The sequence below is a fragment of the Triticum aestivum genome, chromosome 2B (assembly GCF_018294505.1).
Source record: "Triticum aestivum cultivar Chinese Spring chromosome 2B, IWGSC CS RefSeq v2.1, whole genome shotgun sequence".
NCBI classification, from domain to species: domain Eukaryota; kingdom Viridiplantae; phylum Streptophyta; class Magnoliopsida; order Poales; family Poaceae; genus Triticum; species Triticum aestivum.
Genome location: NC_057798.1, coordinates 622,570,358 through 622,642,446, shown reverse-complemented (window position 1 = coordinate 622,642,446; position 72,089 = coordinate 622,570,358). Strand labels below are relative to the sequence as shown.

General features: G+C 45.8%; 2 protein-coding genes across 4 annotated transcripts; one reads left to right on the top strand and one right to left on the bottom strand.

The window, feature by feature from the left end:
- Positions 1 to 40,386: 40,386 nt before the first annotated feature.
- LOC123046353 (acyl-CoA thioesterase 2) lies at positions 40,387 to 52,784 on the top strand. Of its 3 annotated transcripts, XM_044469700.1 has the most exons (17): positions 40,387 to 40,595; positions 40,671 to 40,763; positions 41,444 to 41,511; positions 42,031 to 42,112; positions 42,239 to 42,285; positions 42,419 to 42,544; positions 42,885 to 42,962; positions 44,097 to 44,184; positions 44,389 to 44,501; positions 45,120 to 45,182; positions 45,256 to 45,311; positions 51,397 to 51,489; positions 51,670 to 51,726; positions 51,805 to 51,906; positions 52,008 to 52,056; positions 52,152 to 52,220; positions 52,441 to 52,784. In XM_044469700.1, the coding sequence occupies exons 1-17, from the start codon at positions 40,580 to 40,582 to the stop codon at positions 52,516 to 52,518; spliced, it is 1,278 nt and encodes a 425-aa protein (XP_044325635.1). In that variant the 5' UTR covers positions 40,387 to 40,579; the 3' UTR covers positions 52,519 to 52,784. The 3 variants fall into 3 exon arrangements, with proteins under 3 accessions (XP_044325635.1, XP_044325634.1, XP_044325633.1); XM_044469699.1 differs by having other exon boundaries at positions 52,008 to 52,220; XM_044469698.1 differs by having other exon boundaries at positions 40,565 to 40,763.
- Positions 52,785 to 57,158: 4,374 nt separating this feature from the next.
- Positions 57,159 to 59,234, bottom strand: LOC123041794 (uncharacterized). Its single transcript, XM_044464352.1, has 2 exons — positions 58,884 to 59,234; positions 57,159 to 57,784 (listed from the first exon to the last, which is right to left on the bottom strand). The coding sequence occupies exons 1-2, from the start codon at positions 59,146 to 59,148 to the stop codon at positions 57,570 to 57,572; spliced, it is 480 nt and encodes a 159-aa protein (XP_044320287.1). The 5' UTR covers positions 59,149 to 59,234; the 3' UTR covers positions 57,159 to 57,569.
- Between the last annotated feature and the right edge of the window lie 12,855 nt (positions 59,235 to 72,089).

The window sequence follows — 72,089 nt, the reverse complement described above, 5'->3', positions numbered from 1 at the left end:
CCGTTACACATGAGATGACCCCCACATCCTTTGTCAAAATAAACAACTCCCCGATCAATGCATTTCACTCTTCGGTGCAACGCACGGGCACCTTACTACTATAGATTAGTACGACCAAAAATTGAACTAACATTATATATAGTACGATAAATACTAATGCAGATCACCTAAAATTATATCATTCAAAACTATGTTCAAATACAAATCCAACAATATAGTTTTTGTTGACATGCACTAACATTTTGTCAGTTAAATCTTCAATCAAATTCAATGGGGGACTAATAAACCACGACCGATGTAGTACAAGTGTAGAGGGCGGCGTTGCACGGGAGTCTCACCTCTCACCCCGCTCGTGACGCGGCAGTAAAGCCGTCATATCACAAAACTGTCACATCCCTAGCTTCTGGCATTGCACTAGGCTAACTTCATGTGTGCATCATGTTTAAACTTTGAAAGAAACTTGAAATGGGGATGTCCAAACCTAGCACCAAATGGAATTCAAATAGGTTCAACCTAAAAATATTTTCAGTGAATCCAAATGGCTTTCAAAAATGTTCATCATTTCTGGAAAATGCTGGAACCATACCCAGAGGTGTTGCACATTTTTCCATGTCATATTTGGTCACTGAATTAAATCATAAGTATTTGAATTTGGACATTTAAATTCTATAAAATATTTTAACTGTCCAAATACTCCTAAACTGAAATGTTCCATGTTGTATATATTCTAAACATTGGGCATGCACAGTTTGGTGATTTTTGATAGTGCCTAGATATTTTAGTAATGCCACAAACTTACAGAACAAAAGAAAAAGAGAAATACTAGAGAGAGAGAGAGAACTAACTTGGCCTTACCTGCGGCCCAGTAGGCAGCCCACCTGGCCAGCCCTCTCTGGTAACCCAGCCCACCACCGCAGCTCCTGTCGTCTTCCTCCTCTGCCAGGAGGAGAAGCAGCTACGTGCGGCGCGCACAGCCACCCATGCCCACCTCCTGCCTCCCTGTTGGCCTCCCTGGCGCCCTGGAGTCATCCCCGAGCGCCACGCGGCCCCCTCGACGCTCTCTCACTCTCTCTGGACCTCTCCCCTTCCTCTGTTCTCCCCACCGAGAGCCGCCGCTGTCGCCGCTCACCGTTGTCGCGCCTAGAGCCACCACCTCGCCCCTCTAACGTGCCCAGGAGCTCCGCCTCTGTCGTCTACGCCTCCTCGACGAGCCAAGCAACCGGGGACGCGCCGTAACACTGCAATCGACATCATCTTCAAGCTCCAACGCCAGCGATCACGGTCGTCGCTCCGCCGCCTCCAGACCTCCCCCGAGCCCGCTGAGCATCCCATCGTGATCAAAGTGAGCCCCTGCACCGTTTCCCTCTAATTGCGTGGCCTAGTTCTCGCCATAGCCGTTGTTTCCGTCGAGGCCGAGAGTGCGCCGCCGCACGACCTCGTCACCGACAAAGCTCCGGTGACCTATTGGTCCCGTGGGTGTTCCCGTTGGATTCGTGAGCACGCATAGAGTTCGTAGGTGCAAACCGCTGGTCCTTCCGCATGCTGTGGCATCGAATCCGTCGACGTTTGAACTCCGGCCGCCGCCGTAGCTCGCCGTCGGCGTTGTTTCCGGCCACCCCGCAGCCTCCCGTCCGGCCCTTTGGATGCGGACGAGCGAGAGGCCTCCCTGGTGCCAGCAGCGCGTTGAGCTGCCGTCCCTAACGCGAGTCCGGCGAGCTCTCACCGTCGGTTCGGTCATCGCCGGCGTAGATCTGGTGATGATAACGTGGCCGCTTAATTAGGGCTTAATCACCTAGTTAACTAACCACAGTGACACAGATAGCTGGACCCCACTGCCTAACTAACCGACTAACTACGTAAGATTAAGATTAATCTAATTACAGTGGGCCCACGTGTCAATTTTGACTATGCTGATGTGGGTGTTGACCTGACCCCACCTGTCTGTGGGACTAACCAGCGTGAGTCACTAACATGCGGGACCCACGCGTCAGGTTTGACCTGGACCGGGTCTGTTGACCAGCTGAGGTCAGCATGACGCAATGCTGACGCCGTAAATGATTTTCTGGATTTAAAATAAATCAGAAAATACAGAAAATGCCCAAAACTTCTAAAATTCATAGAAAATCAACCGTAACTCCAAATGAAATAATTTATATATGAAAAATGATCAGAAAAATCCAATCTATCCATCTGTACTATTTTCATGCATGTTAGAACAACTATAGCTGCTGTTTAGCACCAATCATATAAATGGCATTTAAACCTTCACATATGGAGTTTGAATTTGAATCTTGGATTCAAACCAACTTCATTTAACCTGTTGTTAGTTGCATTAGCTCAAATCACAGCATATTGCCATGTCATGATCATGCATCATACTGTTGCATTGCATTGATTGTGCTCTTCCTTGTTTGCCGGTATTTGTCCCCTCTCGGTAGACGATGTTCCGACGTTGTGATCGTTGACACTGATGAAGACTCAATGCTATCTTCAGAAGTGCCAGGCAAGCAAAACCCCCTTGTTCATTCCGATAAAATCCCACTCTCTCGCCCCTGCTCTCTTTTACTACATTAGGACAACACTAATTCATCTGTTATTTGCTGCGGTAGCTGAACCCCTTTATCCTTTGCATGACCTGTCATTGCCACAGTAAATAGATGAAACCCACTAGCATGAGTAGGAGTTGTTTGAGCCCTGATGTGCCTACTCATTCATGCTTGTTGTCATGCCTGCTATTGCTTAGAGTTGTGTCAGGTCTGATTCATCGGGGATGAATCGGAGGTGTGTGAACATGTCCTATTGTTGAGAGCTAAGTGTGTGAACACGATTTGGTAAAGGTAGCGGTGAGAGGCCATGTAGGAGTACATGGTGGGTTGTCTCATTGCAGCCGTCCTCAGGAACTGAGTTTTGTGTTTGTGATCCATGAACAGCTACTACCACACATTGGGATCCTTAATTGACTCTCTCGACTTATTAATCAACTTGATCTCTGTCCAAGAGTTGCAACTAGTTTCTGGTGTTTGTAGGTAGTGTTAGTAGTCTACCAAGTGGCACCCGATACAGGTGGGCTTGGGACAGACTAGCCACAGTGGCCCGGTGTACCAAGTAGCACCCGGATGGTGGGCTTGCGAACCCTGCACACATCGTTTGGGGCCATGAGTGACACCCCGGCCGGATCTCCTTGCGGATGGAACCCGAATAGGCGATAAACCTGGACGAGAGACTTGTGTGGTTAGTCAGGTCGTGGCCGACACCCTCGCTGGGCTTCCGCTTGAAGGTTGCTGAGTACATGTCGTGTAAACGGCGGTAAGTGGTGAGAGCGTGTGTGAAGAAGTACACCCCTGCAGGGTTAATATGATCTATTCGAATAGCCGTGTCCGCGGTAAAGGACTTCTGGGTTACCTGTACAGTTCATAGACAAGTGAAAGTGAATACTCTAAAATACGCAAGATAAGCGTGAGTGCTATGGATGGCGTTCTCGTAGGGAGACAGGAGCGGATCCATAGTGGTGTATTGATATGGTGAATATGTGGACTCGTGTGCGCCACCTCAAAAGAGTTACTTGCAGTCGTAGTTCAGGATAGCCATCGAGTCAAAGCTGGCTTGCTGCAGTCAAACTCTACCATCCCCTTTGTTGATAATGATGCATATGTAGTTAGTTCTGATGTAAGTCTTGCTGGGTACATTTGTACTCACGTTGCTTAATTTATGTTTTTGCAGAGAGACTTCAGTCTCGCTAGTAGTTCCACATGGACTTCGACGTTTAGCTTGTTACCTCAGCTACGATCTTGTGCCCTCGGCAGGATCTGGTAGTTAGTCAGGCTTCTCATCCTTTTTTTTCTTTTGTAGATGTCTGTACTCAGACATGTTAAGCTTCCGCTTGTGCTTGACTTGTTTGCTCTGAATGTTGGGTCATGAGACCCATGTTTGTAATATCTCGCTCCTCGGAGCCTATTGAATAAATACTTGAGTTGTAGAGTCATGTTGTGATGCCATGTTGTATTTGCACATATCGAGCATATTGTGTGTATGTTATTGAAATGCTTGGTATGTGTGGGATCTGACTATCTAGTTGTTTATCCTTAGTAGCCTCTCTTACCGGGAAATGTCTCCTAGTGTTTCCACTGAGCCATGGTAGCTTGCTACTGCTCCAAAACACTTAGGCTGGCCGGCATGTGTCCTTCTTCGTTCCTGTGTCTGTCCCCTCGGGGAAATGTCACGTGATGAATTCCGGAGTCCTGCTAGCCCAGTGCTACAGCCTGGATTCACTCACTGATGACCGACACGTTCATTGCTGGGTCATGTATGCCTGTCCCTGTAAGTTAGTGCCACTTTGGGTTCACGACTAGCCATGTCAGCCCGGGTTCTTTGTCATATGGATGCTAGCGGCACTATCATATACGTGAGCCAAAAGGCGCAAACGGTCCCGGGCCAGGTAAGGTGGCACCCGTGGGAATACCGTGCGTGAGGCCGCAAAGTGATATGATGTGTTACATGCTAGATTGGTGTGACTTAGGATCGGGGTCCTGACAGCTTTGGTATCAGAGCTTGACTGCCTGTAGGATTACCAAGCCAAACCGGTCAAAGTTGAGTCTAGAAATTCTTTAGTTATATATAAGGGAATTGATTGTGGGATGGAACGTAAGGCTCTTTTTACTCCTTTACCTTATGCCCTTTTGATCTGAGTCATCTTATCTTTTCCTACGGGGTTAAGGAACTAGGCTCTCTCCTTCTTCTATCAGGATCACGTGTTACTAATCCGTAGACTTATAGTATTGTTGGATCCAAGCCTCAGTTCAGTTTCTACTATCTCGTGTATTCATAGTTGATCTCAGAACCTTGTTGTTATGATGTTCGAGTGGCTATGCCACCATTTTTGTAGCATGTCTCCAATCTTTTGAGCATTTACAGTCGTTATGCTGTCCGAGTCATCCCAGGTTTCTAAATAGTCTGAAGCATTTGCAAAATCCCTTTCCCTTCCTGATGTTTCTTTGGGCCAGATTAACCACACTACCCAGTGGGTTGAGGTACTCTATTGCCTCAACATATATGTTGGACCTATTATTATGACCCTAGATGTCTAGAGTATCACCTAGTAATCCAGCCATGCTTTGTGTTCTCAGTGTGATGATTCTGGCCATCATTCTCGAAAGCATCCCGTGATGCCACTTAGTAGTAGGTATTCTACTCTTGGGTTTTGAACCCGAGATTCACCCTACTTGCTTCATGTTGATAGTTTTTGCTCGTTCCTTTAGGTTATTAGCAACCTTTGCGATAGTCCTCAAGGTCTGTGGTATTTCCTTCTTCCAAATACTATGAACCACTTATGGTAGAAGTTTGTTGGATCAAAAGATCACAACAGGAGTGCCCTCGATGAGTTCTCCATTCTATATTGCGACTCTGCCAGTTCTACTTTTCTGCATGGGTTATCCGGAAGAAACTTGTTGAACTTGTTTCGACATACTAACCTATGCATCCACTACTTAGAAAACCGTATGTTCCTTTGAGTTGTCCTGCTTTAGTTGTCTTCGGACCCTCGTCTACCAATTGATAGTCAAGAGTATGCGTGCAATCTCATTGATGCCTATTATTCTTGTGTTCCGTCAAGCCATTCTATCCCAGAATGACTAGGAGAAATGAACTCCAGTACCTCATCCATATCTAGGATTGGGTCAAAGTAGTCATACTCCGCAGATCAAATACAAATCCAGTTTTTGTTCTGTTCTACCCTGAAGTATTACCCTCTTTATGTCAAGAAAGTCATAGGAATTACACATCATCTTATGAATGCTTGGTGCAGTGATACTTCTTGCCATCATTTTCATTTCTCGGTTTCCGTATCGTTGCAACCGGAATGCTGACAGGTGAACTATGATGTGTGAAATCTATACTCCTAGCAACTCCGTTGCCTGGTAGTTAATTGGACAATAACCTCATCCTTATCATGTTGGTTATTGAATCACCATCCTAAGGTTGATCGTGCTACCTAGTCCATATTCCTGGTACACTCCTCGATTGATGAGTTAGGATTTTGTCAAATACTCGCTCATTTGATCATATCGTCTTGCCCTGAAAAGCAAGATTGTTCTCGAGCCTAGTGACATATCGGTGGTTCGTGATTTTCTGAATATCTTCTCGGAAGTATCACCAGGTTGTCACCTGACTGTTATGTTGAGCTCGTGATCAAGTTGGTTTCGTGTAAACCACCCCTTCTCCAAGAGTCTGTGTTGGATACCCCTGAGCTAGTTGGTTAAGCTAAACAATAACTTGGAGAGTTGGAAGATAAGAGCTTGTTCGACTCAGTTCATTCCAAAGGGATATCCTTGTGTGTGTGTTGAAGAAAGATGATATTCTCATCGATTGGTCCTTGTGATCAGTTGTTGGATCTGTTGTCTTGTCAAAACTTTGATTTGAGTGTGGGCTATTCTCAAATCAAATCAGAACCAACGATGTTCGTAATGTTGTCTTATTCGTGGTTGAACCCTCGAGCATACACCATTACATCTTTTGGTCTGACCAATGCTATCACCTTGTTCACCTAGTCGTGGAATTCCATTTTATGGAAATTTTGTTAAATTGTTGTTGAGCCCATCGACAACATCCTTATCCTCTCCATGATTTTGTCGGACATCAAGCTAGTGTTGGAAACTTGTGTAAGCATTTCTTCGTGTTTCGTTCATGAAGCATATGTTTGGATGAAAGAAGTGACTACCTCTGATTCATGTGTACTTGGTGAAAGTTGTCGCCGTGAATTCGAGAAAGTTTGTCTTGCCTCCTCTGGAATCATCTCAAGTCAGTCATGCATGTGCGAAGTATGATATGGTTTGATAGGCTCGCTACCTCCATTCTATATGTGTCCCTAGCACACCAAGCCACTGATTGACTTGTTCAAGGAAGAGAAGTCTATGCTTGGGATCTAATCCATGGACTTGCGTAAAGACTTCGATATCCTTGTTGAGGGTTCCTCACCTGAACTCGGTAGTGTTTTATTATAAGGCTACTACGTGGCCATGCTTGTCTGGGACAGTGTGTTCACATGTGTGTAGCAGAACTAGCTCATGTTTTGGAGCTTGCTATTGTAGTTCATTTCCCGAGAATCTCGCAACATCATCTCGTCAAATTGCGTTGCAAACTTTCATTTTTCTTTCTAGACTCGATGAGTCTAGATTGTTCTGACACCAACCAGATCTGAATCTCTAGCAGATATGATGGTTGGAGCATTTTTCCAAGAACTATAATATTGGTCCCTCTATAACCGATAAAGAGGATGTCGCGGCCAACATGTCCAGCCGGAAGACCTATTACTGCAGTATCTTGATTGAGGAAGTTGGCCACCTCCCCATAAGGATTTCGTAGGATTTACTCCCTAGTTGTTCCTTATGGATTTTTGTGTTCCCGAAGTCCGACCTTTTACTTGATGTTCTAGATATCAAACCATATCTATGAATGGGATACACTAGCACATCAAGGAGAAAATTAGAAGCGGAGTGCTAAATGTCTCTTGGTTGATTATCCAAATCTTGCGACCTTGGCATTGCTAAGGTGAAATCTGAGAAGGTTGTTATCTTCCTTTGGATCTGCATCTTCCACCGGTATTCATCATGGTAGTATGATGTGCTGCCAGGATCCTCGCTTCGGAAATTGGTAAAACCTTGATGAATATGGAAATGCTCAAGTTCTTGAGAGCACGCGCAAGCAAAATCATCCCTTGTGTTGTTTTCAACAAGGTAATCCACATCATCCATTCTAATCTGGGTATGCCATTCTACCAAACCCCTACTAACGATCGCTCGAGAATTGCCTTAGGCTGGTATAAAGAGTTTCAATGATCTTTGAATCAAAGGTAATTCTTTTTGCCACCTAAGGGGATAATCTACGAGTCACCATCCCCAAGGTGTCTCGTATGGTATCATGGCAACTCAACTCCTCTCTATGTTGACAACTGTTCACCACCCTCTTAAGTGTGGAATTGTTGTCTACCTAGTGAACCTTCGACATCTTTCTCACTACATTTCTTCAGATGTATGCTTCGTGTCTCAGCTCGAGAGATGTGTCAATGTCTCATCCCATGAATTGATCCTGAGTTGTTCGGTCTTCGAGAAGATCGATTCTTCTAGAGTTTTCCTTTCCTCTTCTTGTCATGTTAGTTGGAGTTCTCAGAGCAAGACGACGAGACAAGATGGTGATCGATTCAACGTTCATTTGAAGTGCAACCTGGATCGTGAAGATTGCGTTAGTTGCGTTTCCCCTTCATCTTACCCTATGCCTGAATCTCGAGACGAGATTCTTGTTTAGTAGGGGTGAGTTGTCACATCCCTAGCTTCTGGCATTGCACTAGGCTAACTTCATGTGTGCATCATGTTTAAACTTTGAAAGAAACTTGAAATGGGGATGTCCAAACCCTAGCACCAAATGGAATTCAAATAGGTTCAACCTAAAAATATTTTCAGTGAACCCAAATGGCTTTCAAAAATGTTCATCATTTCTGGAAAATGCTGGAACCATAACCAGAGGTGTTGCACATTTTTCCATGTCATATTTGGTCACTGAATTAAATCATAAGTATTTGAATTTGGACATTTAAATTCTATAAAATATTTTAAATGTCCAAATACTCCTAAACTGAAATGTTCCATGTTGTATATATTCTAAACATTGGGCATGCACAGTTTGGTGATTTTTGATAGTGCCTAGATATTTTAGTAATGCCACAAACTTACAGAACAAAAGAAAAAGAGAAATACTAGAGAGAGAGAGAGAACTAACCTGGCCTTACCTGCGGCCCAGTAGGCAGCCCACCTGGCCAGCCCTCTCTGGTAACCCAGCCCACCACTGCAGCTCCTGTCGTCTTCCTCCTCTGCCAGGAGGAGAAGCAGCTGCGTGCGGCGCGCACAACCACCCGTGGCCACCTCCTGCCTCCCTATTGGCCTCCCTGGCGCCCTGGAGTCGTCCCCGAGCGCCACGCGGCCCCCTCGATGCTCTCTCACTCTCTCTGGACCTCTCCCCTTCCTCTGTTCTCCCCACCGAGAGCCGCCGCTGTTGCCGCTCACCGTTGTCGCGCCTAGAGCCACCACCTCGCCCCTCTAACGTGCCCAGGAGCTCCGCCTCTGTCGTCTATGCCTCCTCGACGAGCCAAGCAACCGGGGACGCGCCGTAACGCCGCCATTGACATCATCTTCAAGCTCCAGCACCGGCGATCGCGGTCGTCGTTCCGTCGCCTCCAGACCTCCCTCGAGCCCGCTGAGCATCCCATCATGATCAAAGTGAGCCCCTGCATTGTTTCCCTCTAATTGCGTGGCCTAGTTCTCGCCATAGCCGTTGTTTCCGTCGAGGCCGAGAGTGCGCCGCCGCACGACCTCGTTGTCGACGAAGCTCCGGTGACCTATTGGTCCCGTGGGTGTTCCCGTTGGATTCGTGAGCATGCATAGAGTTCGTAGGTGCAAACCGCTGGTCCTTCTGCGCGCTGTGGCGTCGAATCCGTCGATGTTTGAACTCCGGCTGCCACCGTAGCTCGCCATCGGCGTTGTTTCCGGCCACCCCGCGGCCTCCCGTCCGGTCCTTTGGATGCAGACGAGCGAGAGGCCTCCCTGGTGCCAGCAGCGCGTCGAGCTGCCGTCCCTAACGCGAGTCCGGCGAGCTCTCGCCGTCGGTTCGGTCATCGGCGGCGTAGATCCGGTGATGATGACGTGGCCGCTTAATTAGGGCTTAATCACCTAGTTAACTAACGACAGTGACACAGACAGCCGAACCCCACTGCCTAACTAACCGACTAACTACGTAAGATTAAGATTAATCTAATTACAGTGGGCCCACGTGTCAATTTTGACTATGCTGATGTGGGTGTTGACCTGACCCCACCTGTCTGTGGGACTAACCAACGTGAGTCACTAACATGCAGGACCCACGCGTCAGGTTTGACCTGGACCGGGTCTGTTGACCAGCTGAGGTCAGCATGACGCAATGCTGACGCCGTAAATGATTTTCTGGATTTAAAATAAATCAGAAAATCCAGAAAATGCCCAAAACTTCTAAAATTCATAGAAAATCAACCGTAACTCCAAATGAAATAATTTATATATGAAAAATGATAAGAAAAATCCAATCTATCCATCTGTACTATTTTCATGCATGTTAGAACAACTATAGCTGCTGTTTAGCACAAATCATATAAATGGCATTTAAACCTTCACATATGGAGTTTGAATTTGAATCTTGGATTCAAACCAACTTCATTTAACCTGTTGTTAGTTGCATTAGCTCAAATCACAGCATATTGCCATGTCATGATCATGCATCATACTGTTGCATTGCATTGATTGTGTTCTTCCTTGTTTGCCGGTATTTGTCCCCTCTCGGTAGATGATGTTCCGACATTGTGATCGTTGACACTGATGAAGACTTAATGCTATCTTCAGAAGTGCCAGGCAAGCAAAACCCCCTTGTTCATTCCGATAAAATCCCACTCTCTCACCCCTGCTCTCTTTTACTGCATTAGGACAACACCGATTCATCTGTTATTTGCTGCGGTAGCTGAACCCCTTTATCCTTTGCATGACCTGTCATTGCCACAGTAAATAGATGAAACCCACTAGCATGAGTAGGAGTTGTTTGAGCCCTGATGTGCCTACTCATTCATGCTTGTTGTCATGCCTGCTATTGCTTAGAGTTGTGTCAGGTCTGATTCATCGGGGATGAATCGGAGGTGTGTGAACATGTCCTATTGTTGAGAGCTAAGTGTGTGAACACGATTTGGTAAAGGTAGCGGTGAGAGGCCATGTAGGAGTACATGGTGGGTTGTCTCATTGCAGCCGTCCTCAGGAACTGAGTTTTGTGTTTGTGATCCATGAACAGCTACTACCACACATTGGGATCCTTAATTGACTCTCTCGACTTATTAATCAACTTGATCTCTGTCCAGGAGTTGCAACTAGTTTCTGGTGTTTGTAGGTAGTGTTAGTAGTCTACCAAGTGGCACCCGATACAGGTGGGCTTGGGACAGACTAGGCACAGTGGCCCGGTGTACCAAGTAGCACCCGGATGGTGGGCTTGGGAACCCTGCACACATCGTTTGGGGCCGTGAGCGACACCCCGGCCGGATCTCCTTGCGGATGGAACCCGAATAGGCGATAAACCTGGACGAGAGACTTGTGTGGTTAGTTAGGTCGTGGCCGACACCCTCGCTGGGCTTCCGCTTGAAGGTTGCTAAGTACATGTCGTGTAAACGGCGGTAAGTGGTGAGAGCGTGTGTGAAGAAGTACACCCCTGCAGGGTTAATATGATCTATTCGAATAGCCGTGTCCGCGGTAAAGGACTTCTGGGTTGCCTGTACAGTTCATAGACAAGTGAAAGTGGATACTCTAAAATACGCAAGATAAGCGTGAGTGCTATGGATGGCGTTCTCGTAGGGAGACGGGAGCGGATCCATAGTGGTGTATTGATATGGTGAATATGTGGACTCGTGTGCGCCACCTCAAAAGAGTTACTTGCAGTCGTAGTTTAGGATAGCCATCGAGTCAAAGCTGGCTTGCTGCAGTCAAACTCCACCATCCCCTTTGTTGATAATGATGCATATGTAGTTAGTTCTGATGTAAGTCTTGCTGGGTACATTTGTACTCACGTTGCTTAATTTATGTTTTTGCAGAGAGACTTCAGTCTCGCTAGTAGTTCCACATGGACTTCGACGTTTAGCTTGTTACCTCAGCTACGATCTTGTGCCCTCGGCAGGATCTGGTAGTTAGTCAGGCTTCTCATCCTTTTTTTTCTTTTGTAGATGTCTGTACTCAGACATGTTAAGCTTCCGCTTGTGCTTGACTTGTTTGCTCTGAATGTTGGGTCATGAGACCCATGTTTGTAATATCTCGCTCCTCGGAGCCTATTGAATAAATACTTGAGTTGTAGAGTCATGTTGTGATGCCATGTTGTATTTGCACATATCGAGCATATTGTGTGTATGTTATTGAAATGCTTGGTATGTGTGGGATCTGACTATCTAGTTGTTTATCCTTAGTAGCCTCTCTTACCGGGAAATGTCTCCTACTGTTTCCACTGAGCCATGGTAGCTTGCTACTGCTCCGGAACACTTAGGCTGGCCAACATGTGTCCTTCTTCGTTCCTGTGTCTGTCCCCTCGGGGAAATGTCACGCGATGAATTCCGGAGTCCTGTTAGCCCGCTATAGCCTGGTTCACCGGAGTCCTACTAGCCCAGTGCTACAGCCTGGATTCACTCGCTGATGACCGACACGTTCGTTGCTGGGTCATGTATGCCTGTTCTTGTAAGTTAGTGCCACTTTGGGTTCACGACTAGCCATGTCAGCCCGGGTTCTTTGTCATATGGATGCTAGCGGCACTATCATATACGTGAGCCAAAAGGCGCAAACGGTCCCAGGCCAAGTAAGGTGGCACCCGTGGGAATACCGTGCGTGAGGCCGCAAAGTGATATGATGTGTTACATGCAAGATCGGTGTGACTTAGGATCCGGGTCCTGACAAAAACCCAACCACTCCCAGTAATAAATGGCCTGGTAAAATAAATGGACAAGCAACCATCACATCCCTCCGTATTTTTTGCATTTCATCTCTCTGCATTTACTTTCTCCGGTTCATCTCCCACGCTCGATCCCTAGCTACTACTCCTAGGGCCAGTTCTTTTGGCGGCTTCCCCAGCTTTTCCTACAAGACTAGTCACAGTGGAGAGTAACAATAAGGCGCCTCACTCATTTATTTGGGCTTCTAAACTACTACTCTGTCCTGGTTTATTCCTCACCATTGTAATTTGTGCTAAATTTTGACCAAAGATTTAACTGATAAAATGTTACTCAAAACACTTAGGCGCGATGCATCTAGGTGTGTAAGTCATCTTACGAAAACCAAATAATCCGAAAACACTTAGGCACGGTGCATTAACTTCTACCTCGTTTCTTGTTTCTTGACAAATCAACCAATAAGAGATAAAGAGTGTGCATGCTTTTAATGACTTGAGATATCAAACACGACATGCAGTGGTTAGTTCATTGCATGCAATACTATTAATTAGCAAATAAACATTAATGTTTCTCGTTTTCTCCTCCTCCTTGGTCATGGTGCACAGAGAAATAACCACAGAGAAGGAAGCTAAAAGTAAACAATCAAACGAGCATTTTTGCATTTGTTTTGCATTGAATCGTTTCACAAGCTTGACTAGTGTTGTTTTTCCACTTTTACAAAAACCGCATCGTAATGTTCAAACGTGCATTTGCACGTACATAAGTAATAGTAGTACTCCCTCCATCTAGGTGTACAAGTCTTCCCTCCTTCTTGGTCACTGTGCACAACCAAAGATGACTTATTGACCTAGACGGTGGGAGTAGCACAGTCTGCAAGCATATATCGAGAGAGACGTGTGGTCCGATAGTATATAGTAAAGTTTCTGCTATATGCACGTACTTGCAAAATGCGTAATAATACACAACTTTTCCAAACTTTCCCTTTTACATACTTAATTAAGGACGCTAAAAATTCCTGAACATTCGGGATTTATCATTTGTGTCCCAAAACAAATGAGATTGCCTTACGAAACAAAAATTATACTCCTCCTAAAAGCCGCGGTGCTCGCAGGAGCGCTTGCGGTGCGCCACGAGTGCCTTGGTGCGCGGCCATTTCCCAGCGCGCCGACACAACGCCTCTTCCTCAGCCTCGCAACTCGTGAGGTGATGATTGGCGGCTTGCCGGTGGGCGAGCGCGATCTCACCGGTGTGGTGGTCTGGCGCCAACATGTACTCCTCCTGGCTGGAAGTGTGCACCCGGTCCACGTACCGCCAAGCGTAGATGAGGTGCTTGGGCCCGACTGCACTCAGGGCGTCGGCACGGGCGTCCTCCGCCACCCTCACGGCCCTCGCACGAGCCTTCTGCCAAAGAACCAATTGCTTGACTCTCTCGAACGCGACATAGATCTCCCAGAAAGCTTGTTGCGCGGTGTGCTTCTCTTCCTCGGCCTTCTTCTCCGCCTCTATTTTGGCGCTCTCTGCTGGAGGCAAAGCCTCCCACAAGGCGACATCCATTTCTTTCCAAAGCTCCTCAAGGCTGGGGGGCTCGGCGGGCGGCGCGGCGTTATCCTCGTAGCGGGGAGCCAACGCGTCCTCCGACGCGCGTGCCGGCGAGATTGAGAACACCGACACGTCCACCTCGACGCGTCGCGGCGAGGAGCAGAACACCGACGCATCCTCCTCGAATAGTGGCGGCGAGGAACGGAACAGCGACCCGTCGCGTCGCGGCGAGGAGCGGAACACCGACTCGTCCTCCTCGACTAGTGGCAGCAAGGAACGGAACGGCGACGTGTCGCATAGCGGTGAGGAGCAGAACACTGACACGTCCTCCTCGACTAGTGGCGGCGAGGAACGGAAAGGCGACGCGTGACCGTCCGCGCGGTGCAGCGAGGGGCTCCTAGGGCTCGGGAGGGGAGATGCCATGGTGGTCGACGTGAGAGGGAGGGGGAGGAGATAGCGATGAACGTGAACGTGAGGGGGAGGATATAGCGATGTCGCGGGAGGCGCAGTATTTATAGCGAGCAATGGCACACCTACGTAAGATATGGACTGAGCTGCACTGACTTAACTGCAGGTCCAGTTGCGTCACTGACATGTGGGTCAGTACACTGCTGTGCCCGTATGTCAGTGACCCAATGCACCTGAAGTTAAGTAAAAGCTACATGGGCATATTTGTTGGAGTAAATTACGGGGGAGCGAAGGGGTGGAAATATTGCTGGTCACAACGTATTAGACGAGCGTGGGGGGAGGAGAGTCATGCATGGAGATTTTTTCACACGGGGTGGAGTGGTGGGACCGCTGGAGGGAGAAGGAGAGTTTGGTAGGCATATTGTTTCCACACATGGAGAGGAAAAGATTTGGAGACGAACGGGCTTCCTGCAGGTATGGGGAATGGTGCATAATAAGTCATCTTGCATGCCAGGCTAGGTATAGTCTCAAGTCAATAAAAACATACACGCCCCACACATGTTCATATTTCAAGGTGCACTAAATTATTGCATGCGATGATTAAGGCTAGCCATCATGGTGGTATCTTCGTTGGTACACGGGAATAGCAAACATGCTGATGTGGCAAAGAATTAAAGAAGAGGGGGGGGTTAGACTAACTAGTGTTCATGCATGCATTGGTAAACACATTTTTTTGTGAAGAACGACAACATTAGTTGAGTACTTTTGCGGACTTCAAAAACTATTCCACCGCCTCTACTATCTTGCTAAGAGTAGGTGAAATTTTTGAGTTGAGCCCTTTAAACTAGAAGGGAGGTAGTGGTACTCTCATAGCTAGGTGTGTAAGTCATCTTACGAAAACCAAATAATCCCAAAACACGTAGGCGCGGTGCATTAACTTCTACCTCGTTTCTTGTTTCTTGACATATCAACCAATAAGAGATGAGGGTGTGCATGCTTTTAATGACCTGAGACTATCAAAGATGACATGCAGTGGTTAGTTCATTGCATGCAATACTATTTGATTAGCAAATAAACATTAATGTATCTCGTTTTCCCCTCCTCCTTGGTCACGGTGCACAGCCTAAGATGACTTACTCACCTAGACGGAGGGAGTATCAACATTCACAATGTCAAATCAATATTTTTACACTCATTATAAAACATAGTTCTTATACTCATTATAATCAGTATTGCAGATATTGATATTTTTAGTATAAATTTGGTCATGGGATTTCATTGATGCCTGTCAAAGCATGGAGTAAGCGGAGCTTAGGGCTTGCATTGCCGATCTCTACATAGGTATTTCTCTTCATAATCCTGTAATTTTAGAGACTGATTGCGCTTTTGTGGTAGCGTCTCTTGCATCGGGGGACTATGATAGGTCTGCTATGCGTGACCTGAAGATGAAAGCGTTGAGCATCTCGAAGTTGATCAACAATCTTAAATTGTCAAAGATTAGTCGTTCGGCCAATAAGGTGGCACACTTAATCGCTAAGTATAGCTTTGACAATAGATTAGATGGTATTCTTGTAAATAACGTACCGCCCTGTGTGGTGAATATTGTATCGAATGAGTGTACTAGTGTGGTTGGTTAATTAATATAAGGTGGTGTTTAAAAAAAGTATATATTTGGTGAAACACTTTGCAAACGGTTGATGGGAGTAAAAAGGACCAGAGGGAGTATCATGCATGCGGAGTAGGCAAAACAAATTGCTCATTTTTAGCCGGTCGAAGTCTCAAAGGGCGCGACCGCGCGAGGGAGGCGAAGGTCGTGGGAGGCGCGATGGTTGACGGAATTAAGTGAAGTTACATCCACTCGCCGGCATGGCGTGCGAACAGGCAGAAGCTATACCGTCAGGCCTATGATATGGGTCTAGTAGACATGACATCTAGTGGGTCCCACATAGTTCTCTAGAACTCTTTGGGGGCTTGCAACCGTTTATCCATCGGGCAAGCCAGCAACCCCACGCCGTTTGCACACCCTACTCGTCCCCGTCTTCTACCTCACAACAGTTCGCTCCCAGTCGTCCTGTCCTTTCACATTAGTTCGCTCCCAGTTTTTGCGGGGTACAACAGTTCAACTTCTCCTAACCCTCCTCCAAAATCCATGGCCTCCCAAATCTCCATGGTCGCCACTGACTACCAGGTTAGAGCCATCACCGGCGATCAGTTCATCGTCATCTACACACGTGGATCCGCGACGGTGAAAGCATGGCTTGCTCGCTTCCTACACATGTTCAACAGTTCAACGGATGAGTGGGTCACTGGGCTAGATGTTGAGTACACCACAGTCCTGGGACAAGAGAAGGATCTAAAGGACGAAGAGAGGAAGAAACCCGTCGTGATCCAGGTTTGCGTACATAACGTTTGCTTGGTCTACCACATATGCCATGCCGATGTTGAGTGCTAGGATTTTAAGAACTTCCGCAAGGACAAAAGAGTGAAATTCGTTACTGTAGGCTTTAAGAACGACAAAGAAGTCCTGCGTCGGATAGGTCTCGTTGTAGGCTAGCCCTTCGATCTCCAGAAGGCAAGCCTGGTGTCCTCCCTCTCAACCTTCAATGCTGACCCTGGTAGCAGCCATGATTGATCCTTCGTACGCTAAACTGAAGAAACCTCATCACGAGTTTCATCATGCATGGGAGTCAAAGACATTAGATGAAGATCACATCCTGTAGGCAGCAATGGATGCCTACCTTTGTTTAAATATCTACATGGGTTGGATGAAGAAGCAGAGCCCAGTGTTCGGTTCAAGCAAAGAAGCGTCAGCAAAGATGAAGAGGAAGAGGGACGAGGACGAAGTCAAGGACGTGGACTCGGACTCCGAGTAGGTGGCAGTGTCGTCGCTCATGCTGGTTCTACTGCAGTGTCAAGCTGACTAGTTGCTTAGTTTATTTTCAAGGGTGTGTTGTGCTGAGGCCCCAGCAGAACTATGTTTATGTTCTTTCTCGTTATTTGAACTGTTTAGTACATAGAGTAGTACTAGTACTATGTCTTACTACTGTTCTTCTTGCAGTTGGTACTACTGCTCGTACCTTCGTGTTCCCATTGTACTTAATACGTTCGTACTAGTAGTATAATTTGGGTCAGTCGATTTGTGAAAGAAGTTCGACGGAGCGAAGGAAGAAGACGGCAGAAGAGGTGGAAGAAGCCCTTTTAGCCATCCATGTTGCATCAAATGGCTCACATGAGTCGACTGACCCAAATTGCTCCTTCAGATTGTAGGATCCACGTGGCATTCAAGGTCTCGAAGGTAGATTCTGCGTCCGCACCCGGTTCGCGGGCTTGACGCGCGCGCGACCGGCTTCCGCCGCGACAGCCACCATACGCGCCTCCTCCGCGCGGGCGGAGACGGCAATGACACACTAGTTCCTCCTCGTCGGCATGCTGGAGCACGCGCTCGTCCTCCTCTTTGTACGTTGCGTGCATAGACGCGGCTCCACCAGCTGCTCGCGTGCTTGGCAGCGCGGCAGCATGGCAAGGAGGGACTGCAGACGACGTGAGCGGGCGAGCCTTCGGCTTCATGGCATAGGGATGGCAGCGACACGGCGGTGATGGGCGAGAAATTATTGGACGGAGCAGGCGGGTGCCGGCATGCGCAACGGCGGCTGTGACATATTGATGAGTGCGCGTATGGGAGCTTACTTTAGTTTTATATGAGGTTGGCAAACTTAAAAGAAAATCGTACTAGTACACGTAAACATTAGACTTAGGCAGCGCTTTTATTATTTATTTATTTTTGAAGTTAGTACCACAGCCACTATACGGAATCCTGTGCAAGCGCGTGAACCGCGGCCGCGCGGTCGATCGAATGGTGCGTCACCGTGTCGCGCTCGAAGGACATCCACCGAACCTTTTTGTGTGTGTGAAAACAATCCTCGAATATTACTCAACTTTTTTTTCCTGGGAAAGTTCTTGACGCTGTAATATTTCCATATATTTGAATTTAGCTCCAGTTTGTGTTTATTTGGATTTGGACGTTTTAGGTGCGCCCTAGTTTTTTTAATACTTATTTTGTGTGTGTGACTGAGAGAGAACGTGTGTATGTGTCCATATGTGTGTTGTGGCGGAAGGGCAATGTGGAGACGGTGTGTGTGTGATACAGACATAGAGAGGTGTGAATGTGCAAATGATCATGCATGAGTGAGACATAGACAGATGCCGATACATTGTGTATACATGAGAGAACGTTCTTCTAGTTTACTTGTCTCTGTGTGTGTGTGTGTGTGTGAGAGAGAGGGAGAGAGAGAGAGGGGATCATCCGTAACACAACAACTATCTCTCTTGATTCTTCCGTCCCTCGCATGATCGCATGCAACATATGCATCAATGCTTACATTTTGACACCCTCACTCGTCCCCTGCCCACCTCAAGGCCCGCGCAATCTGTTCATGAATACCCATTTCTCTCCTTAGGTTTGTTTTCGCTCAATATCTGACACACACACACACAGAGAGAGAGAGAGAGAGACACACACACACACACGCATGCACACACACACACACACACGCACACACGCACGCAGCACAACACACACACACACTCCCCCGAGCACACAATTCATCCCCATCTAAGGTTATACGGCGACCACTCTCGCTTGTGCTTCTTTGCACCCCAACATGCACAACACCTCAATCTTCAAAGAGGGCATCGAGCAGATCGAAGACGGCGACCACACCGCGCTAGAGAATGCGGGCTCATTTGGAAGCAGGGTGATGTGACGACGGCCGACAGACTCCTCCCCCCCACCCTCTCTCTCTCTTGCACAAAATTACCAATCCCTCTCTCCCACGCACAAAATTGTCAATCCCTCAACCCATGAAATCCTTCCCCTCTCGTCCATGTTTTTCCAGCTCTCTCATCAAACATGTTGTCTCTTCTCCTTCCACGTATACAGAATCACATATATTACATGTCTCCGTCTTTCTCACAGACCTAACTTCTTCCTCTCTCTTTCTCTCTCTCTCTCTCTCTCTCTCTCTCTCTATGTGTGTGTGTGTGTCTCGTTAGGTTTGTCTCCTACTCTCTCGTCCACATACATACAATCTTTCCCGCCCTATCTGCTCCAACTTCAAAAGCTCTCTCTGCACGTTTCATTCACACAATGGGATATGTCAAAATGTTGCTTCTATAATGGCTGATGTAGAGTTTTGGTTGTTTTTGTTGCATCCTACAAAGTAATAACTATGAAATGCATTTAGATTCTCATTTTACTGGGATTATGTGAGTTTGAGCATGTTGTGAAGTACTATAGACTTTGTATACATCTTGGGATTCGACAATGATTGTAACTATTGAATTGTATAGACCATTACATTCGAAGTCAATAGCCTAATATATTTATTTCACAATTTCAACAAATGATTAGTTCACTACAAACTAAGAAAACAAATGTGTACTCCCTCCGTTTTTATTTAAGTCTGTGTATTAGCATTGGTCAAAGTCAAGTTTTGTAAACTCTCAGAAAGCTTATAACAAAAAATATTAAATATACAATAACAAATAAATACCATTAGATTCATTATTGAATGTACTTCCACATCATACATATTTGTTATGGTAAATGTTTATATTTTTATATAAACTTGGTCAAACTTTAGGAAGTTTGACTTCGGTCAAACCTAATATGCAGAGTTTACTACTACTACTCGCTAGTTGCTTAGCCGAATCACTCAACACGCCACACGGGGAGTCCAGTGTCACAAAATTTTGAGGTCCGCGGGAAAATCTCCCGCGACCCTGATTCGAGCAGTGGGAAGTTACCATCATAGCCTTCGGAACAGGCCTACGTACGACGCTTGGTAGGGGGCTGTTTTCGTAACTTTAGGTTCACCCTACCCAGCCAGCCCCACCCCGGCAAAATAGACTTCTCCACGGCACCGCAGCCTTCGTGCTCCTCCCCTTTACATTGACGCACTCGTCCACCATAGCGCATCTGCCTCATCAACAACCTCGTATGCCGCACTGGAGCCGGTCCACCATCATCGTCGTAGACGGAGCCTCTTCCCCGGCATCGTCTTCCACGGTCTCGGGTCTGCTTCCCGGAAGCCGACGCCAAGCGCAGAAGTACCACCGTCGTGGACAATGAACTGACTCCCATTGCCGACCATGACTCACAGAGGCCGCCGCGGCCATCATTCTCCTCCTCGATTGGTAATGTGTGTATTGAATCACTTAGCAGTACATGTGCAGTTCCAATTTTGTTCATACCTACCCTTCAATTTTCCTGGGTGCTATTGTTCCCATAAAACTAATTGGTTATAGCCTCCATTGTCCAACAGAATATCAGCTTGTAATTGTGCATCGCTCCTGTATCACGCTGTGCTTGGGTAGGTTTTTCATCTGCAACCAGCAGTGTGGCAAATGATGGAAAGGTTTTTAGAACTAGCAAGATGCCCATGCGTTGCATGCATCAAGATGCATTTGTATGAGTAGTTTATCTTGTGGGAGAAAAGGATGAACGAGGGAAGGCCTTATTTGCAAATCTGGAGAGGGGTATGGGTATCTTTTTGCAAAATTCCCATTTGTTTCCTTCCTATTTGTCAGATATAAATTGGACGGCCTATATTGCAAGAAAAAAAGTATAGAGAAAAAAAGTAGACATTAAAGGAAGTAGAGATAAATATTAAATATTAAATATTAAATAAATATAACGGTAGAGAAGAGAGTAGAGATAGCAGAGACGTCGGGAAAGGATCGCGCGCGCGGGAAAAAGCGGTCGGGCGTGCGCTAGTTTTGGCGCGCGGCGTCCGGCGCGCTTTATAAAATCCAACGCCCTCCCACCGCTCTGTGCCTTGCCACCGCTCTGTGCCTCGCCACCGCTCTCTCCCCGCTCTTTTTCGCCTCACCGCCGCCGCGCCACCATGCCGCCGCGTCGCCGGGAAACTTGGGGATACCGCGGTGTCCGCGCGCGCCCCTCCGGCGGCTTCTCCGCTGAGATCCGGTTCCGCGGGATGCGCCTCGGCCTCGGCAATTTTGACACCGCCACCGAGGCCGCCCGCGCGTATGACGCGGCGGCATGGCGCCTCCGGTGGCCTCATAGAACATTGAACTTCCCCAACATGCCGACGCGGGAGCGGGCGCAGGAGCTCGCGCCTCTGCCGCGGCTTAGCACCGACGAGGATTGCCACGACAACCGGAGGCGGGAGCACCGTCTCGGCATCACCGAGATGGACGAGGAAGCCATTGCGCTGGGGCACCAACACTTCCTGCAGGACATCATCAATGAGCGTGAATTCTACGCGCAAAGGAGGGCGAAGAGGGATAAGAGGAGGGCGGAGCGAGCCGCCTATCGCGAGGACAAGCGTAGGCGAAAAGCGGATGCTCAATTCAACATGAGGCTAGGAGCAGCGTCGCCCTGGGAATCCTACGACGATCGGTATCTTCACGCCTACAGTCAGACGTTGGAGGAGGACATCACCGAGGAGCAGTCGGACGACGAGGAGTAGTTGAATTATCTTTTTTGTATCTATCTATGCTGAGAACTATCCTCTACTCTCTAGTATCTACTTCTTGATCTCAGCACTGTAAACGCTTTTTAAAGCGCCGCGCGTTGCGATTTTGTTGGATATGCTCTAACATGGCAGACGAGTGCTTTAATGTTGCCCACAAGATGCGCGAGTATTACTAGTAGTATTTTTCTTGCCATGTTGATATTTTGAAACCACGAGTGTGAACATGCAGAGGAGCAATGAAGACCAAACACGGGATATTCGGGACATCTTCAAGGAGCATGGCAAGTTAAAGAGGAGCTGCACCAAACCTGTAAAACGAGCTTTGGTAAGTAACACCCTTTCAATTACTTTCGTTTAGCCTCATGTTCTTCGATGTGTATATGTTGTAGTTTCTGTTTCTCTTAAGCATGGTGTTCTTCGATGTGTAATAAGAAGAGTCTTAATCGTCCTAATGCTTTCGTTTTTAACTTGATGTGGGAAGTGGGTGTTCTCACAGTGTAGTCTGTTTTTATATTTCTTTTCCTTTTGAATTCACTTCTCCGAGTTCTGTTTATCTGGCTTCTACTAAATGGATCTAGGTTTCTCTGAGTATTGATCTAAAAAAGAAGTAACTTCATGTCAGGATGTAGTTCCTACGAGGAGGGAAGTATGGTCAACCTCGAGATCATGTTTCCAAAATGAGGCTGGATTACACACAAGGTGCCAGTTCCCTAATGATGCTGGATTAGACACAAGGTGCAAATTCCCAGATGATGATGGATTACACACAAGCCAGGTGGAGTCGTCAGCTGTTCGTGTCCTCGTGGCATTAGTAAAGGCTGAAAGAAAGCGTGCAGCAGCCCATGAGAATGTAGCTAAGTTCCTGAAGAAGCGAAAAGAGCAATCAGATGCTCTCTTCACCCAAGCCAAAGAAGAGATGGAAGAAGCCAGAAATAAGCTAGCAGAGGCAGAGCAGGCTAGGCATCTCCTGCTATCTAAAACTGTTGTCAATACAAAATTTCCTTCATAATAGCTAGGTTCAAATGTTTATCCAGTCAGCATGCCTGTTGTGATGTCTGTGCATCTACTGATGTGGCACAAAATGTTTTTTGGGTCATGTAATAACAGTAATTACTTTCCAAACAATAATAGACGAAGCATTGGACATGGTATAGTTCACGCGCAAGCCCGACATTCCAAGTCCAACTTCCACATCAAACTCATGTTCAAAGATATCTGCACATTCATACATAATGTCCACAACCATGATTCACTTCAAAGCCAAAAAAATGTGAGGAGAGTTATAAATAAAGAAAAACCTCTACTAGTTCCTACTACCAGTGCGAGCACAACAAGTCAAGACCATGCGTAAATTAATTATATTTTAGTCATTTTTTGTGTTCTAAAATGCATGTCGGCTCGCGGAAGGACGTGTTGCCGGCACACGCGCGGATTCAATGAAGGCAGGCGGGGCAGTCTTAAGCTGGTTGCACGCGGCGAGGAGGCGTGCTCAGCCGGGCCTGCAGCGAGTGCGGCCCTCTTGGCCGGCGCGCCGGTTCAATGCCTGCGCTATGAGAGGTCGCGTCCGTGTCAGAGCAATCACTCCCTCCAGTCCTTTTTTGTTTGGGTATAACAAAATCTCGTTTTCCATTCACATTTTACAAGTAAAATTCGTGGACAAACTTTGACCCAAAGTACGATGGGGACTAGTAAACCAGAATGGAGGTAGTAGTTTTTTTTAATCAAAGAAGGGTTTCCCCTTCCGATTACTGAAAACCAGCATCTAAATCTAAACCATAGTATTTGCCCTAGAACTACCAGGTTCAACATCTCGTAACATAAACCCATACAACCATACGCCAAGGAGGTACGTAGTACTATGAATTCCATTTTCGCTCCATACCAATCGTTCTAAAAACTACTTACTACTTATAACGTGCCATTTAAAATCGGAACTCTTAAGCCCGCTAAAAATGATATTTTAAACGTGGCTACTCGGTCTGTGGCAACTGGCAATCCACCGCGCTCCAAGTCGTTCACGTGTGGTCCCGACCATCAACTCCTACAATGGTGCTCCACCACGTACCCGGTACCCGCGAATGCAGCAATCATGCACCTAGGGTTTTAGGGTTTATTTGTTAATGTCGCCTTTACATAACACTCATGTGTGAGAGACAGCGAGAGGCCGGCCGACTGCGTGCGTGCGCCTCTTCTCTTTGTATATGTACTCCACCGTTTGTCTGGTGTCCAAAAAATTATAATAACTACTAGCAATGTGCCAATGCGTTGCCACACGATCAAAGTAGATTAATACATATTCACCGATTTGATAGAAAAAAAGTCTAGTTTTGAAATACGTATATCACTAAACATATGTTATGCTTCACTCAAAATATATTCCTTTGGTGGTTTTGATGAGATAAGGGAGGCATGTTGTTGGTTTCAAGATTCGAGAAGTGGTATATGTCTAATTTCTACTCTTACTAGCAAGATGCCCGTGCATTGCACGGAACATCAAAATCTCATGGGAGAAAAGGATGAACGAGGGAAGGCCTCATCTGCAAATGTGGTGAAGAGTGTGGGTAAATTGTCATATTTTCCTTCCTATCCGTCAGATATAAATCGGACGACCTACATTGCAGGATGGCAGGCCCACCATCATCACCAACTCTATTTTTTATCCCTACTCTTATAAAAAGCATTGTCAGTGATGATCGTGCGCCTGCCATCCTGCAATATAGGTCGTCCGATCTATATCTGACGGATAGGAAGGAAACTATGGCAATTTTGCAAAAAGATACCCACACCCCTCTCCATATTTGCAAATAAGGTCTTCCCTCGTTCATCCTTTTCCCCCACAAGATAAACTACTCATACAAATGCATCTTGATGTTCCGTGCAACGCATGGCATCTTGCTAGTTGTTGCAAAAAGCCCATGTGTGTGTGAGAGAGAGGGAGAGTGGAGGAGGACGGAGTGCATGTGTGACAAAGACACAAGTAGTGTGTGTGCGATAGGTATCAGCTTAAAATGAGGCGATAGTGTGTGTGTGCACGATCGAGAGGGCGTGTCTCAAGAAGGGAAGAAAAAGCTACATAGATACAAGGAGAGAGAGAGACATGTATGCGATGGTGGAAGCATGAGTGTGCGGGTGTATAAACCTATCTAGAGGCTAGCTAGTCGATAGATGCTTGTGAGGGAAATACGAGTCGGGGTGCGAAAGCGAGAGTTTTGTGTGTGAGAGAGAGAGACGGTAATCGGGAAGGGGGTGGAAGCAGGAGTTGCGTGTGTGTGCCTATGAGAGAGAGAGAGAGAGGAGACGGTAGTCGGGGTTGTCTGATCGGTGTCAGTCTGGGATGGAGACGAAAAGGAGACCGCAACAAATGTTGTGTCTACAAGAGAGAGAGAGAGAGTAATTTTAGTGGTATGAGTCATATGTAGAGACATATAGGGTGTGTGAGAGAATCCCATAGAGAGAAAGACAAAGTGAAAGACGAGTGGAGACTGTGTGTGTGGCGGTGAAAAAGAAAGCTTAGGTACCGAGTGATACCAGAGAACAGTAGAGATGTGAGAGATAATGAAAACCATGTAATGTATAATGATAGGGAGAGCGTGACACTTCTCAAGGGAGACGTCGAGAGACCATGTTTGCGAGGATAGGAGAAACATGAAGTGAGCGTGCGGGTGAGCTGGAGAAAAGAGAGTGATGGCTACCTGAAGGAGCATGCATGCGAGAGAGATGGGCGTGAAAGGAGTGAACAAAAAAGGGATTCAAATATTTGAATTCGAGATAATGATACATGTAATCCATACTCGAACCAAAATTGATCTATCAAACATGCATACGCATATGAATTCACGCACATCTATGTTATTTAATATGTAGATATTACTGATCCATACATTTTAGTAGAACATAATTTGGTTAAGTTTTTTCTAATTCAACCTTAAGATTTCAAGATCGTTGTATTTGTAAATCATATTATACATATAAAGGAGCAGAATTCTTTGTTGTGCTTTTGAAAGTATATATGTAAAAAAATGATGTATATAGAATGTAATTCCAATTGAAAATGGATCCCGCCCGAAAAAAATAGTAGAATACAAATGGGATTCGAATTTAGTTGGCACGGTAAACATGCACTGTGCAAAATTTGAACGAAGCGGGGAAAGTCGCAGTAACCACCCGAAACCAAAATCTGCGAGATGGAAATCACTACTGCCTATCCCTACCGCGCAAAGCTTATCTGCTGGATTTCTATAGGTTTTGATAGGGGTAGGTTTGTAATTTCACCCAAACGTGACGTAACCGCCTCTCACCCGGATTCATACACGGTGGGCGCCAAAACACAGTGTGCCCTCGGCCGAAATCGACTCCCTCCCTGATTCATATTCATACACGGTGGGCGCCAAAAACAAACTCTCGTCGGCAAATATTCGGTGTATGTGAGATTACCGTCCTATCCCCAACCGACTAATGTTGCTGTGATGTAGTAGAAATTTGAAACGGGGGCTAAGTTTGTAAATTTCCTCGCATTTGAGACAAGCGCGCCCTGACTACATGGTTCCCCCTTCCTCTCTACCTCCCTTTTCCCGTTCGTACTCTGTGGGCGCCAAAACACCCTCTCCACCCCACCCTCCTCCGTCCGCCACCCCATCCACTGCCGTCCTCCTTCACCATGCCTGAGCTGATACCCCGACGCCGCCGTCCATTACAAGAGATCGACCTCTCTCATCCATGCCTTCAGACCGGGATCCTTGCATCCTGTCCTCTCGCTTCATCCCCGCCGTCGTCCACCTTGCCGGCGCCGCTCCCACGACCGTCTCGTCCACCATGCCCCGCCGCCACCGTCTACCCTTCTAGATCTGCTTCCACACCACCGACAGCCATCGCTACCGCAACACCGTCAAATTCTCACCAGATGCATACACGGCGCCGCACCAGAGGCGGTACTATTTCGTATCTGCTCAACTTATTTATCGCAGCAAGAAAATACATCGCCACTGCTTTACTCTAATTTCTTGTCTTGGTTGTGAAGTTGCCTTTGTCCAGTTTGCACCTTCAGATCTGCCATGGCACGCTCAACACTATACTCCCAATGCTTATGGTTTTCCCCTTTTATATTCCACACTAGTTAAATCACAGTAGACTAAATTTCAAAATTGGGTCAGTCGATTTTTCAAAGCTCTTTGGAGTTTGCCGGTACGATCCAAGGGGCTCGGGTGGTTGTGGGGCCTCGCCGAACGAAGAAAACTCGACGCGGGTGGGGGTGGGGGTGGCGGAGGAACACAGGCGGTGGGGGCCGGTGGTCCGGCCGGCGGCCCGTGCGGTGTTCTGTATGGGAAGAATCACAGATGAGGAAGAAGAAGGGTTAGGAGACGTAGGATCTTCATCCAACCGCCTGAAATGGTCGAGAGACAGCTGGGAGTTGCATTCTTAATGCGCTCTGGTTCATCATGTGTGGGCACTGCGCAACCAACATTTTATTATCCAAAATCTGCTTGCTCTTCTTTACCATGTTCGATAGAGCTGTGACACAAAACGTAGGACCGACTCCAGCAGACTGTACCCATACTTCACTGGCCACACCACTAGCCCCACCACATAGGACCTGCACTCCAGCAAAAGGTATACCGATTTCATTTGCCATAGCACCAGCTGTACCACAGAAAAATCCCACTCCAGCAAAAAGTACAGCAAGTCCACCGGCCGAAGACCTATCCCAACTGCAGAGACGGCCAATTCCTGCAGATTGGAACCCCATTCCATTTATTCCCAGTTTAAAAGACAATGCTTTCAATGTTGTTAGGGACTATGTGCATATATTCCCATCATGGGAATATTATTGTGAAGACAAACACCATTTTCACATCTTCCTGTCCAACTTACGTGTAAGTGCTATTATTCATGGTTATTATTTTCCCGTTTTCTGCTGATTGAACACATCAATGATTTACACTACATTGTCGTAACTAGGCGAGGGTCAATCTGGATAGACATGACGAGGAAAGCTTGCTTGTGCTTTTCAGGGAAGCATTGCAGCAGTATCGGTGTTACCTGAGGAAATCACACTTTGGTGGCAAATCTATAAACGAATTTCCGATGAAGTCTCCTGTGCTAAATTTAGAAGACATTGAATGGAAAAACATTGTTATGCACTGGTCTTGTTCCCATGATGAGGTACTGTCTATGAAATCACATGACAATTTGAACTTTTACTTTTCCGCATGTGCCTTACGGATCTTGTTTGTAGGAAATCTGCTCAAAGAAGAATTCTGGTTTGAAAAGAACGACATGATATCGCAAATATGTTGCCCGCTGCTTTGCACTTGTTAGTACCTATTGTCCTGTATCACTGTACTTGCATACATACCTGGTTCATTATGTGACAGCAGTATGCATGATAGCTTGCTTATCAATTGTTCGCTCCAAATTCTTCAGCATCCAATGCCAATGTTTTTTTAGCTCTGCATTGTTCTTGTAAGTACATGTTGTCCTTTATCAGTGTACTTATAATGACAGGTAGTTGTTCATGTACCATCACTCTGCAGCTTATTTTCCTTTGCCCTCCATTTTGTACACATCAGATCTATATTTACTCTTACCATAAGGTTGGTACTGAAGAAGTTTAGCTGTGCATTGCTCTTGGCTATACCTTTTGCCTGTATCGCTGCACTTACATTTATAGCTACTTGGTTATGTAGCATCACTCTTCATCTTATCTTAAATATTCTCCATTTTTTGTATATTATCACATCTATATTTACTCTTAACAAAATGTAGAATAAAGGCAATGCTTATGAAGAAGATTCTGTGGTAAACTTCTTGAATTGCCCCCCCCCCCATTAGCATGGACAAGGCCTTTATAGAGCCTGTGTTCACCAATAATGTAAGTTTGTCCATCTCAAGCCTTCAAACTTTGTTGTATATATTTGGTTAGGCATGACTGCAACAGCTGATTATTTTTGGTGTTTGCATCAAATTGCATGTTTAAAGTTTATTATGTACTCCCTCCGTTCCAAAATAGATGACCCAATTTTGTACTGAAGTTAGTATAAAGTTGGGTCATCTATTTTAGAACGGAGGGAGTAGTTCATAAACAAAAGTTTGTCCTTTCTCAATTTAAGTTTTCAGTTGTACAACCAAGTTCCTTATTCATACCATGTAAATTAAAGTATACAGAGCAAGTGATCTTCTTTTGCACTGCATGTATGCTTCTGTTCTTCATCCGTAATCCAGTGGTGTGGTGAACCTACCCACTACAGCACAATGTCATATTCTGCAATGTCTTAACTATGAACAATGTCATATCATTCTACTACTCCCTTGATACGTCTCCAATGTATCTATAATTTTTGATTGCTCCATGCTACTTTATCTACTGTTTTAGGCAATATTGGGCTTTATTATCCACTTTTATATTATTTTTGGGACTAACCTATTAACCGGAGGCCCAGCCCAGATTTGCTGTTTTTTTTGCCTATTTCAGTGTTTCGAGGAAAAGGAATATCAGACAGAGTCAAAACAGAACGAAATCAACTGGAGAAGTTAATTTTGGAAGGAAACCAACCTGATGGGCTTGGAGTGCATGCCGGGGGAGTCTCAGGCTGCCCACGAGGGTGGAGGGCGCCCCCCTGGGCGTGCCCCCCTACCTTGTGAGCAGCCCGGAGGTCCACCGACGTACCCCCTGCACCCATATATACCTACGTACCCTAAAACTTCCAGAACAGAAAAAAGATCGGGAGTTCCGCCGCCGCAAGCCTCTGTAGCCACCAAAAACCAATCGGGGCCCTTTTCGGCACCCTGCCGGAGGGGGATCCCATCACCGGAGGCCATCTTCATCATCCCGGTGCTATCCATGACGAGGAGGGAGTAGTTCACCCTCGGGGCTGAGGGTATGTACCAGTAGCTATGTGTTTGATCTCCCTCTCTCGTGTTCTCTCTCGTGTTCCTCTATGGCACGATCTTGATGTATCTCGAGCTTTGCTATTGTAGTTGGATCTTATGATGTTTCTCTCCCTCTACTCTCTTGTGATGAATTGAGTTTCCCCTTTGAAGTTATCTTATCGGATTGAGTCTTTTATGAACACTTGATGTATGTCTTGCCGTGATTATCTGTGGTGACAATGGGATATCATGTGCCACTTGATGTATGTTTTGGTGATCAACTTGCGGGTTTCGTGACACTTGGTAACCTATGCATAGGGGTTGGCACACGTTCTTGACTCTCCGGTAGTAGCTTTGGGGCACTCTTTGAAGTACTTTTATGTTGGTTGGATGAATATGAGATTGTGATGCATATCGTATAATCATGCCCACGGATATTTGAGGTGACAATGGAGTATCTAGGTGACATTAGGGTTTTGGTTGATTTGTGTCTTAAGGTGTTATTCTAGTACGAACTCTTTTATAGATCGATCCGAAAGAATAACTTTGTAGTGGTTTCGTACCCGACCATAATCTCTATGTTTGTTCTCCGCTATTAGTGGATTTGGAGTGACTCTTTGTTGCATGTTGAGGGCTTGTCATATGTTCTATCTATGTTATTATTGTTGAGAGAACTTGCACTAGTGAAAGTATGGACCCTAGGCCTTGTTTCCTATCATTGCAATACCGTTTACACTCACTTTTACCGTTCGTTACCTTGTTGTTTTTATTATTTCAGATTACAAAAACCTATATCTACTATCTATTTTGCACTTGTATCTTCATCTCTTCGCTGAACTAGTGCACCTATACAATTTACCATTGTATCGGGTGTGTTGGGGACACAAGAGACTTTTTGTTATTTGGTTGCAGGGTTGCTTGAGAGAGACCATCTTCATCCTACGCCTCCTACGGATTGATAAACCTTAGGTCATCCACTTGAGGGAAATTTGCTACTTTCCTACAAACCTATGCACTTGCAGGCCCAACAACGTCTACAAGAAGAAGGTTGTGTAGTAGACATCATCCCTCCGTCCGAAAATACTTGTCATTGAAATGGATGTATCTAGATGTATTTTAGTTCTAGACACATCCATTTTGATGACAAGTAATTCCGGATGGAGGGAGTATTATTTAAACAGTCTCTTTATTTGCCAATCTGAAATGGGATAAATTGACAGCACACTAACCATTGATACTTATGAGTTCTTGATCTGTAATCCAGTGGTGTCGTGAAGCTGCCAACTCCTTCACACTGTCATTTCCTGCCATGTCTTGACCTGAACAATACCATATTGTGTTAATGCAATTTTAAACTGTGTCACTTTATTCGTCAGTAAGAAATGTGATGAATTGTCAGCATTGATACTTTTATGTGCAAAACCTGTCATCTGTCTGCTTGTTTATCTTTCAGAGTGAGGAAGATTTAAGTGTTGAACAAGCGCAGTCTCATCATCTTGCTCAGTTGCTTGCATTGCAGCTCCCGAGCAGGGCTAACCTTTCTTGAACTCTATTGAAGTGCTGTCGGTTTTGTATATTATTTTGCACTGGTGGCGATCTTTGATGCCCAGTGTATGTAATCTGCTGTCTGCTTGTGCTTTATTATCATAGTGGCGAACTTTGATGCCCAGTGGATGTAATATGCTGTAATTTCTTTATTGTATAGTCTAGGTTTTTTCTTATTCACGATGCTGCAGTTATTTTACTGTCTTCGCAGTAAACCAGACAAAGCGTAAAATTACGGTACATAATGTGCAATTAACACAAAGCGTAATATTATTTTACTGTCATGCAATCACGATGTAGGTTGGGCCTGAAACGTGCCGAACAGCTAACGGGCCGGCAGCAGCTCGAAATGAACCCTGGCCCATGATTGTGCGAATCAAATCACGGGCTTTTAACATGCCAAAATTGTCTCGGTCCTTGTTTGGCCCAATCAGATATCGGCTGCGAGCAGGCCGGATGCAAACCGGGCCATAGTTAGGCCCAACTATATGATGGGCATTTAACAGGCCAAAATTAATATACGGCCAAAATGTTAAACGGGTCCTTAAGAGGCCAAAACTAATGTCAGGCCGAATTCCTAAGTGGGCCTCTAGCAAGTGGGCCCAAAAGCATGGTGTCCAGTTGACGGGCCGAATCTGATATGGGCCATAATTGAGCCCATAGCCTCTTAAAGGGCGGTAACTGATCTGGGCCGTAATTTGGCCTAGAACGTGGTAGGCTTTTAACGGGCCGGATCTCATATGGGCCACTATTAGGCCCGGAACTTGGCAGGCCATTAATGGACCGGATCAAATATGGGCCGACATTTGGCCCAAAACATGGCAGCCAGTTAATGGGCCGGCCTACTAGGGCCCTCAAATTCTTGTGGGCCTACAACTAGGCCGGCCCGTTAATGTCAGCGAAATCTCGTGGGCCTTTAGCCGGGCCGGCCCATTATGATCTGCAAGAATCTTCTAGGCCTTTACCTAGGCTGGCCCATTATGGCAAACAAAAATCTTGTGGGCCTTTACCTGGGCCGGCCCATTATGGCCCGCGAAATCTTGTGGGCCGTTAGCTGGGCCAGCCCATTATGGCCCGCAAAATCTCGTGGGCCCTTAGCTGGGCCGGCCCATTATGGTCCGCAAAATCTTGTGGGCCTTTAGTTGGGCCGGCCCATTTAAACTTGATGGGCCGGTCCACGTGTCAACATATCATAGGCGCGTCTCGCCCATTGGATGAGTGACACCTGTGCCAGCGCGGACCTGACACGTGTCTCCTCCAGCCAATGATGATTTTACACGTGGAAAATCCCCATTGGTCGGGGTTGTTAACGGGTTATCGGATCCAAAACCCGACCCGATAGCTTAATGGTGTTCCGTTACGGTGGATGCCACGTGTCGGTCACCCTTGACGAAAGCACTTCTATGACGCATGATTTATCGTCATGGAAGTGGACACTTCCGTGATGATAATTTTGGTAATGTCATGGAACACTTCTACGACAGCACAGGTATGACTATCTTGATTCTGTCATAAATTTGTCATGGATGTACATGCATGACAAAAAACGCGACCTACTGTGACAAACATGTATCATCACGGAAGTGTATTTTTTTGTAGTGTTTGCAATCTCATCTTAGTGACTATGCATATGCCATCAACATAAACCCAATTTGCACATATGGAATAGATAACAAGCCCGTGGTTATTGGCATTTGTTTTTCTTGTGATGATATTGATATGCTCCCTTTGCATCATTTATCTCATATGCCATGCCATGACAACCTAGCTTCGGATATGCATTGTTTTGGATGTTGTCAATATTCTCAATGTGATGTTGCCATGAATGCCCATGAGGAGACCCCCATAGTTTCCTCATACATTTTAGGAGATTTTGACTCATCTTATCCATTGCATGAACCCACTACTTGTGTGCACCATATGCTCCCTATGAATGAACATGCTATTGATGTGCCATATACTTCTATGCTAAATTTGCATCCCCATCGTGTCATACACAATAACTATTCTTTCATGATGGATGATATGTCTTATACCATGCATCAAATTTCTTTGAGCGATGCTTATCTTGTGCTAACTCACACATGCACATACACATCATGATGGATGATGTGTACATTTACCACGCGCACAATTTCTTTGGTTTGTGTTTCTTTTGTGTAGGTACCCATGAATACTTGTCAACCTCACAATCCCATGAGTTGACAAAATGAGCTCTAGAGAGCAACGATGACTTGGGATCACATGGATTGCCTTTCCCACCGCTCTCTTCGCGCAAAGACTTCGCGCATTTCTTCTACATGGATCTCACATGGTTATGGGTTATCGTCCATTACATCTTATATGCCCATCTTGCCATGTTCACTTTGCAGGATATGCACATTCCTATGCCTTTGCCATGCATTTGTGACCCATGCTTTGCATTACACATGATGATTGATTCTACTACTTGTATGTGTATTTGCAAGCTTGGTGGAGATATTGCTTGTTATTGCCATGTTTGCTATGTGCCCCATGCCTACGATGATACCATGATCTTGCTTTGTGTTCGTGCTCGCGATATGTCATGTGCATTGTCTATGCCTATTATTTGCTCACATGACTTGATTTCCATGATTTCCTCTAGTGGGTTGCATCTTCGCCCCACTAGTTTGTGCGACATGATTTCTATGCTTGCTTTGTGTAGTGCACCACCCATGATACATACTTGCTCATATCACATGTTTGGTTGCACCAATGTAATCATTTCACACATGCCATGTCCTTTTGCTTGTCACTTGCTTCACTTGATTGCCTCACACATGATGAGAAATTGCTCTTTCCATTGTGTTGAGTGCCACATTATCTTCACCACACCATATACACATTATGCTTGGATTGTCTTGCACTTGCATGTGTTTAGACATATCATCTTCTTTGGTGTTGTGAATGATTCTTATGCTTACCGTCGACCATTTGTTGAGTGCTTTATGCATGTTTACTATGATCTTGAGGTAGATGCTTATTCTCTTGACAAACACATTTGCATCGCTACCTCTCATTTACATGCTTGTTTCCATGATGTCCTTGATTTGGCTCACTTTACGTACTTACATGCCATGCCACACTCCCTTGTCACACCATATGCTATGCTTGATGACAACACTTGTTGGGTGAATCACCTCTTGAATGCTTGGTTTTGCTTTAATGCCCACCACATTTGTTTTTCCAAGTGCTTGTTATCTTTGCTCCTTTTGAAGGAATTACAAGACGGTGCGACATTGGAGAGTGACCATTTCGACCTTCAACATGATACGTGCTTGGTGGTTGTCCACTTCTACACGGCGACGCCATCTCTTTCCCATGGTGATGAAGATCACGATCCGTGGACGGATCTCTCCCAAGGGGGTGGGAGATGATGCAGAGCACCCCTCGACCATCACCATGGACGCCACACCACCACCGCAAGGACGGAGAGGACCGTGGACAAGAGCTCACGCACGCGCCATCGTGAACGAGGTGAACTCCTTCCTCTTCGAGCTCCACTCAAATTCATTCGAGAGTCGGACTCTACCTCAAATGGGCATGCTATGCATTCGTAGGTACTTCAGAGATCGTCACGAGAAAGCACGGAGAAATCACCAAGTTCACCGGAGACCCGGGAAGAAGGAGAAGGAAGAAGGACGCGCGAGAAGCACGAAGCAAAGGAGTGCCTGGACCACTCCGCAAAGTCATGCATGCAAGTTGGGGCTTTTGGCCTTGTAACCCTCTCCCCCTCTTATTTCGCCCCTAGACTATAAGTACCCCCCACCTAGCTCATTTAGAGGATAGCTAAGAATAGACACAAATCATAGAGCTTAGCTCATGTACCTCCCCTTGTGGGATTCCTCTTGAGAGAGAAGACTCCATTGGAGTACAAGACCTCCATTGGAGAAGATCCCTAGGGATTCAAGCCCCCCTTGAGGGAAGGATCTACCTAGATCATCAAGCCCTCATCTCCTTCATAGGATTTGGGATGAACTCTACCATGTATCTTGTTTCCCTTTGATTGTTCATGTACCTTGTGGATCTTGTGTGTTTGTTGGTCTAGTGGATGTGTTATTGGACTTGTTCTTGAGTGTTCCTCTTGTTTTCTCTCTTGTGTTCATCTTATTCTTGGGATTCCCCCTCCAATTCGTGAAAGATCTTCACTTAGGGTTCCACCCTACAACATCTATGAACAAGCTAAAGGGCCTCCTTCACTTAGGGTTGTGATATCGCTCTTGCCTTGGAAAGTCCTCATATGCTCATTCGTCGTGATGTCACTCTTGGCGTGGAGGAGGGTCTTGAAGCACTTGTTCCACTTGGTGTCGCTCTTGTCTTGGAGGAGGGCGAGGAATGTGCACTTGATTGCGCCTCTCTTGTTGCTCTTCACGTCGGGCTGCTTCTTGTATCTCGCGACGAAGAGCTTCCTCTTGTTCTCGAACTTGGCGGTTGCGGACTTCAACGGCTCTAGTGGCCTCGCATAGAGCTTGTTGTGCTTCAAGTGCTTGAGCTTCACATTTGAGGGCTTGTTCTTCACGGCGCTCTTGTGCTTGTCGAAGTGCATCACCGTCTTGAGGGACTTGACGTGGTACTTGTGGAGGTATTTGCTCTTGCTCCATTGCTCCTTGAGGGACTTGGTGTCGCATCCGTTCACGTGCTCGAACTCGGTCTTGTAAGCCATTGCCATGGAATGGATTTTCTTGAGCTTGGTGATCTTGAGGATGATCACGTCGAGGAAGGCGAGCTCGTGGCGGACTTGCATCATAAGAGGAGTAGTCCGAAGATTGCCGACTTGTATGGTGACTTGAGTGGCGCCGTCTTGAAGAAGCGGATGAGGAAGACGGGCGTCGCACGATCATGTTGCGGAGCTCTTCCATTTGTGTGTTGAATTTGTCGTCGATGTTTTGACGAAGGTCGGAGGCGAGTTGCTCCAAGCGTTCACCCAATGCGACATTTTCTTGATGAAGTGCTCATTGCGCGATGAAGAAGTGGTTCTTGGAGACGAAGCCGGAATCATCACCTTGCTCCTTGAAAAGTGGGTTCGACGACAAGTTTGGCCTATCCATCATAACCAAGTGTGGTGAGTAGGAAAAATGAGAGAACAATACCAAAGTTACCTTCTCCGAGGATTGAGGATGTAACAAGTGTCGCTCAATGTAATGCCAGGAGAGTTGGAACCGGGTTTGTTTCTCACACCTACAAGTAAGAGGCTTATGGAGTAGCTCGGTTAGGATGGTGGCAAAAATTTCAAGCAAATGTTAGTCAAGATATCGATAAGGTTGAGAAGGTTCACAAAAATGCAAGTAAAGCAAATAGATCAAACCCAAAGGTATCACTAGGTACACACGCACGGAAGATAGATGGGATCCGCACAACCAAGGAGTGGGCTCAAAATGTGCAACCACGAAAAATGCTCTTGTTGTGCGAATGCTCGAGAGACACTAGCTCGATTGCTCCAATGGGCAAGATACGCTTGTGCACCTACCTATGAGAGAATCGTGCCGTCTTCAATCCCAACTATGGTATATATGCGATGACCAAGATGATATAACTATGCAAATGGCTCAACTCTATTGCTTACAAGCTCTTTGTTGCTCCTCTTTTGCTTAAAAGCTTTTCTTCTCTTTTTTTTCTATGCTTGATGCTCGAGCTGAGTATGATATGAGACAAGTATGTATGATATGCACGGGAGAGACTTATGGCACAAGGATAATAACACGATCACTACGGTGCACAATAGCGTGGCCCGGCAATTCTCAACTTGCTAGTCTCAATGGGTAAGCAATGCAAAGTGGCTTGGGCTATCAATGCAAAAAGCAAGGTAAGAAGTAAGTGTCGTCGAGGTTACCGTCCTTTCTCATGGTTAGCGGTGAAGATGTCTCCGAGTCGATGATGGTGATAACGATGTCACACGCTCCTAAGTAGCCGAAACACCTTAGGAAACGGAAATGGCAACACAAAATCGGTCAAGTGCGGAAGGTGGGTGTTTTTGTGATGATTTTTTGGATGGGGCTAATGGTGGTGGTAGTGGGATTAGAGGATGGGGGATGTCAAGAGCTTCTAAACAAGCTAAAGAACACGAAAAACGGACTTGGGATGTGGAAGTTATGGCCAAAATGGTGTTGGTAGTGGGCTGATTTGGGGGGTTGCGGGCCCCCGGGGGTGTGAGGTGCGAGTGCCCGGGGGTGGCTGGGCGAAATGGCCCAGGGGTGCGGGTGCCCGGGGGTTCGAGGTGCGGGCACCCGGTGGTCTTCGGGATGGGCGGAAAATTTGGGGGAAATGCAAAATTCCATGAATTTCGTGGTGGGAAGGGTGGGGATTGTTGGGGAGGGGCTAGATCCACTTGCCAAACATCAAATCCATGGACCAAAACAACCAAATCTCACAAGATCCAACAAATTGCAAGAAAAAAAAATTGGGGCTATTTTTGTGGGGATTTTCGGATTTGGACGAAAAACAACAAAATCAAGCTAGCAAATGGGGGGATGGGACTCCAAGATGTGAATAAACCTTGCTCATGATACCAAGATGTTGTAGGGTCAAACCCTAGGTGGGATCTTTTCACACTTGGAGGGGGGAAAAGGAGGAAAAACTCAAGAACACCAAGAACAAAACTCTCAAACAAACCCAAATATCACATCCACTAGCGTAGCATACATGAGATCCACAAGATTACAAGATCAATCCAAGGATAATAGCACTAGATAAGTTCTTCCCACTAGGTGAGGTCTTGATGATGATCTCCAAGAGGAGGCCTTGATAATCCAAAGGATTCTTCCCTAGGTGGGGGCTTGATCTCCAAAGAGGAGGGGATACAAGGAGCAAAGCTCACAATGTTTAATCTAATACTTTGCTAACCCTACAAATGACCTAGGAGGTGTCCTTATATAGTCTAGGGGCGAAACAAGTCAAGAAGAGAGGGGTACAAAGGCAAAAAGGCCAAAAACGTGCGGCTGGACGAAGGGGGCCGGGCACCCGGGCAACTTGGGACGGGCACCCGGACTGCTCAGGGGCCGGCTGGCGGGTGGCCGGGCACCCGAGGGCCCAAGTCCCAGGCACCCGGGGTGGCGCTGGAGGTGGCCTGGCGGGGTGGCCGGGCACCCGGGGCCTCAAGCCCGGGCACCCGAGGCAGCGCCCAGCGGCTGGGGGAGCGGGGGCTGGGCACCCGGCCAGCCAAGGCCCGGGCACCCGGGGGCGCAGCTGTAGGCTGGCAGGAGCCCGGGCACCCGGGGGCTGCAGGTGCCGGTCACCCGGGGCGTCCAGGTTTTTTTCCCCTTCTCCTCCTTCTTCACTCTTCTCGCTCTCTCCTTCCTTCTCTTGCTCCAAGGAGGCTCGCAGCTCCGTCTTCTCCTTCTCACGATCAACTTCCTCGTACCTAAGAGTGAGCAATGTTTCCATTTGAGGTAGAATCCAATCCTCACACGAATCCAAACGAGACTTAAATAGGAAAGAGTTCACCTCGTTCTCGATGGCGCGTGCACGTGCTCGTGTCATTGGTCCAGTTGGTGCTTGCGGTGGTGATGGAGTGTCGGTGCGAGTAGTCGAGGGATGCTCCGCATCAAGATGGCCCTCTGCATTCCGCTGGAGCAGTCCGAGGTGGAGACCGGCGGGCAGCTCTGGAATCTGGAGCGACGCCGCAGCTCCCGCGCCGGCGCAACACAGACGCTAGAGCCAAACCCTCCCGGACCGCGCACAATGACGCAAGGACAACACAGTCCTCGTCATCTCCTTCCCCCGTCGTCCGCTCCTCCTCGCGGTCAGCGCTGGGTGCTTGTGCCTGTGCCTCCGCCCGGCATGCGCACTCCGGAGTCGTAGGCGGGCGCCACGAGAGACAGCGTGCACGGGAGAGGGACGCGGCGAAGCTGTCCGCGTGTCGCTACCGCGGGACGGAGCTGGACACCGACGAGGACGCACGTCTCCTCGCACGGGTGTGCCGCTGCTCCCTCACGACGGCGGGAGACGGACGTTCGGTGTCCCGACGGAAGAACACCAAGGCGCTCCGGCTTGCTATTGAGCAGTCGGAGCGCGAGACCAAGGAGGCAGCGACAGAGAAGGCTCGGGTGGCAAGGCTGAAGCGGGAGCAGGATAGGACGGTCCGTCAGATGAGGGGGCTCATCGTCCTCTCCGACGGCGGCAACAACTGCACCTCCTCGTTTGACGACCAAGACTCTCCACCAGCCACGGACGCCTACAGCTGCACCGGCGACCGAAAGGGCAAAGTCTCGACGAGGAAGTGGTGATTCCGCCCCCTCCTCCTCCTCCTCCTCAATGTTTATCGTTTTTAGTGGTAAAAGTTTATGAACTTGTCCGGGGACGAACTATGATCTTTTGGATGTGATGAAGTATGTTGATGTCCGTTTGCAGCCGATTTTTATTGTCCGTCGTTTGATCACGTAAAATAGATCAACGTTTACATACGTAGTATGGATATAAAGCGTCAGATATGAGATACACGGATACAGAATGGCAAATATGAGGGGTGTCGGCCACTGCCTCGCGGACGCGCCCGGATTTGCCAACTGCGGCTGTAGATGCTGAAAAAATTAAATCAGTTATTTATATATCTACATTATCTAATAGTGTGATTATATGTGAACCAACATGTGGTTGGATGGTTAGAGGGGTTGTGATATCCCCAGCCCACCAGGAACGAGGTGCCTACGGCGACTTCGTAAATTTCAAGAGGATATGCCGGCTTAGTTTTTCGGAGGTGCTCATAGGGGTAGGATGTATATATGTGTGTTCATAAGAGTGAGTGTATGCGCGCGTATACGAACGCTTGCGTCTGTATTGTGTTAAAAAATAAAATAATAGTGTGATTATACGAGCATCAAACTGTTGAAGAGATGCCCACGAGATAAAGCATTCCAGTAAAGCGCACATGCTTAACGATTCCCAATTATTAATTCGGGTCAGCGTGGGCAACCGTTTGTCGTCGACATCTCGCACTATCTCATATAGTACTCCGATATTTTTTCCTCTGGCCCACACGCCACTGAGAGAGCCCTCCAGCGACTCCAGCCCCGTCACGCGGACCCACGTGTGGAAAAAAAAAGAGAAAAACCCGAGCAGGTATACGTTCCTCTCGCCTCGTCCTCCCCACAAATTCCCGACCCTGCCAAATCCCAATCGCTTTTAAATTCGAGATTTTATTGTCCGCCTTCCCCGACGCGCAGCTGCCTCGCTGCCCCGGTGCTGCTGCTCCCCTCCCACCCGCCGCGCCCCGCCGACGCCTCCGCCGATGGACCGGGAAGAAGGTAAGGCAGCGGCGAGCCTGCCGGATTTGGGAGCGACTGTGGCTAATTTTGGGGACGATTCCCGTTGGTGTGCAGTGACGGAGTTCCTGGGCCAGGTGCCCCTCCTGCAGTGCCTCCCCGGCTCCTCCATCCGCAGGATCGCCGAGGCCGTCCAGGTCAAGCACTACGGTGAGTCGCGCCGTCCCCCGTCCGTGTGCTGTAGCGCCCCCTAGATCGATTGGTCGGCCCGCCGGGTTTGCCTAGTTCAGGCGAGCGCAGCCTAAATCTGGCTTGCCTCAGTTCAGAGTACTCTGTACTGTACTGTTAGCCTACTGAGTTACTGAAGGATGCTCTCTGTGTCGGCCAGTGATGTCTGATGTGACTCCCGTGATTTGTAGTTCACTGTACTTCAAATCGCGCACATGATTCTGTGTGCAGCTCACTGACCACGACCGATTTACTAGTCTGTACTGGCGTTGTGATCTGCATAAATAGAAAATTTTAACCATCGACAGCAACTGCATGCAAATTAGACTGCTAAAAAACTTGGCGCTGCATTTTAGTGCCTACCTATCAACTACTCCCTCCGTTCCTAAATATAAGTCTTTGTAGAGATTTCACTATGAACTACATGCGGATGTATATAGATGCATTTTAAGTGCGGATTCATTCATTTTGCTCCGTATGTAGTCCACCCAGTGGAATCTCTACAAAGACTTACATTTAGGAACGGAGGGAGTAGATTTTGTTTAGCCCTTGACCCTTCAGTGTATGCGCTTACCTGGAGTGGTGGTGATTTTGTATTCACTGATTGTGGTGTGGGGTCAAGTTGATTTATGCATTTTGTTTTTCATGGTGGCATTTTGCAGAACCTGGTGATTATCTTGCCCGTGAAGGTGAACCCGTAGATGGCCTTTGCATCATATTGGATGGGCAGGTATTAGTCATGCAAGTTCTTGCTTCACTTATTTACAGAGACACCTTCCTTTGACAGAATGGCAGACTTCATTATAATGCTGCTGCTCACTATGAGAGGTCCTGATTACTACCTGAAAATGCAATACTTATATCAGCAAATTTGGATGGGCTGTGTGCTTTGTTTTCGGCATTACAGATAGAAGATCATTCGTTGGCCTATTCGTAGGCTTGTAAATAACTTTTTTCTATTTGTCATCAATGCATCGAGAAGCGAGGCTTTTTGCGATTTCTCAAAATGATGAAACATAATTTGTTACAAGAACTATTTTCTTTCTAAGTTGCTGGGAAATCATGCAAAGAAAAGAGTGATGTTCAATTTCTCTATCGTTGGTTATTTGCATTCCCGCTCTGGGGGAAAGACTAAACCTGAGCATTATAGTTCCAGACCTTCAGAGTAAAATTCCTATCCCAGCAGCCAACAAAGTATTGCTCTATCAAAAAATTCTTTAATTTGAAAGACATCCTCATTATCTCGCAGGCTGAAGTTTCTGCTCCTGCAAACACAGAAGAAGCAAACCGTCCAGACTATGTGTTAAATAAGTATGACTACTTTGGTTACGGTAAGATATCTCTATAGATTGTATTTATTTTCATCATGTATGTCCATATTTTGCTTGAAAAGACGTAACAGTTTGTATTTCATGTATTTTTTTGGATAACTCCTAATGTTTTGTATTGTTTTATAGGGACCAATAGTTCTGTACATCAAGTAAATGTTATTGCCGTGACAAAGGTATAATTTTCCATATTCTGTTTTCTAACTTAACATTTTATTAGCTTTAGGATTTCCGTTTGCAATGATATTAGCTGATGGCTTTTCCAAATCCAATAGTTGGCTTTAGCTTATTGTTATTCATGTATTGCAGCTGTCCTGCTTTGTATTGCCGAGTCAATATGGACATCTGCTGCAAACCAAGACAATTTGGAATGCAGAAGAAACACCTGAAAGCCATTCATTGATGGAACAAATTTTACATTTAGAGAAATTAGAGGTAACTCTAGATAGATGTATGTTTGTATCTATGATATTTCTATTTTGTCAAGGCAGTATGTATCATGTCTCAGTTTGCTCACTGTACTGGAGGAATGATGATCAGACATACTAATTGCTTAAATTGTAACATTTATGCTATGTCTGCTAACTTTGATTTAATATCATCGTTGGCCATTGGATTTTATTGATATTTCCTAAAAGAAAGAAATACAAGAGCAAAATTGGCAGTTTCAGTTTTGCATCTCATGGTCTACAAGTTAAAGGGACAAGCATGCTATCATAATAATTTACAGTTTACTAGCTGATCTTGCTTACCTTAATTCTTATCTATTTTGTAGGTTGATATATTTCGTGGATTTACTTTGCCAGAAGCTCCAACTTTTAATCAAGTTTTTGGAGGACAATTGATTGGGCAGGCATGTTTCAACCACTCTCTTAGTTGCTGTCATCTATATCTGCCAGCTGCATGTATTTGACCGCCTCATTTCTGTGCTCTGGAGGGATATCCTAGTTCCTATATTTAAGTATGAATATGTGAATCACCGAGTCAATGCTAAAAGGAAGCTTCTTAAGCATGCTTCTGAGTTCCCTCAACTTTTAGAAACATATACTCCCTCCGTCCCATAATGTAAGACGTTTTTTGACACTATCAAAAAACGTCTTACATTATGGGACGGAGGGAGTAGTTCACATGTATGAGTATCTCCACAAGAAACAGTTCAGTAACAGATATACATTTTATGTTTGAATAATGCAATCAACTTTCTTTAAGACTGCTTTGTTGCATTGTTGTTGGCGATGTTTATCATTTTGGTATTTTCTTTCATAATGTGTTATCAACCTTATTGCTAATTAGCTTCTTCAATGAAATTAAGTTATGAAAGAAGTTCACATAAAGGTTCCTTTTGAATGCCTGTACGAATTCATTTGAATTAAGACCAGAAGATCCAGAATTCACCTTTGTGAACTCGCTTGGTGATTATAGATTTTCTAGTAACTCCTTATATTTTTATTTCAAGTTTTGAACTCAGAACAAGATCAAATTGAAATCTTCTTTGTCATGGTTGCTGTTAACTGTAGATTTTTTAATACAATACTTCGAACCCACGTAAGTCTCACCTTTTCTGTCATTTAAATGATGTTCACTCAAGATATCAAATGGAAACTAGTCAGTTTTTTTTAGACTGACAGGGAGGGCTCTCCCTGGTTCCATTATCAAATGAAACCACCAGTTCATACATCAGTTGACTTAGGGAGCAGTTCAGCAGAAAGAAAGTAGCTAGACAGAAAGTTTTTAAAACATAACACAGGCAGTAAAACTAGTCAGTAATTGACACTGTAGTAACCTTATTCTGATTCAATTATTTATGTTTGGTTACAAAGCACTGCTTGGTCAGTAGTCGTCAATCGTCATAACTCACTCCCTACACTCCCATACAAGAGGAAAAACATTTACTATAAAACTGACTAGTTTTCACTATAAAGGGAGTGGAATAAAAGCTTTGCACATCATTGCCAATGGTTTTCACTATGTCTTAACCTTCATGCAGGCACTAGCAGCAGCATCCAAGACTGTCGATTGCCTGAAACTTGTGCATAGTCTGCATGCAATTTTTCTAATAGCAGGAGACAATAATAGTAAGAATATTTTGAACTTTGTGTTCATTTTGTCCGTAACAGGGGGCAAGCAGAAACTAAAGTCTGGCCTATAATTATCAGTACTGTACTCGTATTAATGCCCTGTTCTGTAATTATCTTTTTAAGTTTTGATCATTAATGCATTATCCTTTTCTTCAAACAAAACCATGTTTATATCTGTCTTTGTTATGTCCTCTGCTATAGTGCCAATAATATATCAAGTGCATCGGGAGCGTGATGGAACCAGCTTTGCCACCAGAAAAGTGGAGGCAAAGCAGAAAGGCCTTGTTATGTTCACTTTAATTGTTTCTTTCCAGGTAATTATCCTTAAAGTTTTATAAATAATTATAGCAGAATTGTTAGGCAAGTTTTAGTTATTTTTAACACTCCCAGTGATATAACCAGGGGAAGCGTGTACCCTGTTCATGTTGAGAACATATTAGATAGTAGCTCAAACGACAGTTTTGTACCTAGTAGCTTCTGAAATGTTGTGTCAAATAGTTGTTCCCTCGTTTATTTTAGTGTTTAACCCCCTAAACTATATCATCTGTCCAAACTATTCTGCACAAAAAATGAAAAAAAGGAGTGCCAGACTGAACAGAGAATTGTGTTCACTATCTCAATACTAGGTTCATATGTTCCTAAGAGCTTTCCATGATAATCAAATCAAGCATGAACAGACATACTATACAAAGTTTTAAGTTCTTAAATTTTAAACCCAGAGTTGTTTTGCTCTATCCGCTGCCAATAGATCAATTCAATTCTTTGTCCCAAACATCAATCAGCATTTATATATCAAAGTGAAGTAATAAATTTGTCCAGGAGTACAACTAGCGAAATGATACTACTAGGCGATACATTGGAGGACCAGCCCCACTAAATTAATCTACTAGGCAAAGAAAGGGTGTCTAACTTCTGTTCTGGTTCTTTTGCAGAAGGAAGAATTAGGGTTTGAGCATCAGGCTGCAATCATGCCTGTCGTTCCTCCTCCAGAACAGGCAAGGATTTTTATCACTCTCCTCTGATGCCCTTGGGGAAATAGTCTTGGAACTAATAAGTAATCAAATGCAGCTCCTGAATATGGAGGAGATACGGGAAAGAAGACTCACTGATCCACGGTTTCCGATGTAAATTTTCTTGACTACGAATCATATGTATTGCCAATTGGCTAAACTAACTGTTTTGACTTAAAAATATTCACCTTAAGACACAACATCTTAGAAAAGCATGATTGTTTATGTGTTTATTAGTTTTCAAGTGGGTCCCTGGTAGGACTAGGGTTCCTACCGGCTCTACTCCGTAGGTTATACGGGCAGAACAGCGAGGGTTGGGGGCGAGGGCGGCGGCTCCGGCGTGTTGGCGCCGTCGCGAGGGAGAAGAAGGGCGGCGGCGGCTAGGGCAAGGTGCGGCTAGGGTTTCCGGCTCCTCTGGAGCCGGGCAATATGATAGAACTATCTTTATTGCTTGATCTCAAACGATGTCTTACAACTAGTATTTATAACTTTAGCCTAAAATAACTTGCCTAAGATAACTTGTGGGTCAAGCCCCTAATACTAATGCCCGGTGGGCCTCTTCCTTGTATAGACCAAACCGGTCATAACATCTCTCCCCGCCTGCGCAAACAGCTCGTCCTCGAGCTGAAAGTCTGGATAGTGTTGGCGGAATTCTTCACGCTGCTCCCAAGTAGCCTCCTCCTCCGGAAGGCCTGCCCACTGAACGAGGATGAACCAGACGCCACGACGGAGCTGCGCCTGCAATACCTTTGCCGGCTCTGGAAGAATGCGACCATTGGCGATGGGAGGAAGCGCCGGTGGAGCCGCCGGTGGCTCGCCACGGAAAGGCTTGAGCAGCCCCACATGGAAAACGTCGTGGATGCGAGCGCGGGCTGGAAGCTGAAGACGATAGGCCACCTTCCCAATGCGCTCCAAGATAGGGAAGGGCCCGGCGTAGCGAGGGCCGAGCTTGCGCTTCGCGCGCGGGTCGAGGGACTGCGTAGAGCGATGGAGAAGACGCAGCCACACCCAATCACCCACCGCGAACTCCGCCTCGCGATGATGATCGTCGTAGTAGTGCTTGGCCAGCTGCTGGGCCTGAAGGAGACGCTGACGAACCTCAGCAAGCATCTCGTCACGAGTGCGGATGAGGTCACCCGCAACCTCCGTCCGAGCTGTCTCCGGATCCACCGGAAGTATAGGCGGGGGTGGTCGACCATAGACCACCTCAAATGGCGTAGCGCGCAGGGCGGAGTGATAAGAGGTGTTGTAGCAGTACTCCGCCCAAGAGAGCCAGTCCACCCAAGCGCGAGGCCGATCACCTGTCACACAACGCAAATACATGGCAATGACCTTGTTAACCACCTCGGACTGACCGCCCGTCTGAGGATGGAACGCCGTACTCAGGCGGAGCTGGACACCCGCCATCCTGAAGAGGTCGCGCCAGACATGGCCCGTGAACACGGGGTCTCGATCACTGACGATCGAAGCAGGGAACCCGTGTAGACGGACGATGCCGTCGAAGAAGGCCCGGGCCACGGACGCCGCCGTGTATGGATGGCCGAGCGCTATGAAGTGGCCGTACTTGGAGAAGCGGTCGACCATCGTGAGGATGACCGACTTGCCGCCCACCTTGGGAAGGCCCTCAATGAAGTCCATGGATATGTCCGCCCAGACCTGAGATGGCACCTCCAAGGGCTGGAGTAACCCGGCCGGCCTGAGAGTCTCTGTCTTGTTGCGCTGGCATGTCTGACAAGACCGAACCCAGTCGCGGACCAGGGCGCGATCGCCAGGGATGTAGAAGTCGGCGCGAAGACGATGGAGGGTTTTCTGCATACCCTCATGACCTGCCGAGTGGGCGAGCTGTAACACCTGGTGACGGAGATCATCCTGCGCCGGAACAAAGACCCGGCGCCCATGGAGGAGCAGTCCGTCAGAAAAGCGCCAAGGCTCCTCCAGGTCGCCGGCCGTGAGCTGCTGCTGAAGACGGACGGCGTCGTCGGCCGTCGCAGTGGCGCGGCGAATGTCGGCGAAGAGGCCGAATGTCGGCCCGGAGCGGATGCACAGGGCCGCCCCGGCGGACTTGTCAGCGGAGGAAGCGAGGTCGGAGTCGCGACGGGACAGCGTCGGCCACGGTGTTAAGGCGGCCCGGCCGATACTCGACGGAGAAGTCGAAGCCGAAGAGCTTGCTGATCCACTGGTGCTGCGGCACGGTCGACAGCCGTTGGTCCAGCAAAAACTTCAGGCTGTAGTGGTCGGTGCGAATCTGGAAGGACCGTCCCCACAAGTACGGCCGCCAATGACGAACGGCCTGTACAAGGCCAATGAGCTCCCGCTCATATGCTGCCAGCTTAAGATGACGCGGAGCGAAAGGCCGGCTGAAGAAGGCGAGGGGCCCATCGCCCTGATGAAGCACGGCGCCGAACCCTGCGCCCGAGGCGTCACAGTCCACCACGAACGGGCGGTCGAAGTCGGGCATCTGGAGGACGGGGCCCGTCGTGAGGGCCCCCTTGAGGGCCTCGAACGCCGTTGTCGCCTCGTCGTCCCAGGCGAAAGCGTCGCGGCGAAGCAACCGCGTGAGGGGCGCCGCGATAAGCCCGAACTCCCGGATAAATTTCCGGTAGTAGCCGGCGAGGCCGAGGAACCCGCGGAGAGCCCGCGGCGAGTGAGGCGTCGGCCATGCGGAGACGGCTGCCACCTTGTCGGCGTCCATAGCCACCCCGTCGGCCGAGATGACGTGGCCCAAGTAGGCCACCGAAGGCGTCCCGAACGAGCACTTCGAGCGCTTAAGGTGGAGGTGGTGCGCTCGAAGCTCGTTGAAGACGATGGCGACGTGCTGGAGGTGCTCGGCCCAAGACGCACTGTAGATTAGAATATCATCAAAGAAAACGAGCACAAACCGGCGTAAGTAGGGCCTGAGGACGTCGTTCATCAAAGCCTGGAAGGTCGCCGGGGCATTGGTGAGGCCAAAGGGCATCACCAAGAACTCGAAGTGGCCGTGATGAGTCCGAAACGCCGTCTTGGCGATGTCATCCGGGTGCATGCGCACCTGGTGGTACCCCGACCGGAGGTCAAGTTTGGTGAAGAAGCGCGCCCCGTGGAGCTCATCGAGGAGCTCGTCGACCACCGGAATAGGGAACTTGTCCTTAAGTGTGACAGCATTAAGGGCACGGTAGTCGATGCAGAAACGCCATGTGCCGTCTGACTTGCGGACGAGAAGCACCGGCGCGGTAAATGGCGAAGTGGAGAGCCGGATGATGCCTGCCGCGAGCATGAGCGCACACTGCCGCTCCAACTCATCCTTCTGCAACTGTGGGTAGCGGTAAGGCCGTACCGCCACCGGCGCGGAGCCTGGCAGAAGATGTATACGGTGATCGTACGTGCGGGCGGGCGGCAGCCCCTGTGGCTCGGTGAAGATGTCCGCGTGCTGCTGGAGGAGGCTCTCCAATAGTGGGTGCTCGGCCGTGGCGGTGGTCGCGGCCAGCTGGAGTGGAGTGGTTGGGGCGGCACCTCCAATGCCGTCCCACTGAATGCGGCGGCCCAACCGCCAGAAGGTCATCGTCAGCGCGTCGAAATCCCATAGAATAGGACCAAGAGTGCGCAGGAAGTCGACGCCGAGGATGAAGTCGAAGCAGCCCAAGTCGATGCCGGCGCAGGTGATGGTGAAGTGCTCGTCGCCGATAGTGATGGGCACGTCGCGGGCGAGCCCGTGGCAGCGGAGACGGTCGCCATTAGCGACTGTGACTCGCAACTGCTCACCGCCGGTTGGCTGTAATGCAAGGCGCCGCATGGTGGTCTCCGGCAGAAAGTTATGCGTGGACCCTGTATCCACTAGGGCCACCAGGCGCTCGCCCTGGATCATGACCGGTAAGAGCATCGTCCGTTCATCACGGATGCCGGCCAGCGCGTGTAGGGACACCACGAGGGCGGTGGCCGGGGCGGGCGCGGGTGCCGCTGCGGGCTCCGCAAGGGCTGGAGCGCCGAGGCCATCCTCCAGTGTCTCCTCCTCAGGCTCGTCTGTCGTCTCCAGGTAGAAGAGCGGGGACAGACATGGCCCGGTGCATAGGGCGCATCACAGTTGAAACACAAGCCCAGGCGCCGGCGTTCCAGCTGTTCCGCCTGAGTGAGGCGCCTGAATGGCCGCGTCGGTGCCGGGGTGGGTGCCGGGGCGGCTGTGGACGACGCCAGTGCTGCCGGAGACGGCCGGGGAAGCTGTCGGCCCCCACGTGGCGCGGATGGACGCGTTAAGGCCTGGGCGCGCTGCTCGAACGCCCGGGCATAGTACATGGCCGTCTGAAGGTCTTGGGGCCCCTTCATCTCGACATCCACGCGGATGTGGTCGGGAAGGCCGCGATGAAAAGCTCCGCCCGCTGTAAGGCCGTCACACCGGGCGCGTGGCACGCCAGGGCCTGGAAGCGGTCGGCGAAGTCCTGCACCGTGGAGGTGAACGGCAAGCGGCCCAACTCGGCCAAGCGGCTCCCGCGGACCGGTGGCCCGAAACGAAGAAGGCACAGCTCTCGGAAACGATCCCACGGGGGCATGCCGCCCTCGTCCTGCTCGAGGGCGTAGTACCATGTCTGGGCGGCCCCGCGGAGATGGTATGAAGCCAGCCAAGTACGCTCCGACGTGGGTGTGCGCTGTCCGCGGAAGAACTGGTCACACTGGTTGAGCCAGTTAAGCGGGTCGTCGGAGCCGTCGTATGTGGCGAAGTCGATCTTGGCGAACCGGGGCGGCTGCTGGTGTGGCGCGCCCTGGCCCACTGCCTCGGCGGTGCGTAGGGCGGATGATGGTGCGCGGTCCATGGTGGAAGGCCCGACGTAGTTCCCGGTGACGCCCGACGCCTCGGGCTGCAACGGGAAACCGGACGGCGGACGGGTCCCCGGGTAGGCCGATGGCGGCCCGTGAAGCCAGTCGGGGAGTGGTGATGGCGATGACGGAAAGCGGACCTCCTGGATCGGAAGCCCGCTCGGCGACGACCGGCCCAAGTTAGGGTTGGGATGGGGCGGTGGAGGACCCTGCTCCGTGGCTGCTGGAAGTGACGGCGCGGATGGCGCGGTCCAGGTGGGCCACTGTGGCCCTGTGGTGGCGGCGAGTGGCGCGGTTGCCGTCGCGAGCGGCGGCGGCCACTGTGGCCACGGCGGCGGTGCGGCCGCCGGGGCGGGGAGCGCCGGGTAGCCTCCGGTGATGGCCCCCGGTACCGAGTACCACGGCAGCGCCTGCGGACCCGCGGCCAGGGCGGGATGTAGTGGTGGAGGCGGCCCGTACGGACTTGCCAGGTAGAGGCGGATGCCCTGGACCGCGGCGACTAGGTCGTTGAGGACGCCGGCCATTGCCTCCTGTGTGAACTGCTGCGGCTGCGGGGGAGGTGACGGCGGCGGCGTATGTTGGACGGGGGTCGGTGGCCGCCCATGGCCTGGCGCGGTGCCGGGCGCCGGGAGGGTCGGCGCCGAGAGCGACGCCGTAGCGCCCGCCGAGAGCGAGGCCGTGACGCCCGGCGCGGAAGCGGCGGCGGTGGAGGAGTTGGCGGCAGCGGCGGTGGTGGAGTTGATGGGCAGCGGCGGTGGTGGCGGCGGCGGCGGAATTGGAGGTGGCGAAGACATGGTCGAAACCCGGGTACCTGATACCAAATTGGTAGGACTAGGGTTCCTACCGGCTCTACTCCGTAGGTTATACGGGCAGAACAGCGAGGGTTGGGGGCGAGGGCGGCGGCTCCGGCGTGTTGGCGCCGTCGCGAGGGAGAAGGGCGGTGGCGGCTAGGGCAAGGTGCGGCTAGGGTTTCCGGTTCCTCTGGAGCCGGGCAATATGATAGAACTATCTTTATTGCTTGATCTCAAACGATGTCTTACAACTAGTATTTATAACTTTAGCCTAAGATAACTTGCCTAAAATAACTTGCCTAAGATAACTTGTGGGTCAAGCCCCTAATACTAATGCCCGGTGGGCCTCTTCCTTGTATAGACCAAACCGGTCATAACAGTCCCCCATTCTGATAATGGCACTAGTTCGACGACACATTTGGAATAACAACAATAATAACAACAATTAAGACTTTAGTCCCAAACAAGTTGGGGTAGGCTAGAGCTGAAACCCATAAGATTCATTTAAAATATTGTAATTATATACCTCTTAAGCTTCAGTTGTCATATGGATTTGACAGTACGTTCATCTCTTTATCACATGCTGTCATAGTCCTGAGTCCTGACAGTTCAGTAATCTGCAGGCAATATAGGAACTCAGCTGCCAAGAAAAAGTTTGTACCTTGGCCCATTGAAATGAGGTTCTGCCAAGATTCTAAATCTCAGCATGAACCAAGGTAAGTTGAAATTTCTTTGTGGCCTTGAGATTCACTAATCCTTAGTTTCTTTGTGGCTCATGGATCTTTTTAGATAGAAATTCTAAGCTTCAGTATAGATTCTCCAGACTAATAATTTTTACATAGATCGTATTGCAATATGTGTTTTTCTGATTCAGTAATGCATCTGATTCTTTTCAGCCTGCATTATTGGTTTAGAGCTAGAGGAAAACTTTCGGATGATCCAGCTCTGCATAGGTTGGCCATTTATCGCTGTACATTGGTCATATTTTAAACAGCTGGGTATGCTGATGACATTATTCTATGGTATTACAGATGCGTTGTAGCATATGCTTCGGATCTACTATATTCAGGCGTCAGCCTAAATCCGCACCGTAAGAGGGGTTTGAAGACATACTCTCTCAGTCTTGATCACTCGTATGTTTGAAGAGTTTACAGTCATTATCGGGATTTTCAATTTGCCATATTTGTCCCAACAATAAATGGTCTCTTTTCTGTTGCCTGTTAACGTTTTGCAGGATGTGGTTCCACAAGCCTGTGAAAGCTGATGACTGGTTGTTATATGTGGTAAGCTATTGGCTTGTTCTTCAATTGATCATGGTAGAAATAAAATTTGTTCAAGAGGCTCTCATCTCAATGTCATCCTCCCTTCATGAACACAGATCGACAGCCCATCCGCACATGGTGGCAGGGGATTCGTCACCGGACGTATGTTCAACCGGCAAGGAGAGGTATGCACATTAATTTCATTCTTTCAAAGCTCCGACTGTGATGCTGCTTACCCCCTCCGATCCAAAAAAGTGTGTTTTCAACTAAAACTGAACTAAAGCCACGACACTCTTTTTGGATCGGAGGGAGTGCTATTTTTTCTCGTCTAAAATAAATTCCGTAAGTTGTCAGCTCATCGTGTTACTATTTTTCTCATCTAAAATAAATTCCATAAATTGTCAGCTTATTGTGTCGCTGACCCAAGAGGCGTTGATTAGGAGGGCCAAGACACCCGGGCAAACCCCAAGGCCGAAGCTTTGAGATGTGCAGAAGAGCCATGGCTGTACTTTAATATTTTCTTTCCCCTTGCTGTTCCGTATTTTTATCTTATATAGTACACGGAGACAATGGTGAGATTTATGTATAGGAGTACAGCTTACAGCTTGAATTTGGCACACATGTGAACGATTGTATCCTCGCATGCTGATTCACATTCAGGTTTTCCTTTGCATATGTGGATGGCAATTGCCATCCAACACGCGGCACATGAATGTAGACAGATGTACCTCAAATTCAAAGTTTTGCAATCCTGAGGTCATGTAGTACCATTTCAAATATCTGTTCCACGCTCAATTTGAAGTCTCGGGCCTCATGCGAAGAAGTTAAATATATTGCGCCTATTCCAAGCATTTGTTAAATTGGCGAAACTATTGATACGGGACATGATGCACGTAAATGAATCGATTAGATTATTTAGTGGCATAGATACGTAAATGATGAAAATGGATGGTGTCATGGGCCGCATTTCTCATTTCACATTGCTCAGCAATATGAAATTATATGATATCACAACGTTGTAATTTCTTCTTCGCCTGAAGGTCCACAGAAATAATAGCCATGGTCTCCTTCTTGAAAGCGTCAATTTTTAGAACATGACATTCATAGGGGTCAAGAGGAAGTTGCTGCATGGGGACACTGAATTTGTTGAGTTTATGTTGATAAATGAAGTGTAAACTATAATTCAAAGGAAGACGCTCACTTCGCTGCATGTTGACTGTCGTTCATCTTATGTTGGCAATATAAGTGTGACCCATATCGCGACCAGGAGTAGATTCCAATTCTGATGCTTCTTAGGCAAGTATTTAGTTGGTTTAGAAAATGCAAATGAATATGTCAAAAGAAAAGAATTTCTCAAGTCATGCTATATAGGCAATAGTAGTTGTTTACATGCCAACTTAAAATAAGTAACATGTGTCTGCCGACTAACGACTAATACAGTAGCGAATGGCCAATAATAGTTTATGTTTCTTACAAAAACATGTCGTGAAATAACAATAATAACAACCAACTACAAAGGATCAGATTTCTAACTTGGAATGGGGCAAAGAAACATCTCAGTAAAAGTTTTGACCTTGGAATTAAATTAAACATTTCCACAATCATGAAAACAGGTGAACATGACATAAAAAATATCTCCAAACTTTTTTTCAGGTGCATATAACTGTTTGTAGTACAATTAGGCATTTCAATATAGTACAATTTTGAATTTGAAAACCTGAGAGAACGAATTGCTAAGCTCAGTTCTCTCTACAAAAAGTCAAAGGCTTCCTTCCCACCAAAGCTTTTCTGCTATCTACACAATCATATACTCCCTCCGTCCCAAAATAAGTGTCTTTATTTTAGGACGGAGGGAGTATGCGATACTTTTGCAGAACAGGTATCCTAAGATCGTTAAGGAGCCATTGTACTCATAAGCCTAACTCATGCCTCCACGAGTCCTTTACTACGTGTTTTCTTCTTCCTGACCTTCCCCTCCTTTGCACCTGCTTGACCTTTCTCTTCGACTTTGGTTTCTATTCTCATGAAAATTGGCTTTGGTTCCATCATTGCCTGGCCTGCTTTAAGGGCTCCCCATTTGGTATCAGCCTACAGGACAGTTAACATAGGTTTGTAAGCAAATCGTGCCATAGGGAAATCTTGATATTAAAGATTTTCTATTTAGTTTTATTATTATTAGTTTGCTGTATCAAGAAAAACAAAGGAATTGCAGGTGGTTTTAAGATAGAGCATCCTTATTGAGATGGCTTAGATCAGAGAGGAGAAGATGCACAAACTCGCCTTGCAAAAAACAGACGGGAAAGATCATGAACATTGTTGTCTTTCTATTGACGAAGAATAAAATAGAGCATCGGAAAGATGATAAATACTCCCTCCATCCCAAAATTCTTGTCTTAGGTTTGTCTAGATACGGATGTACCTAATACTAAAACGTGACTTGATACATCCGTATTTGGACAAATCTAAGACAAGAATTTTGGGACGGAGGGAATAGAAGAGAATCAAATTGTCTTGCAGTCGACAGGAACCATTTGGAACTTACAACTTGGATGCTGGGAGAGGGACATCTATTTTTTTTCTCTGGTTAAAATTGGAATTGGGAGTCTTCAATAATGATAGATAGATGCGCTATATAAGAACATAAATGTTTTCTAGTAAGTTAAGAAATGAGATGTTACAACATGGCTGCATTGCTAAGGTATAGTGAAGCACAATAATGTTGATTCATTCAGCAACATATTAGAATCTCAGACCAAGTTCAGGTGGCTTATAACCTTCTTATGGGACATGGACCCACTATATGAATGTGCTATACATTGTCATCAATGCAGTACTCAGGTGCTAGATTAACATTAAAATTTCCATGCAAGTGAACTGAATCACGTACCAAAGTCAGGGGAATTTCGAATTAGAACTCTATATATTTATTCAAGCATAGTATGATTTTTTTTTTGGAAAATCAGTCCAAAATATAGACAAGAGCGTGTTCATTTGTGAGTCAAACGATCGATTTCTTTTATATATATATATATATATATATATATATATATATATATATATATATATATATATATATATATATTTGGAAAAACGTGATGTTCTGCAATGACATGAGAGAAGTTTGGAGAGGTTGAAAGCAATGAGGAGGTGAATCAATTCGATGCGTAGAGGAGTGAAGAGTCAAGTCGAACCTTCAATACCAGAAGCAGTTTCAGTGCAATCAACACTAAGACCATACTGGACTTTGTGGTGGCAAAAATAATTTATTTATTTAAGTTATATGTCCTATTTACAATCTTCATAAAATAATAGGTTATTTGGTAAGTTTGCTGATAGGAATTTTGTGAGAGCTTCTGCATAGCACTGTTCGACGATGTAGTTTTATTTTTTCGAGAATGTAGACGAAGTAGTTTTGGTGGCATGACATGCATATACAAATACACTATTTTGCTTCGTACAATGGAACGCATGAAGCTAGTAATTTGCTGAAATCAGATTTAGCTAGTAGTATTTGGATCATTATCAAAGTACAAAACTCATTGCTAGACATATTAGAGTCACTAGATGGGCTCTCTGATATCCCAACTGAATGCCTAACTTATCATATTTTCAATAAGTAGCAGCTATACTCAACTCTGAAACTGTAAATTAAAAGAACGTATGTATTATTTAAAATACACCAATGAAATATGGATCCCGTAGCTACAGTTGCAGGAAAACTTTCATATAAATGAAATATATTTAAAAAGCCTATCTAGTTCCGTTCTCAAATACTCTATAGCTACAGTTTCTGCTTATATTGTTCATTTTTGAGTTTGAGAACGGAACTAGATAGGCTTTTTAAATATATAAAAAAACGTACATATTTAAAACAATTCCTGAAATGTATAGGAAAATATTTGAGGTCAAGAATTATACCTCCCTTAATTCTGGAGGACAAAATTAGTAGTTGTACCCTACAGATAATCTGATATTTCGACAACATTCAAATACTCTCCACACTAATAATATTTGTAAAGATCCTATAAACGTCAGGGTGAACTGGTTGGTTGGTGGTTCATTTGTGGATGCGGATAACACATGTATACTGCAGGGTGCCACTGAATGCGATGCAGATCAACCAAGCTTGTTCTTCTCCGCTTCCTAGAACACATAATCTAGTCAAGAGCAGTCCATTCCATTCTATGTGGATGGAAAACAACAACTTTGTGATTATTTGTAACATGCTATGCATCTAAACCTACAAACATACAACTATGAAAATATCGGTACGATGAAACTTATTCATTAGCTCTTCTCAAAGATCATTTCCTCAAATTTGGGGCTATGCATTGGAAAAATATAGATTTTAAAAAATCAAGCAAGAAGTGCATTTTGGTCATGTAAAATCATTTATAACCTAGGAAGGCAGAGAATATATATTTTGGGCTGTAATCATGCCTGCCGTTACAAATAATGGAGAAACGGAGAACATTTCAAAATTGGTTATTCCTATGCGTGTATAAAAATTTAGTTCTAGTACCTAAAATCAGTCGATGGCCTGTGGCGGTATATAAAAGACAAAGGTGACCCCTCAATACACATTTGCATAGAGCCTCTCTATGCAAACGGCCATTGGGGCGCAACAGTGTGCACTGTGACTACCACATTACACGCAATTTTCTTTCTTAACCATGTGCAATGAGATTATCGATGCACAACATGACCCATCCTGTTTAAGTTTGAACTAATAATTTTGAGTTCCTCATATGCCATGCTTGCCCCACAATTACCGTGCTATACCTCAATTAGCTCTGAAAAGTATTCATGTTGTTGAAACTGAAAAGACTGATAATCACAGTGCTAGAAATACTACCGTTACAAATTACTTCTTTGATACACATATTGGTAAGTTGTTATTATATAGTGTTCAATAATATTATCTTTATTGATATCCGATAACTTCTGCTTAATTTATGAGCATCATAAGCATCATAATGTTCCGAATGCTGACCACATTGTAAATGGTATGAGAAAACAGCTAGCAGGAGAATTAAGAGTATAGTGCTATTACACAGGCTTCACAACCAGTAGGCAATGTTAGCCTATCACACATTAAAATATTAAAACTACGGGTGACAAAATAGGAACATGTACCGCCTTGTCTTTCACATATAATGTTCAGAAACAGGTTACCAAAGAGTACACAGCCTGGAGAAGTGACCAAAATAGCCGCACGCGCGCGCGCGCGCGCACACACACACACACACACTGATTAAATACATCTGGACAAAATGTTACTCCCTCTGTCTCAAAATGCAAGACATCAAAAAATGGTACTACTTGAATCAGGCTATTTCAACACCAACATGTTACATTTTGAGACAGAGGGAGTACATCCATAGTGTAAATATCAATGCTTTGTCAGTAACAGATCCTGCCTAAGTACTACTTGAATCAGGCTATTTCAACACCAACATGTTAAAAATGGTACAATTGCTGAGTGAGCAAGCAGCCCCACACGTAATAGATAAAACAGAAGCACGATATCAACGCTACCGTTTTCTTTGAAACACAGGATGTATATTCACATTCAGTTGCTCCACCTTCTCCATGCGAGCAACACATTGCTTCATTTTCTCCAGTAGATTGGGCATGGCCGCGATATTTGCCTCGGTCTTGGACTTGAACATATTTAGCTTTTCAAGCGTAGCTTGTTCAGCTTCGGCGTGCGAGGCTCCAGCTGCAGATTGCGCTTCAACTGGAACTTCTGCAATATCCATAATGGTGTCAGCCTTGGTGTACTACCATATTTTTGTAAAATTGTCACTGCATTACTATACGTTTGCCCTTTATTCATGCCATGACAACTGATGTTTAATCTATCATGGTTACAAAGTAGCAGCCTGAGCTTGTAGTCAGGTATTTTTCGAGTAAATAACAGCAAAATTCGTAGGGGCTGACTTCTGAGTTCTGATGATGTGACGCACATATTTAGTTGAATTTGCAAAGGAGAAAACAGGGCGAGAAAAATAGCAGTCCACATTTTTAGCTTTCGCATTTGAAAGGGCAAATAATTGTGGGTTACAGTTATCTCAGCAATTGCCGACCAGATAACAAACCCAGCTAAAACCACAATGCATCCAATCAGGATTCACTCTGCCAGCTCACGCCTTGTAAAATAACCATGCAACATGTTTTCTTACACATAATATATGTCAAACTTTACATAATTCCCCGTCACTCACAGTAGAACACAACAATCCTGTAAGGTCAAATGATAAATTGCCAACATTTCGTTTCTTAACTGAACTAAGTTGAGCTTACCATAAGAAGAAATAAGCAAGAATTTCTAGGTTCTGTTTCACGCTGCAGTCGATTATGATGATCATGTTTGCCTAACAAAATTATGCCTATTTTGCTGTTTGGCTAACAAAGCTTCTCTCTGTCTTCGTGGTTATATTTCCACAACTGATTATACAGTTAGTTCCGCACAACACAACAAAGCTTAGCAAGCACAAGCTGAGCCTAAGCAAATATTGTCAACTACAAGTGGCAATCAAATAACTTACCTAGACTAGAAATCAATGATTCCTATGATTATTTGAGGAAAATTTGTGCAAACAGAAACAAATCCCTCCCTCCGTTTCTCTCATTAGCTCAAAAGTATCAACACAGATCCAAAATGCTGGCTTTTACCCATGTCTCCCTATTCCCAAGCCCTGACTAGCAGTGAATCACAAACGGGGGGCATTTTTCTATGTATACTTCAAGCACTACCTATCGACGGGCAAATCATACAAACCCCCAAAATGGGGGCGAACTAACCGGAAACCCTAGTACCGGAGCAAGGCCGGAAGCGCGCATACCTACGCAGGCGGGCGGGCGAAGGGCGTCGAGGCGCGATACTGTAGCGTCTATGAAGCGGGCGGCGGCGTCACGGCGGTGCTCGAGTATCCGGCGGCCCAGATCGGCAACCTCCCTCTCCAGCTCCTCAATGTCCTCCTCGTCCGCCGCCTGGTCCGCCCCTAAGGAGGTGGAGGAGGAGGCGACGGCGGAAGATGCAGGGGCCTTGCGCTTTAGGCGGTTGGGCGTTGCTCCGGCTTGGCTCGGCGACGGCGAGCGCCCCGCCATGGGGAGCTAGGAGTGCGTGGGAGCGGAGGCGAGCAGAGAAACGGACGAAGGAGAGGCGGAGAGAGAGATTCAATTTGGGCGGATGGGAGGTGGGACCCGCATTAAAGTTAGCTCGCTTCTCTCTTCTTCTTCTGAATCTGAAGAGGGGTCACTTCTGAAATCTCAAATTCAAATGAAATTGGGCGGAGCAACTCACACAATGTCATTTGAACGGAGAGCAATTTGAGAGACCATTGATGCGATGACTTCGACATTTTTTTCCGTGTTGTTTTGCAGTATGGTCCAATTTCTTTAACCATTTGGACCAATGATGATGGATTGCAAGCTTGTTTTGCATGGGGTGTTGCTTCAACCGATACTTCTTCTGTGACTTCTAAATCTCATCCTGGGATGAGTGGCTATTGTTGTTTGTAAAACATGATATGAGGAAAGCATTTGCAGACGTCCTTTTTTATATAATTGGGTGTAATTTTTCAACCTGCGATCGGTGGCGTATAATCGGAAGAAGAAGGCTAGTACGTTTTACAATGTAATTTTATTTTGTAATGGTCGGTTTGCGTCCAATTGTCATTCATATATTGATTATTGTTTTCTGATAAATATCATATGTAAGATGCCTTTTAGCTTTGAAAAAGAAAAATCTGACGGCTTTGAAGATCATGACCGCTCAATCCCAATGCGACGACTATGAAATAATGAAAATGGAAGAAACGGGACAACGTTTGAACAAGATTGTATTCACATATATTCCATCCATCTGGAATGTAAGGCGTATTTTGTTTTGCCTAAAACAACATTCTGGTAGACATATATTGTAGAGCATCTCCAACAAGTTCCCCTTCCCGTATAAAAAACTTGATTACGCCAAGTTGAGACAAAAAGATTGCTTCAACAGTTCGTAAACGCGAAAAAAATTAGGGACACATATAATCGGCCCAACTTTCCCTTCTGGAGGAAGAAAACCTTCCCCTAAAATTGGTGGGAGGCAACATTGAAGTTTCATGCCGCCTCCACACCAGCCGCCCCATCGCGCCACCTCGCCCTGTTGTGCTGCCCGGCCGCCTCGGCCCGTCGCTGCCTCTTCATGTAGGGTCGGCCGCCTCACACCCTCCTCTCCAAGCCACGCATCCCGAACTCACCAGACCTCCCCCGACCGGCCACCCATTCATCTTGTTCGCATTGTGAAAGCATATTGCTTCATTGGTGGTTTTGGTAATTCATGTCAAAATACATCTTGTTGGACTAATGTTTCCCTCAAGTATATTCCAGAAAAAATTGAAGCTAGGGAAGTAGATAGATGGAGATGTGGACCCCTCAAGCTACAAGAACAATCATTGGCAAAAGCTCCAAAACTACTTTTTTGGTTAAGTGATCAAAGATCACATTGAGTCTATAGGAAAGCCAATACTATTATAAGGGGATGAGGTTTTGATCACGAGTCATTTGCTCAAGTGCTTAGAGATATTGCTCCAAAACCCCTCAACCACACCCTCACAATCCTATCAGTCCAAAACCCTAAAGCTCATCTCGGTCCTACCGATCCACTCATACCCGGACCCACCGAGATACACTTGACAAAGCCATTGCCTAAACCCTAGAAAACTCAGTTTCATCGAGATGACATTCGGTCCCACCAAGTGCACGGGAAAACCTTCTATAACCTATTTGTTTCATCTCAGATTTTTTGATTGAAATGGATCGATGTCATCGAAGCGTCAAAAGTGCCTAGTTTATCATCAGTCGCCCCACTGGGTTGATTCATCCGGTCTCATCGAAGTGCCTAAAGTTCAAATATTTTGCATTGGTCGGTCTCACCGAGTATTTTACCAAGTCTCACCGAGTTGTGCACAAGGGTTTGTAACAGTTAGATTTTTGTGAAGGCTACATATAACCCACCCACACCACGTACTCCCAGAGAGAGCAACCAGGACTAAGCTGCCACTTCCCATAACCATTTTCTGAGAGAGAACCACGCACACTTGTGTTGAGATCAAGGGATTTCACTCCAACCATTTGATCTGATCCTTGATTTCTAGCCCCCTCAAGTTGCTTTCCACTTCAATCCTTCTCCTCCTACCATGTCAAATCTGTGAGAGAGTGATTGAGTGTTGATGAGACTATCTTTCGAAGCACAAGAGCAAGGAGTTCATCATGAACAACAACATCTATTACCTTTTGGAGGGTGGTGTCTCCTAGATTGGTTAGGTGTCACTTGAGAGCCTCCAACCTTGTGGAGTTGAACCAAGGAGCTTATAAGCGCAAGGAGATCACATGTTTCATGAAGATATACCCGAGTGAGCTAGTCCTTCATGGATGTAAGCCATGATGGCATACACAAGGTTGCTTCTTCGTGGACCCTTCATGGGTGGAGCCCTCCGTGGACTCGCGCAGCCATTACCCTCTATGGGTTGAAGTCTCCATCAATATGGACGTACGATAGCACCACCTATCGAAACCACACAAAAAATCACCATGTCTTCATTGTGTTTAATCTTTCAATCTCTACCTCCCTTTACTTTCTTACACTTGCATGTTTTTCTTTATCTGATGCCCATATTCCAGATATGCATGTGTAGCAAGTATTAGTTGTGTTTTAACTTATGTTAAAATCTACCTAAATTCCAAGAAAATCAAAAACTGCAACTTTGCCTTGTTAAAAGTCTATTTACCTCCCCTCTAGACCTACCTTCTCGATACTTCAATTGGTATCAAAGTTTTGGTCTTCATTACCTTGGTTTAATCACCATTGGAGGAAGAAGGATGTGTCTACATTGGGGAGTCTTAGATGTAGAGTGCCCTAGTGGAGAGTGATACAACATTTGGAGAGATGAAATGCTTTATATCTTTGATAAATTTAACTTGATCAAGTATATTCATAGCCCCTTTGTGTTGGGGAACGCAGTAATTTCAAAAAAATTCCTACGATCATGCAAGATCTATCTAGGTGATGCATAGCAACGAGGGGGAGAGTGTGACCACGTACCCTCGTAGACCGAAAGTCAAATCGTTTAGTAACGCGGTTGATGTAGTCGAATGTCTTCGCGGTCCAACCGATCCGAGCACCGAACATACGATACCTCCGCGTTCAGCACATGTTCAGCTCGATGACGTCCCTCATACTCTTGATCCAGTTGAGGCCGAGGAAGAGTTCCGTCAGCACGACGGCGTGGCGACGGTGATGATGATGTTACCGACACAGGGCTTCGCCTAAGCACTACGACAATATGACTGAGGTGTGTAACTGTGGACGGGGGCACCGCACGTGGCTAAAAGATCAACTTGTGTGTCTTTGGGGTGCCCCCTGCCCACATATATAAAGGAGGGAGGGAGAGAGGCCAACCCTCCTAGGGGCGCGCCAAGTGTAGGGGGTCCTAGTAGGATTCGCTTTCCTTTTCGGAGTAGGGAAGAAGGAAAGGATGGATAGGGAGAAGGAAAGGGGGGGCCGCGCCCCCACCCCTTGTCCAATTCGGTTTGGGCAGGGGGGAGGCGCGCGTCACCTCATGGCCCTTCTTCCCTCTCTCCACTAAAGCCCAATAAGTCCCATTAACTTCCCCCGGCAAATTCTCGTAACTCTCCGGTACTCCGGAAAAGATCCGAATCACTCGGAACCTTTCCGATGTCCGAATATAGCCTTTCAATATATGAATATTTATGTCTTGACCATTTCAAGACTCTTCGTCATGTCCGTGTTCTCATCCGGGACTCCGAACAAACTTCGGTCATCAAAACACATAACCCATAATACAAATCATCATCGAACATTAAGCGTGCGGACCCTACGGGTTCGAGAACTATGTAGACATGACCGAGCCACATCTCCGGTCAATGACCAATAGCGGAACCTAGATGCTCATATTGTCTCCTACATATTCTGCGAAGATCTTTATCGGTCAAACCACATAACAACATACGTTTTTCCCTTTGTCATCGGTATGTTACTTGCCCAAGATTCGATCATCGGTATCATCATACCTAGTTCAATCTCGTTACCGACAAGTCTCTTTACTCGTTCTGTAATGCTTCATCCCCTAAATAACTCTTTAGTCACATTGCTTGCAAGGCTTATAGTGATGAGCATTACCGAGAGGGCCCAGAGATACCTCTCCGAAACACAGAGTGACAAATCCTAATCTCGATCTATGCCAACCCAACAAACACCTTCAGAGACACTTGTAGATCATCTTTATAATCACCCATTTACATTGTGACGTTTGATAGCACACAAGGTGTTCCTCCGGTATTCGGGAGTTGCATAATCTCATAGTCTAAGGAACATGTATAAGTCATGAAGAAAGCAGTAGCAATGAAACTGTAACGATCATAATGCTAAGCTAGCAGATGGGTCATGTCCATCACATCATTCTCCTAATGATATGATCCCATTCATCAAATGACAACACATGTCTATGGTTAGGAAACATAACCATCTTGATTAACTAGCTAGTCAAGTAGAGGCATACTAGGGACAATATATTTTGTCTATGTATTCACACATGTACTAAGTTTCCGGTTAATACAATTCTAGCATGAATAATAAACATTTATCATGAAATAAGGAAATAAATAATAACTTTATTATTGCCTCTAGGGCATATTTCCTTCAGTCTCCCACTTGCACTAGAGTCAATAATCTAGTTCACATCGCCATGTGATTTAACATCAATAGTTCACATATGTATGTGATTAACACCCATAGTTCACATCGCCATGTGACCAACAACCAAAGGGTTCGCTATAGTCAATAATCTAGTTCACATTGCTATGTGATTAACACCCAAAGATTACTAAGGTGCGATCATGTTTTGCTTATGATAGAAGGGGACAATTGCATTTTTACCCCTAGTTGGTTCCTACCCATGGGTTTTGCCCTTACTTTTCGAGCTTGCTCAGTTTTGCCCTTACTTTTTCCATCGAGGTCCCTCGGATGCCCTTTGACTATTTGACCAAAACTTTAAAAATTCATAACTAAATCATACAAACTCAGAAAAATGCAAATAAGATATCAAAATGTTCAGATAAACATTACCTTTATGGGCATATCATTTGCATTCAGGACAAAAGCATTGTTTAAACTACCCAAGGTAATTAATATTATTAACATTATTAAAAATAAATAGGTATAAACAATATTTTTTTCATGAATAAAAATTACATGCAAATGTAGGTGATGTTTTCTAAACATCCTGATAACTTATTTACATTTTTATGAGTTTGTATCAACTTGTTATGAATGTTCTAACGACTTTGACCATTATTTGGAAACTTCATAACAAGTTGATACGAACTCAGGAAAATGCAAATAGACATCACCTACATTTGCATATAATTTTTATTCACGAAAAAAATATTGTTTATACCTATTTATTTTTAATAATGTTAATAACATTAATTACCTCGGGTAGTTTAAACGATGCTTTTATCCTGAATGCAAATGATATGCCCATAAATGTAATGTTTATCTGAATATTTTGATATCTTATTTGCATTTTTCTGAGTTCATACGAATTAGTTATGAATTTTCAAAGTTTTGGTCAAACGGTCAAAGGGCATTCGAGGGACCTCGATGGAAAAGGTAAGGGCAAAACTGAGCAAGCTCGAAAAGTAAGGGCAAAACCCGTGGGTAGGAACCAACTAGGGGTAAAAATGCAATTGTCCCTAGAAGTTTAGTCAGCGGGTCTGTCACATTTAGAGCCGTATGTGTTTTGCAAATATTCTATGTCTACAATGCTCTGTATGGAGCTACTCTAGCTAATTGCTCCCACTTTCAGTATGTATCCAGATTGAGACTTAGAGTCATTTGGATCGGTGAAAAAACTTGCATCAACGTAACTCTTTACGACGAACTCTTTATCACCTCCATAACCGAGAAGTCCTCACTAAGGATAATTTTGACCGCTATCCAGTGATCTACTCTTAGATCAGTATTGTACCCCCTTGCCAAACTCATTGCAAGGTACACAATGGGCCTGGTACACAACACAACATACTTTAAAGAACCTATGACTGTGGCATAGGGAATGACTTTCATTCTCTTTCTATCGTCTGCCGTGGTCGGGCTTTGAGTCTTACTCAACTTTACACCTTGTAATACAGACAAGAACTCCTTCTTGACTGATCCATTTTGAACTCTTTCAAAAACTTATCAAGGTGTTTACTCATTGAAAAATCTTATCAAGCGTCTTGATCTATCTCTATAGATCTTGATGCCCAATATGTAACCAGCTTCACCGAGGTCTTTCATTGTAAAAAAAACTCTTATTCAAGTATCCCTTTATGCTATCCAGAAATTCTATATCATTTCCAATCAACAATATGTCATCCGACATGCTACAGAGCTCCCACTCACTTTCTTGTAAATACAGGCTTCTCCAAAAGTCTGTATAAAACCATATGCTTTGATCACACTATCAAAGCATTTATTCCAACTCCGAGAGGCTTGCACCAGCCCATAAATGGATCGCCGGAGCTTGCACAGTTTGTTAGCACCCTTTGGATTGACAAAACCTTCTGGTTGCATCATATACAACTCTTCTTCCAGAAATCCATTCAGGAATGCAGTTTTGACATCCATTTGCCATATCAACAATATCTCATTCACATATACTTATCAGAAAGGTTGTAGTGCTCCCACTCACTTTCCTGTAAATACAGGCTTCACCGCAAGTCTGTATAAAACTATATGCTTTGATCAACTCATCAAAGCGTATATTCCAACTATGAGATGCTTGCACCAGTCCATAGATGGATCACTGGAGCTTGCACACTTTGTTAGCACCTTTAGGATTGACAAAACCTTCTGGTTGCATCATATACAACTCTTCTTTAATAATCCATTAAGGAATGCATTTTTGACATCCATTTGCCAGATTTCATAAAATGTGGCAATTGCTAACATGATTCGGACAGACTTAAGCATCAATACGAGTGAGAAAATCTCATCATATTCAACACCTTGAACTTGTCGAAAAACTTTTTGCGACAATTCGAGCTTTGTAGATAGTAACACTACTATCAGTGTCCGTCTTCCTCTTGAAGATCCATTTATTCTCAATGACTCGCCGATCATCGGGCAAGTCAACCAAATTCCACACTTTGTTCTCATATATGGATCCCATCTCAGATTTCATGGCCTCAAGCCATTTCGCAGAATCTGGGCTCATCATCGCTTCCTCATAGTTCGTAGGTTCATCATGGTCTAGTAACATGACTTCCAGAATAGGATTACCGTACCACTCTGGTGCGGACTGTACTTTGGAAGACCTACGAGGTTCTGTAGTAACTTAATCTGAAGTTTCATGATCATCATCATTAGCTTCCTCACTAATTGGTGTAGGAATCACTGGAACTGATTTCTATGATGAACTACTTTCCAATTCAGGAGAAGGTACAATTACCTTATCAAGCTCTACTTTCCTCCCACTCACTTCTTTCGAGAGAAACTCCTTCTCTAGAAAGGATCCATCTTAGCAACGAATATCTTGCCTTCGGATCTGTGATAGAAGGTGTATCCAACAGTTTCCTTTGGGTATTCTATGAAGATGCACTTCTCCGATTTGGGTTCGAGCTTATCAGGTTGAAACTTTTTCACATGAGCATCACAACCCCAAACTTTAAGAAATGACAACTTTGGTTTCTTGCCAAACCACAGTTCATAAGGCGTCGTCTCAACGGATTTTGATGGTGCCCTATTTAAAGTGAATGCAGCTGTCTCTAAAGCATAACCCCAAAATGATAGCGGTAAATCAGTAAGAGACATCATAGATCACACCATATCCAATAAAGTACGGTTACGACGTTCGGACATGCCATTTCGCTGTGGTATTCCAGGTGGCGTTAGTTGTGAAACTATCCCATGTTGTTTCAAATGAAGATCAAACTCGTAACTCAAATATTCTCCTCCACAATCAGATCGTAGAAACTTTATTTTCTTGTTACGATGATTTTCCACTTCACTCTGAAATTCTTTGAACTTTTCAAATGTTTCAGACTTATGCTTCATCAAGTAGATATAACCATATCTGCTCAAATCATCTATGAAGGTAAGAAAATAATGATACCCGCCACGAGCCTCAATACTCATTGGACCGCATACATCAGTATGTATTATTTCCAATAAGTCAGTAGCTCGTTCCATTGTTCCTGAGGATGGAGTTTTAGTCATCTTGCCCATAAGGCACGGTTTGCAAGTATCAAATGACTCATAATCAAGTGATTCCAAAATTCCATCTTTATGGAGTTTCTTCATGCGCTTTACACTGATATGACCCAAACAACAGTGCCACAAATAAGTTGCACTATCATTATCAACTTTGCATCTTTTGGCATCAATATTATGATTATGTGTATCACTACGATCGAGATTTAACAAACCATCAATATTGTGTGTATGACCATAGAAGGTTTTATTCATGTAAACAGAATAATAATTAATCTCTGTCTTAAATGAATAACTGTATTGCAATAAACATGATCTAATCATATTCAAGCTCAACTTAAACACCAAATAACATTTATTTAGGTTCAACACTAATCCCTAAAATATAGGGAGTGTGCGATGATGATCATATCAATCTTGGAACCACTTCCAACACACATCATCACTTCACCCTCAACTAGTCTCTGTTTATTCTGTAACTCCTGTTTTGAGTTACTAACCTTAGCAACCAAACAAGTATAAAATACCCAGGGGCTACTATGAACACCAGGTACACATCAATAACTTGTATATCAAATATACCTTTGTTCACTTTTCCATCCTTCTTATCCACCAAAATATTTGGGGTAACTCCGCTTCCAGTGACCATTTCCTTTGCAGTAGAAGCACTCAGTTTCAGGCTGAGGTCCAGCTTTCGGCTTCTTCACGGGAGTGACAACTTGCTTGTCATTCTTCTTGAAGTTCCCTTTCTTTCCCTTTGCCCTTTTCTTGAAACTAGTGGTCTTGTTTAATCATCAACACATGATGCTCTTTCTTGATTTCTACCTTCATTGATTTCAGCATCACGAAGAGCTCGGGAATCATTTTTGTCATCCCTTGCATACTATAGTTCATCATGAAGTTCTAGTAACTTGGTGATGGTGACTAGAGAACTCTGTCAATCACTATCTTATCTGGAAGATTAACTCCCACTTGATTCAAGTGATTGTAGTACCCAGACATTGTGAGCACATGCTCACTAGTTGAGCAATTCTCTTCTATCTTTTAGACAAAGTACGTGTCAGAGGTATCATACCTCTTGACACGGGCATGAGTCTGAAATACAAATTTCAGTTCTTGGAACATCTCATATGCTCCGTGACGTTTCAAAAACGTTTTTGAAGTCCCGGTTCTAAGCCGTAAAGCATGGTGCACTAAACTATCAAGTAGTCATCATACTGAGCTAGCCAAATGTTCATAACGTCTGCATCTGCTCCTGCAATAGGTATGTCACCTAGCGGTGCATCAAGGACATAATTCTTTTGTGCAGTAATGAGGATACACCTCAGATCACGGACCCAGTCCGCATCATTTCTACTATCATATTTCAACTTAGTTTTCTCTAGGAACATATAAAAACATAGGGAAGCTATAATGCGAGCTATTGATCTACAACATAATTTGCAAAATACAATCAGGACTAAGTTCATGATAAATTAAAGTTTAATTAATCATATTACTTAAGAACTCCCACTTAGATAGACATCCCTATAGTCATCTAAATGATCACGTGATCCAAATCAACTAAACCATGTCCGGTCATCACATGAGATGGAGTATTTTTCAATGGTGAACATCACTATGTTGATCATATCTACTATATGATTCATGCTCGACCTTTCGGTCTCCAGTGTTCCAAGGCCATATCTGCATATGCTAGGCTTGTCAAGTTTAACCCGAGTATTCTGCGTGTGCAAAACTGGCTTGCACCCATTGTATGTGAACGTAGAGCCTATCACACCCGATCATCACATGGTGTCTCAACACGAAGAACTGCCGCAACGATGCATACTCAGGAAGAATACTTATAACTTGAAATTTTAGTAAGGGATCATCTTATAATGCTACCGCCGAACTAAGCAAAAATAAGAATATAAAAGATAAACATCACATGCAATCAAAATATGTGACACGATATGGCCATCGTCATCTTGTGCCTTTGATCTCCATCTCCGAAGTACCATCATGATCTCCATCGTCACCGGCATGACACCATGATCTCCATCATCTTGCTCTTTATCAATGTGTCATCACATGGTCGTCTCGCCCACTATTGCTATCGCATAGTGATAAAGTAAAGCAATTATATGGCGCTTGCATCTTATGCAATAAAGAGACAACCATAAGGCTCCTGCCAGTTGCCGATAACTTTAATAAAACATGATCATCCCATACAACACATCATGTCTTGACCATATCACATCACAACAAGCCCTGCAAAAACAAGTTAGACATCCTCTACTTTGTTGTTGCAAGTTTTACGTGGCTGCTACGGGCTTCTAGCAAGAACCGTTCTTACCTACACATCAAAACCACAACGATTTTTCGTCAAGTGTGCTATTTTAACCTTCAACAAGGACCGGGCGTAATCAAACTCGATTCAACTAAAGTTGGAGAAACAGACACTCACTAGCTGAAGGAAATATGCCCTAGAGGCAATAATAAAGTTATTATTTATTTCCTTAATTCATGATAAATGTTTATTATTCATGCTAGAATTGTACTAACCAGAAACTTAGTACATGTGTGAATACATAGACAAACAGAGTGTCACTAGTATGCCTCTACTTGACTAACTCGTTGAATCAAAGATGGTTAAGTTTCCTAGCCATAGACATGAGTTGTCATTTGATTAACGGGATCACATCATTAGAGAATGATGTGATTGACTTGACCCATTCCGTTAGCTTAGCACTTGATCATTTAGTTTGTTGCTATTGCTTTCTTCATGACTTATACATGTTCCTATGACTATGAGATTATGCAACTCCCGAATACCGAAGGAACACTGTGTGTGCTACCAAACGTCAAATGTAACTGGGTGATTATAAAGGTGCTCTACAGGTGTCTCCGATGGTGTATGTTGAGTTGGCATAGATCAAGATTGGGATTTGTCACTCCGATTATCAGAGAGGTATCTCTGGGCCCTCTCGGTAATGCACATCACTATAAGCCTTGCAAGCAATGTGACTAATGAGTTAGTTGTGGGATGATGCATTACGAAATGAGTAAAGAGACTTGCCAGTAACGATATTGAGCTAGGTATTGAGATACCGACGATCGAATCTCAGGCAAGTAACATACCGATGACAAAGGAAACAACGCATGTTGTTATGCGGTTTGACCGATAAAGATCTTCGTAGAATATGTAGGAGCCAATATGAGCATCCAGGTTCCGCTATTGGTTATTGACCAGAGACGTGTCTCGGTCATGTCTACATAGTTCTTGAACCCGTAGGGTCCGCACGCTTAACGTTCGGTGACGATCGGTAATATGAGTTTATGTGTTTTGATGTACCGAAGATAGTTTGGAGTCCCGGATGAGATCGGGGACATGACGAGGAGTCTTGAAATGGTCGAGACATAAAAATCGATATATTGGACGACTATATTCGAACATCGGAAAGGTTCCGAGTGATTCAGGTATTTATCAGAGTACTGCAGAGTTACGGGAATTCACCGGGGAGTATATGGGCCTTATTGGGTTTCAAGGGAGAGAGAGAGAGAGAGAGGCAGGCCGTGCACCCCCCACAAGGCCTAGTCTGAATTGGACTAGGGGGAGGGGCGGCGCCCCCTCCTTCCTTCTCTTCTCTCTTCCCTTTCCTTCTCTCCTACTCCTACTACTTGGAAGGGGGGGAATCCTACTCCCGGTGGGAGTAGGAATCCTCCAGGGCGCGCCATAGGAGGGCCGACCCTCCCCCCTACACTCCTTTATATACAGGGGAGGGGGGCACCCCATGGACACACAAGTTGATCATTAATCTTTAGCCGTGTGCGGTGCCCCCCTCCACCATGATCCACCTCGGTCATATCGTAGCAGTGCTTAGGCGAAGCCCTGCGTCGGTAGCTTCATCAACACCGTCATCACGCCGTCGTGCTGATGGAACTCTCCCTCGAAGCTCTACTAGATTGTGAGTTCGTGGGACGTCACCGAGCTGAACATGTGCAGATCGCGGAGGTGACGTATGTTCGGTACTTGGATCGGTCGACCGTGAAGACGTACGACTACATCAACCACGTTGTCATAACGCTTCCGCTTACGGTCTACGAGGGTACGTGGACGACACTCTCCCCTCTCGTTGCTATGCATCACCATGATCTTGCGTGTGCGTAGGATTTTTTTTGAAATTACTACGTTCCCAACAGTGGCATCCGAGTCAGGTTTATGCGTAGATGTTATATGCACGAGTAGAACACAAGTGAGTTGTGGGTGATACAAGTCATACTGCTTACCAGCATGTCATACTTTGATTTGGCGGTATTGTTGGATGAAGCGGCACGGACCGACATTACGCGTACGCTTACACGAGACTGGTTCTACCGACGTCCTTTGCACATAGGTGGCTGGCGGTTGTCAGTTTCTCCAACTTTAGTTGAATCGAGTGTGGCTACGCCCGGTCCTTGTTGAAGGTTAAAACAACACTAAGTTGACGAAATATCATTGTGGTTTTTATGCGTAGGTAAGAACGGTTCTTGCTCAGCCCGTAGCACCCACGTAAAACTTGCAACTACAAAGTAGAGGACGTCTAACTTGTTTTTGCAGGGCATGTTGTGATGTGATATGGTCAAGACATGATGCTAAATTTTATTGTATGAGATGATTATGTTTTGTAACAGAGTTATCGGCAACTGGAAGGAGCCATATGGTTGTCGTTTTATTGTATGCAATGCAATTGCCCTGTAATTGCTTTACTTTATCACTAAGTGGTAGCTATAGTTGTAGAAGCAATAGTTGGCGAGACGACAA

Excerpts from the sequence above, each read along its gene's own strand:
- LOC123046353 (XM_044469698.1), top strand. The coding sequence starts at position 40,580 with ATGGACCGGGAAGAAGGTAAGGCAGCGGCGAGCCTGCCGGATTTGGGA. Across the intron at positions 51,490-51,669 it reads AAATCTCAGCATGAACCAAG|CCTGCATTATTGGTTTAGAG; the intron begins GTAAGTTGAAAT and ends GATTCTTTTCAG. Across the intron at positions 51,727-51,804 it reads GATGATCCAGCTCTGCATAG|ATGCGTTGTAGCATATGCTT; the intron begins GTTGGCCATTTA and ends ATGGTATTACAG.
- LOC123041794 (XM_044464352.1), bottom strand. The coding sequence starts at position 59,148 with ATGGCGGGGCGCTCGCCGTCGCCGAGCCAAGCCGGAGCAACGCCCAAC. Across the intron at positions 57,785-58,883 it reads TCGCCCGCCCGCCTGCGTAG|AAGTTCCAGTTGAAGCGCAA; the intron begins GTATGCGCGCTT and ends TGGATATTGCAG.